Source organism: Lolium rigidum, chromosome 4 (assembly GCF_022539505.1).
Source record: "Lolium rigidum isolate FL_2022 chromosome 4, APGP_CSIRO_Lrig_0.1, whole genome shotgun sequence".
NCBI lineage: Eukaryota > Viridiplantae > Streptophyta > Magnoliopsida > Poales > Poaceae > Lolium > Lolium rigidum.
Window position 1 is genome coordinate 78532770 of NC_061511.1, and position 62131 is coordinate 78594900.

Below are 62131 nucleotides of genomic sequence, written 5' to 3' on the forward strand. Positions count from 1 at the left end.
TATGAGCAATGGCAACGGCACCAGAAAAGTGCTTTGCCCGGGACAGGTAAACAAGCAGTAGTAACGCAGATAAAACGAGTAAACAAGCAGCGATAGCGATATTTAGGAACAAGGCCTAGGGATTAGACTTTCACTAGTGGACACTCTCAACTTTGATCACATAACAGAATAGATAAATGCATACTCTACACTCTTGTTGGATGATGAACACCATTGCGTAGGATTACACGAACCCTCAATGCCGGAGTTAACAAGCTCCACAATTCAATGTTCATATTTAAATAACCTTAGAGTGCAAGATAGATCAACATAACCAAATAGATCACATCAATACCATCATAGTAATAGTTAACTTCACAATCCATAAGAGATCACGATCATAAACTATGCCAAGAACTACATGATGCACACCCTGTCCACTTTACACCATGCAGGAGAAATAGAATACTTTAATAACATCACTAGAGTAGCACATAGATAAATTGTGATACAAAACACATTGCAATCATAAAGAGATATAAATAAGCACTTCACTACGCCATTCATAACAGTGAATAAGTATTCTTGAAATATAGCCTAAGAGACCCACACGGTGCACACACTTGTCACCTTTACACACGTGGGACAAGGAGTCTCCGGAGATCACATAAGTAAAACCCACTTGACTAGCATAATGACATCCGGATTACAAGCATCATCATATGAATCTCAATCATGTAAGGCAGCTCATGAGATTATTGTATTGAAGTACATAGGAGAGAGATGAACCACATAGCTACCGGTACAGCCCCGAGCCTCGATGGAGAACTACTCCCTCCTCATGGGAGACATCAGCGTTGATGAAGATGGCGGTGGTGTCGATGGAGGAGCCTTCCGGGGGCACTTCCCCGTCCCGGCGGCGTGCCGGAACGGAGACTCCTGTCCCCCGGATCTTGGCTTCGCGATGGCGGCGGCTCCGGAAGGTTTCTCGTGCCGTGGCTTTTCCGTATCGAGGTTTTAGGTCCGGGGGCTTTATATAGGCGAAGAGGCGGCGTCGGAAGGTCAACGGGGCGACGACACCATAAGGTGGCGCGGCCGGGGCCCGGGCCGCGCCTGCCTATCATGCGGGGCCCGTGTGGCCCCCTCCGGCGACTCTCGGGTGTTCCGGATGCTTCCGGGAAAAATAGGAACCCGGGCGTGGATTTCGTCCGATTCCGAGAATATTTCCTTACTAGGATTTCTGAAACCAAAAACAGCAGAAAACGGAAGCGGCCCTTCGGCATCTCGTCAATAGGTTAGTTCCGGAAAACGCATAATAATGACATATAATGTGCGTAAAACATGTAGATATCATCAATAATGTGGCATGGAACATAAGAAATTATCGATACGTCGGAGACGTATCAAGTAGCATGGAACATAAGAAATTATAGATACGTTTGAGACGTATCAAGCATCCCCAAGCTTAGTTCATACTCGCCCTCGAGTAGGTAAACGATAACAAAGATAATTTCTGAAGTGACATGCTATCATAATCTTGATCATACTATTGTAAAGCATATGAGATGAATGGAGCGATTCGAAGCAATGATGAAGATAATGAGTAAACAAATGAATCATATAGCAAAAACTTTTCATGAATAATACTTTCAAGACAAGCATCAATAAGACTTGCATAAGAGTTACTCATAAAGCAATAAATTCAAAGTAAAGGCATTGAAGCAACACAAAGGAAGATATAAGTTTCAGCGATTGCTTTCAACTTCAACATGTATATCTCATGGATAATTGTCAACACAAAGTAATATAACAAGTGCAATAAGTAAACATGTAAGAATCAATGCACGGTTGACACAAGTGTTTGCTTCTGGGATAGAAAGAATGGGTGAACTGACTCAACAATAAAGTAGAAGATTGGCCCTTCGCAGAGGGAAGCACTGATTACTATATTTATGCTAGAGCTTTTCATTTTGAAAACAAGAAACAATTTTGTCAACGGTAGTAATAAAGCATATGTGTTATGTATAAGATATCCTATAAGTTGCAAGCCTCATGCATAGTATACCAATAGTGCTCGCACCTTGTCCTAATTAGCTTGGATTAACATGGATTATCATTGCATAGCATATGTTTCAACCAAGTGTCACAAAGGGGTACCTCTATGCCGCCTGTACAAAGGTCTGAGGAGAATGTTCGCATTGGATTTCTCGCTTTTGATTATTCTCAACTTAGACATCAATACCGGGACAACATAGACAATAGATAATGGACTCCTCTTTAATGCATAAGCATTCAACAACAGTTAATATTCTCATAAGAGATTGAGGATTAGTTGTCCAAACTGAAACTTCCACCATGAATCATGGCTTTAGTTAGCGGCCCAATGTTCTTCTCTAACAGTATGCATACTCAAACCATTTGATCATGAAAACCGCCCTTACTTCAGACAAGACGAACATGCATAGAAACTCACATGGTATTCAACAAAGGTAAAAGTTGATGGCGTCCCCAGAAATATGGTTACCGCTCAACAAGCAACTTATTAAGAAATAAGACACATAAATACATATTCTTCACCACAATAGTTTTTAAGCTATTTTTCCCATGAGCTATATATTGCAAAGACAAATGAATACAATTTTTAAAGTTAGCACTCAAGTAATGTACTTTGGAATGGCGGAGAAATACCATGTGGTAGGTAGGTATGGTGGACACAGATGGCATGGTTATTGGCTCAAGGATTTGGATGCACGAGAAGAATTCCTCTCAATACAAGGCTAGGCTAGCAAGGATTGTTTGAAGCAAACTCAAGTATAAAAGGTGCAGCAAAGCTCACATATGAACATTTTGTAGCTATTATAAGACTTTACATTGTCTCCTTGTTGTTCAAACACCTTAACCAGAAAATATCTAGACTCTAAAGATCAATCATGCAAACCAAATTTTAACAAGCTCTATGTAGTTCTTCATTAATGGGTGCAAATTACATGATGCAAGAGCTTAAACATGATCTATATGAGCACAACAATTGCCAAGTATCACATTATTCAAGACATTATACCATTTACCACATGCGGCATTTTCCGTTTCCAACCATATAACAATGAATGAAGTAGTTCAACTTTCGCAATGAACATTAAAGATGAAGCTAAGAACATATGTGTTCATACGAAACAGCGGAGCGTGTCTATCTCCCAAATAAAGAATACTAGGATCCGATTTTATTCAAACAAAAACAAAAACAAAAACAAACAGACGCTCCAAGTAAAGCACATAAGATGTGATGGAATAAAAATATAGTTTCACTAGAGGAACCTGATAAGTTGTCGATGAAGAAGGGATGCCTTGGGCATCCCCAAGCTTAGACGCTTGGGTCTTCTTAAAATATGCAGGGATGAACCACGGGGGCATCCCCAAGCTTAGACTTTTCACTCTTCTTGATCATATTGTATCATCCTCCTCTCTTGACCCTTGAAAACTTCCTCCACACCAAACTCAAAACAATTCATTAGAGGGTCAGTGTATAATTCATATATTCAGAGGTGACATAATCATTCTTAACACTTCTGGACATTTCTCAAAGCTAATGAAAGTTAATGGAACAAAGAAATCCATCAAACATAGCAAAACAGGCAATGCGAAATAAAAGGCAGAATCTGTCAAAATAGAACAGTCCGTAAAGACGAATTTTTAAGAGGCACCATACTTGCTCAGATGAAAATGCCCAAATTGAATGAAAGTTGCGTACATATCTGAGGATCACGCACGTAAATTGGCAGATTTTTATAAATTTTCTACAGAGACTACTGCTCAAATTTGTGACAGCAAGAAATTTGTTCCTGCGCAGCAATCCAAATCTAGTATTGACTTTACTATCAAAGACTTTACTTGGCACAACAATGCAATAAAATAAAGATATGGAGAGGTTGCTATAGTAGTAACAACTTCCAAGACTCAAATATAAAACAAAGTGCAGAAGTAAAATAATGGGTTGTCTCCCATAAGCGCTTTTTCTTTAACGTCTTTCAGCTTTGCGCAGAAAGTATGAATCAAGTATTATCAAGAGGTGAAGCATCAACATCAATAGGTATCTTAGATGCTCCCCCATCCATAGTGGTGCTAAGGGCTTTGTCAATTTTAGGGCTATAATAGTTTTTTGGCTTAGGCACTTTAGAGACATACATGAACTTTTGCTCCTTACCCACATAGGCTTTCTCCTTAAACTTAAGAGAAGAAAAAGTTGAACCCAAGGTTCCCATAGCTTCTTCAAGTTCACTAATCCTATGGGTTCGATTATCATGAGTAGCACAAGTTTCTAAAACAGCAATTCTCTCATTAATTCCACCTAGAGATTTATCAAGTTTATCAGTGCTATTAAGTAATATTCCCAATTTAGTCTCAATACTTGGAAGATCTTTCTCTATGGTCTCCAAATTTTTCATGACATCTTCAAGAGAGATTTCAATTTTAGCTTCATTAACAGGTGGTATTCCAACTAGACTCTCAATAATGCAACTAGCTTCTAAAGCCGGAGTGCCTAGGAAATTACCTCCCGCCAGCTAGAGATACCAACATAAAAGTTCCTAAGTAGTATAATAGTGGAGTGTTTCTTAATGCACCTATGATGAGCATCACTAATTCTATACCAAGCATCTTTAAAACTTTCTCCCCCTTGTTGCTTAAAGGAACGAACTTCAACTTCCGGATTACTCATTTTTAGGAGTAGTAAATACAACAAACTAAATAAAGTAAATGCGATTAACTAATTTTTTTGTGTTTTTGATATAGAGAGCAAGACAGTAAATAAAGTAAAACTAACAACTAGTTTTTTTTGTGTTTTTGATATAAAGAGCAAACAAAGCAGTAAATAAAGTAAAACAAAGCAAGACTAAAACAAAGTAAAGAGATTGGATGTGGGAGACTCCCCTTGCAGCGTGTCTTGATCTCCCCGGCAACGGCGCCAGAAAAAGAGCTTGATGCGTGCAGTTAACACACGTCCGTTGGGAACCCCAAGAGGAAGGTGTGATGCGTACAGTAGCAAGTTTTCCCTCAGAAAGAAACCAAGGTTTATCGAACCAGTAGGAGCCAAGAAGCACGTTGAAGGTTGATGGCGGCGGAGTGTAGTGCGGCGCAACACCAGGGATTTCGTCGCCAACGTGGAACCTGCACAATACAATCAAAGTACTTTGCCCCAACGTAACCGTGAGGTTGTCAATCTCACCGGCTTGCTGTAAACAAAGGATTAAACGTATTGTGTGGAAGATGATGATTGTTTGCGAAGAACAGTAAAGAACAATTGCAGTAGATTGTATTTCGGATGTAAAGAATTGGACCGGGGTCCACGATTCACTAGTGGTGTCTCTCCCATAAGATAAACAGATGTTGGGTGAACAAATTACGGTTGGGCAATTGACAAATAAAGAAGGCATAACAATGCACATACATATATCATGATGAGTACTATGAGATTTAATCGAGGCATTACGACAAAGTACATAGACCGCTATCCGAGCATGCATCTATGCCTAAAAAGTCCACCTTCGAGGTTATCGTCCGAACCCCCTCCAGGTATTAAGTTGCAAACAACAGACAATTGCATTAAGTATGGTGCGTAATGTAATCAACACAAATATCATTAGACAAAGCATCGATGTTTTATCCCTAGTGGCAACAGCACATCCACAACCTTAGAACTTTCTGTCACTGTCCCAGATTTAATGGAGGCATGAACCCACTAACGAGCATAAATACCCCCTCTTGGAGTCACAAGTATCAACTTGGCCAGAGCCTCTACTAGCAACGGAGAGCATGCAAGAACATAAACAACATATATGATAGATTGATAATCAAATTGACATAGTATTCAATATTCATCGGATCCCAACAAACACAACATGTAGCATTACAAATAGATGATCTTGATCATGATAGGCAGCTCACAAGATCTAACATGATAGCACAATGAGGAGAAGACAACCATCTAGCTACTGCTATGGACCCATAGTCCAGGGGTGGACTACTCACACATCGATCCGGAGACGATCATGGCGATGAAGAGACCTCCGGGAGATGATTCCCCTCTCCGGCAGGGTGCCGGAGGCGATCTCCTGAATCCCCCGAGATGGGATTGGCGGCGGCGGCGTCTCGGGAAGGTTTTCCGTATCGTGGCTCTCAATCCTGGGGGTTTCGCGACGAAGACTTTAAGTAGGCGGAAGGGCAGAGTCGGGAGAGTCACGAGGGACCCACACGCTAGGGTCGCGCGGCCAGGGCCTGGGCCGCGCCGCCCTACTGTGGCGTCGCCTCGTGGCCCCACTTCGTTTTCTCTTCGGACTTCTGGAATCTTCGTGGAAAAATAGGACCCTGGGCGTTGATTTCGTCCAATTCCGAGAATATTTCCTTACTAGGATTTCTGAAACCAAAAACAGCAGAAAACAGCAACTGGCTCTTCAGCATCTCGTCAATAGGTTAGTGCCGGAAAATGCATAATAATGACATATAATGTGTATAAAACATGTGAGTATCATCATAAAAGTAGCATGGAACATAAGAAATTATAGATACGTTTGAGACGTATCAATAACTTTCACCAGCGTCATACAATCGGACTCAAAAATGATAGGTTGTCTTGTCCATTTTCTCGCCAAACGGCATCCCTCCAGTAGTGCTAATGCTTCAACTTCTTCAGCATTTGAACATCTAGGGAGAATGGAGCCACTCGCCATAATAGTATGTCCCATATGATCACGGATAACTACTCCAGTAAATCCATTTTCAGTTTCTTGCATAAAAGAACCGTCAACATTTACCTTGATCCATCCTTGCGGTGGATGTTGCCAATAGCATTTCATGTCATCTTTCTTTTCTTCATTCTTCATGTCGACCATTGCTTTCTTCCCTTTTTTATTTGTGTTGTCTGCTTCTTCAATGGCTGCATCGTTAGAATTCCAAGTATTGGCATAAGAAATGAGGAATTTGACAGAGTTCTCAATGGTAGATTTCCCTTTTTTGTGGTAGATGTCATTTCTTAATTCCCATGCTCTCCAAAGTACCATAAGGATGGCCTGGTGCATTCTCTTATTCGTATTATCTAGTAGGACCAGTAGCCAATCTTTTCGTGTTCTACTAAACTTCTTTTCACTCGAAAGTTTCCAATAGTCTCTCATTTTGTGTCTCAGAGCTTTCGCCTTTGTGCATTCTACAGTTGCATGGAAACTGTCTTCGATTCCGTTTCCACGGATGGGGCACGTGTTTTGGGTCTCCAGTGTTCTTCTCCATTTGTTTCTCTGTGTTGGGAGGTTGTCTGATGCAAGTCTCCAACTGAACACCCGAACCTTATTGGGTACCGGGGCTTTCCAAATGTTTCCCCAAATTTTCCTTTCTCCATTGAGGTTGTTGCTTGTGTCGTCACCATTTCCTTCTCTAATGGTGTAGGCCAACTTGTATGCACTCCTAACACTGAATTCACCATCTTTTTCATAATGCCAAGCAACCTTGTCATTAGTGCTCTAATTTGGTATCTTAGTTTTCAGGATATGTTCAGCGTCATGAGGTAGGAAAATATCCTTAACCAGCCTGTCGTTCCAGCCATTCTCCCCATTTCCTAGTAAGCTTTTTACCCGATTCTGGTGAACTTCTTCCTTCCTGTTACTTTGAGTCCTCCATCTCGGTTGATCCAATTATCTCTCCATATTTGTATGTTGGTTCCATTCCCTATTCGCCAAATTACACCTTGCTTCAGAAGGTCAAGACCGTGTTCCACCCCTTTCCAACTTGCAGAACTATCTCTCGTGAAAACTGTGTCAAGGAGGTTGCCATTTGGGTAGTACTTGGATTTTAGAATCCTTGCACATAGAGAGTTTGGTTTCACCAGTAATCTCCACGCTTGTCTTGCGAGCATTGCCTGGTTGAATAGCTTTGAGTCTCTAAATCCCATTCCTTCTTTGCATTTTGGTTGAGTCAACATATCCCAAGATTCCCAATGAACTTTCCTTTGATCTTCTTCTTCTCCCCACCAAAACTTCCTTATCATCCTCATGTAATCTTCATGGAAGCCGTTATTCATTTTGAACACTCCCATGACATGATTTGTTAGAGATTGAGCAACCGATTTAATTAAGACTTCCTTTGCTGCCATCGCCATGAACTTTTCAGTTCAAATTGACAGTCTTTTTCTAAACCTTTCCTTTGTCGGTTGGAATCTGGATGCTTTCATTCTTCCTTCCGGGATTGGGTAACCGAGGTACTTTTCCTCAAAGGTAATGTGTTCAACCTCCAATATAGCTTTGATGTTGTCTTGAGTTTCCTCTGGGCAGTTAGCACTAAATAAAACAGAGCATTTTGTAGGATTTATCAATTGCAATTTCAAAGATACCGAGAGCTGCCTTTACCACTCCTGCTTGGGTATTGTTTGCTTTAAGGAAAAGAAAACTATCATCTGCGAAAAGCAGATGTGAGACTCCTGGTTCTCTTCTGCTAATCTTTAGTTCTTGTAATTGTTCCAAGTACACTGCTCTCTGTAATACTTTAGATAGGCCTTCTGCAACAAATAAGAAGAGGTAAGGTGACAGAGGGTCTCCTTGCCTGATTCCTCTAGTGGATTTAAACGCTTTTGTAAGATTTCCATTAATTCTCACTTTGTACTGGACATATGAGATACAACTCATTATCCAACCCACGAACCTTGGGTGAAAACCGAACTTCATCATGATAGTTTCCAAGTATTCCCAATCCACTCTTTTGTAGGCTTTGGTTAAATCAAGTTTGTAGGCACAAAATCCTTCAGGTTTCTTATCTGTTTGGATGGCATGGAAGGATTCAAATGCTATTAAAGCATTATCAGATATTAGTCTCCCGGGTATAAATGCACTTTGAGATTCTGATATTATATTGTCAAGCATTGGTCTCATTCTATTGATGATGCATTTTACCACCACCTTGTAAATGACATTGCATAGAGCAATAGGTCTGTAATCCTTTAGAGTTTCCGGATTATTGTTCTTCTGAATAAGCACAAGAATAGTTTCATTGATGTCTGCAGGCATATTTCCATCGCTAACTTTCGAAAGCCTGCAAAGTATATGCTCCAAGAAAGTTTACCGATTTGCTCCGATCAAGCTAAATTCGTCGATAATTTACATTAATCTACGCATAATACATGATAGTTCGACCTACATTCCGTAATTAGGGACCTAAAAACGACTAGATTAGTCACTGGCGTTTCCCGTCGACGGCGGAGGGTTTTTGCTCGCCGGCCTTTCCTAGGCAACGATAAGCACCGTGATACGTCCCCGACGTATCCATAATTTTTGTCGTTCCATGCTTGTTTTATGACAATACTTACATGTTTTGCTTGCACTTTATGATGATTTCATGCGTTTTCCGGAACTAACCTATTAACGAGATGCCACGGTGCCGGTTCTCGTTTTCTGCTGTTTTTGGTTCCGAGAAAGGCTGTTCGGGCAATATTCTCGGAATTGGACGAAATCAACGCCAAACATCCTATTTTTCCCGGGAGGCTCCAGAACACCGAAGAACAGTCGGAGAGGGGCCAGAGGGCCACCACACCATAAGGCGGCGCGGCCTGGCCTGGGCCCGCGCCAGCCTATGGTGAGGAGCCCCCAGGCGCCCCCTTGCGCCGCCTCTTCACCTATATAACCTTTCGACCTAAAAACACAGTACCTTTTGACGAAACTCCAGAAAGACTCCAGGGGCGCCGCCACCATCGCGAAACTCCGTTTCGGGGGACAGAAGTCTCTGTTCCGACACCCTGCCGGGACGGGGAAGTGCCCCCGGAAGCCATCTCCATCAACGCCATCGCCTCCATCATGCTCCGTGAGTAGTTCCCCCATGGACTACGGGTTCTAGCTGTAGCTAGTTGGTATTCTCTCCCCCATGTACTTCAATACAATAATCTCATGAGCTGCCTTACATGATTGAGATTCATCTGATGTAATCGGTGTTGTGTTTGTCGGGATCCGATGGATTGTTATGTTATGATTGTCTATCTACAAAGTTTATGAAGTTATTGTTGCTGCAATCTTGTTGTGTTTAATGCTTGTCACTAGGGCCCGAGTGGCATGATCTTAGATTTGAGCTCTATACTTATTGCTTAGATTGTATCTACAAGTTGTATGCACATGTCTATGTCCGGAACCAAAGGCCCCAAAGTGACGGAAATTGGGACAACCGGCGGGGAAGGCTTAGATATGAGGATCACATGTTTTCACGGAGTGTTAATGCTTTGCTCCGGTGCTCTATTAAAAGGAGTGCCTTAATTTCCGGTAGATTCCCTAGAGGCCCGGCTGCCACCGTGCTGGTAGGACAAAAGATGTTGTACAAGTTTCTCATTGCGAGCACGTATGACTATATATGGGAAACATGCCTACATGATTAATGATCTTGATATTCTGTCTTAATGCTATTTCAATCATATCAATTGCCCGACTGTAATTTATTCACCCAACACTTGTTATTGGAGAGTTGCCACTAGTGTAGATAGCTGGGAACCCCGGTCCATATTTCATCATCATATACTCGTTCTACATGTCATTGGAAGTAGTATCAACTATCTTCTGGTGCCATTGCTCCTGTGTTATTATTACTGCTGCTGTGTTACTGTTACTACTGCTCTCATATCATTGCTACTTTCACAGCACCCCTGTTACTAGTGCTTTTCCAGGTGCAGCTGAATTGACAACTCAGTTGTTAAGGCTTATAAGTATTCTTTACCTCCCCTTGTGTCGAATCAATAAATTTGGGTTTTACTTCCCTCAAAGACTGCCGCGATCCCCTATAGTTGTGGGTTATCAAGACTGTTTTTACGGCGCCGTTGCCGGGGAAGCATAGCTCTACTCATAAGTTCACCTGGGGAGTACACTCCACCTCTCTCTCTATTTTATTTTACATTGTTTTGCTTAGTTTACTTTTATCTAGTTTATTTGTGCTTAGTTTATTTCTGTCTAGTATTATTTTGCTTAGTTTACTTTTTCTTAGTTTCTTTTTGTCTTGTTTTACTTTTCTCATATACCCAAAAATCCATAAAATTTTGAAAAACCTAAAAATTAAAAACTGCTATCATGGGAGAACCCATAACCTACTTGGAGCTTATAGAATATTATAATAATTATAGAGAATCAAGAACTGGTAAAGTGATGAGTGCTGTGATGGAAAAATTGAATACAATTGCTAAAAGCTTGCTTAAATGCCATGATATAAACTGTTGCTCTCAACAGGACACTAAACATCTTAAATTTCAATGTGGCTTTAGTGAGGAATTTTTAATTAAGAACTATAATCGGAATAGCTATATTCATTTTGGGTTTGAAGAGGTAGAACAATTTGTCATATTTATGGGAGGCTCTGAAATAGAATCCTTCATTGCTAAAAATTATGAAACTTGTGTTGTTTGTAAGGACCTTAAAGATTATGTCTCTTCTATCCTTAATTTTTGCATAGAAAGCTACAGTGATAATCCTTATATCATTGATTATAAAGAGAGACTCATTAATGCACAAGAATGCACTCACAATTTGCAGGGACCTGTGGAAGAAGAAATTGATGATCCTGAAAGCTCATTGGATGAAAAAGAGGAGGAAATTGATGAACCTGGAAGCTCATTGGATGAAAAAGAAGAGGAGAGCGACGAACAAAAGGAGGAAGAATGGATTAGCTACCCATGCCAACCTTCTAATGAGAGTAACTCTTTATCTCTTACACTATTTGATTCTCCTCCATGCTTACCGGAAGAGGTTGAATGTTATGTTCCTGTGGATTCTCTTGAAATACTACCTATGAGTAAAACTTGTGAAAATAATTATGCTACTGTTATATATGATAATCCATGCTACTTTGATAAATCTTATGATAATGCTTTGTTTGTGCCTGATGTCGAAATGGATGGTACTAAAGAATTTTGCTTAGCAAATGTTTATGATAAATCTCTAGATGATGGTCCTATGTTACTTGATAATATTAATTGTAATACTAATGAAAATGGGATTGGAGAGTTCTTGACTTTATCTATGTGTCCCATATCTTTTGAGATTGATCAACTACCTTGTTATATTATTAATAAAAGTAAGCTTGAAAGTTTTAATTCCACTATTCTTGAGATTGATAAAAATTATGAGTTTGTGGATCATGAAAAGTATGCTGCATGTGATAGTTATATTGTTGAGTTTGTTCATGAAGCTACTGAAAATTATTATGAGAGAGGAAAATATGGTTGTAGAAATTTGCATGGTACTAATACACCTCTCTATATGCTTAAAATTTTGAAGTTACACTTGTTCTATCTTCCTATGCTTGTTACTTTGCTTTCCATGAACTTGTTTATATACAAGATTCCTTTGCATAGGAAGCATGTTAGGCTTAAATGTGTTTTGAATTTTCCTCTTGATGCTCTCTTTTGCTTCAAATACTATTTCTTGCGAGTGCATCATTAAAACTGTTGAGCCCATCTTAATGGCTATAAAGAAAGAACTTCTTGGGAGATAACCCATGTGTTTATTTTGCTACAGTACCTCTATTTTATATTTGTGTCTTGGAAGTTGTTACTACTGTAGCAACCTCTCCTTATCTTAGTTTTGTTGCATTGTTGTGCCAAGTAAAGTCTTTGATAGTAAGGTTCATACTAGATTTGGATTACTGCGCAGAAACAGATTTCTTGCTGTCACGAATCTGGGCCTAATTCTCTGTAGATAACTCAGAAAATTATGCAAATTTACGTGAGTGATCCTCAGATATGTAGGAAACTTTCATTCAATTTGGGCATTTTCATCTGAGCAAGTCTGGTGCCTCAATAAAATTCGTCTTTACGGACTGTTCTGTTTTGACAGATTCTGCCTTTTATTTCGCATTGCTTCTTTCGCTGTGTTGGGTGGATTTCTTTGTTCCATTACCTTCCAGTAGCTTTGAGCAATGTCCAGAAGTGTTAAGAATGATTGTGTCACCTCTGAACATGTGAATTTTTGATTATGCACTAACCCTCTAATGAGTTTGTTTCGAGTTTGGTGTGGAGGAAGTTTTCAAGGGTCAAGAGAGGAGGATGATATATGATCAAGAAGAGTGAAAAGTCTAAGCTTGGGGATGCCCCCTTGGTTCATCCCTGCATATTTCAAGAAGACTCAAGCGTCTAAGCTTGGGGATGCCCAAGGCATCCCCTTCTTCATCAACTTATCGAGTTTTTCTATTGAAACTATATTTTTATTCGGTCACATCATATGTGCTTTACTTGGAGCGTCTGTGTGTTTTTATTTTTGTTTGTGTTTGAATAAATTCGGATCCTAGCAATCCTTGTTTGGGAGAGAGACACGCTCCGCTTTTTCATATGAACACTTGTGTTCTTCGTTTTACTTTTAATGTTCAATGATAAAAGTTGGAAGCTATTGCACTTATTTATATTTGGTTGGAAACAAAAAATGCCTCATCATGTCTTGAATAATTTGACACTTGGCAATTATTTTGAGCTCTCAAGTAGATCATGATTAAGTTTTTTCATGTAGTTTAAACCTATTAGTGGAGAACTACTGTAGAGCTTGTTGAAATTGTTTTGCATGATTGGTCTCTCTTAAGGTCTAGATATTTTCTGGTAAAAGTGTTTGAGCAACAAGGAAGACAGTGTAGAGTATTATAATGCTTGCAATATGTTCTTATGTAAGTTTTGCTGTACCGGTTCATACTTGTGTTTGCTTCAAACAACCTTGCTAGCCCAAAGCCTTGTACTGAGAGGAAATGCTTCTCGTGCATCCAAAACCTTGAGCCAAAACCTATGCCATTTGTGTCCACCATATCTACCTACTATGTGGTATTTCCTGCCATTCCAAGTAAATACTTCATGTGCTACCTTTAAACCTTCAAAATGCTTCTCAATTTGTGTTGATGTTTTATAGCTCATGACGAAGTATGTGGTGTTTTATCTTTCAACCTTGTCATTTACTCTTGACAGACTCTCACCAATGGACTAGTGGCTTCATTCGCTTATCCAATAATTTTGCAAAAAGAGCTCGCAATGGGGTTCCCAGCCCCAATTAATTAACCTTCATTAATAATTCTCTTCACATGTTTTGCTCTGATTCATCAGTAAGCAACTTAATTTTGCAAATAGACACTCCTTCATGGTATGTGAATGTTGGAAGGCACCCGAGGATTCGGTTAGCCATGGCTTGTGTAAGCAAAAGGTTGGGAGGAGTGTCAACCATAAATAATGAAACTAAAATACATGTGTAAACAAAAGAGAAGAGGGATGATCTACCTTGCTCGGTAGAGATAACGTCCTTCATGGGAGCCGCTCTTGAAAGTCTGGTTGATGAGGTAGTTAGAGTGCCCACTATCATTCGTTGACAACAACAAACACCTCTCAAAACTTTACTTTTATGCTCTCTATATGATTTCAAAACTTAAAAAGCTCTAGCACATGATTTAATCCCTCGCTTCCCTCTGCGAAGGGCCTTTCTTTTACTTTATGTTGAGTCAGTTTACCTACTTCCTTCCATCTTAGAAGCAAACACTTGTGTCAACTGTGCATTGATTCTTACATACTTGCTTATTTGCACTTATTATATTACTTTGTGTTGACCATTATCCATGAGATATACATGTTGAAAGTTGAAAGCAATTGCTGAAACTTAAATATTCCTCTGTGTTGCTTCGATGCTTTTACTTTGAATCTATTGCTTTATGAGTTAACTCTTGTGCAAGGCTTTTGATGCTTGTCTTGAAAGTACTCTTCATGAAAAGTTTTGCTATATGTTATCTATTTGTTAGCAACTATAGATCATTGCCTTGAGTCACTTCATTCATCTCATATGCTTTGTAATAGTATGATCAAGGTTATGTAAGAAGCATGTCACTACAGAAATTACTCTTTTTATCGTTTACCTACTCGAGGACGAGCAGGAACTAAGCTTGGGGATGCTGATACGTCCCCGACGTATCCATAATTTCTGTCGTTCCATGCTTGTTTTATGACAATACTTACATGTTTTGCTTGCACTTTATGATGATTTCATGCGTTTTCCGGAACTAACCTATCAACGAGATGCCACAGTGCCAGTTCCTGTTTTCTGCTGTTTTTGGTTCCAGAAAGGCTGTTCGGGCAATATTCTCGGAATTGGACGAAATCAACGCCAAACATCCTATTTTTCTCGGGAGGCTCCAGAACACCGAAGAAGAGTCGGAGAGGGGCCAGAGGGCCACCACACCATAAGGCGGCGCGGCCTGGCCTGGGCCCGCGCCAGCCTATGGTGAGGAGCCCCCAGGCGCCCCCTTGCGCCGCCTCTTCGCCTATATAACCCCTTTCGACCTAAAAACACAGTACCTTTTGACGAAACTCCAGAAAGACTCCAGGGGCGCCGCCACCATCGCGAAACTCCGTTTCGGGGGACAGAAGTCTCTGTTCCGGCACCTCGCCGGACGGGGAAGTGCCCCGGAAGCCATCTCCATCAACGCCATCGCCTCCATCATGCTCCGTGAGTAGTTCCCCCATGGACTACGGGTTCTAGCTGTAGCTAGTTGGTATTCTCTCCCCCATGTACTTCAATACAATGATCTCATGAGCTGCCTTACATGATTGAGATTCATCTGATGTAATCGGTGTTGTGTTTGTCGGGATCCGATGGATTGTTACGTTATGATTGTCTATCTACAAAGTTTATGAAGTTATTGTTGCTGCAATCTTGTTGTGTTTAATGCTTGTCACTAGGGCCCGAGTGGCATGATCTTAGATTTGAGCTCTATACTTATTGCTTAGATTGTATCTACAAGTTGTATGCACATGTCTATGTCCGGAACCAAAGGCCCCAAAGTGATAGAAATTGGGATAACTGGAGGGGAAGGCTTAGATATGAGGATCACATGTTTTCACGGAGTGTTAATGCTTTGCTCCGGTGCTCTATTAAAAGGAGTGCCTTAATTTCCAGTAGATTCCCTAGAGGCCCGGCTGCCACCGGCTGGTAGGACAAAAGATGTTGTACAAGTTTCTCATGGCGAGCACGTATGACTATATATGGGAAACATGCCTACATGATTAATGATCTTGATATTCTGTCTTAATGCTATTTCAATCCTATCAATTGCCCGACTGTAATTTGTTCACCCAACACTTGTTATTGGAGAGTTGCCACTAGTGTAGATAGCTGGGAACCCCGGTCCATATTTCATCATCATATACTGTTGACTGCCAAAACCCACCGGCGGGCGGCGGCCTTGTCAACACCGTAGAGCCGGGAAGAGCCTAGAGCTGCGGCTGGCTGAGACCCCTCCGAGCGACGGCCCGCAATGCTCTTCTGGTCACACGCGGCGTTGCGAAGTGCAAGGGCGTGCCACCTGACCTATACCTGGTCAGGAAGGTGATGAGGATGCCTCGCTTAGTTTCCTGCAGGGCATACATGTAAACGTTAAATACGAGCCTCGATCGGCTCTCGGGTTATCCCGTGAATCGGCTCAAAGAGCCGATCCACCCATGATCCGTACGGGGTGCACGAATACTTGGTGGTCCTGCTTGATCAAGATGAAGCTAATGAGATCTACGACGATTTAGGGTTTTCACCGCATAATCGGATCATCCTACTCCAGAGTTGGGCCTTGCGGCCACGCACGGTGCTCGTAAGCCGATCCTAAACAAGGCCAAAAAACCAACATGAAGTTGATCCTAGGAACATCCCGTTTAGGACTTGCGAACGCCACCCTACGTGCCACTGGATCCTCCCCCCCTTTGTAAGGCCTAACTATTGCCGATATTAAACTAATCCTTGTAGAACAAGGAGCAATCGTAACGGATCAGATCTACTAAATAATGATCAAGCGGGGTGCCGCCCCACACCGAGACAGGCGTGAGGGCGGCTAGATATGCACGGGTTGCACTACGTAAGCATGCTTAAACGAAGAACAATGCTAACCCTAACACATCTAATGATAACTACGTTGCTCGCCATCAAAAGCGCTTCGATACGAGCAACGCATGGAACAACGTGGGGCTTGTGCTGCCTAGATCGCAAGATGCGATCTAGGCAGCATGTCGCTTACCTGATAGAAACCCTTGAGACGAAGGAGTTGGCGATGCGCCGAGATTGGTTTGTTTTGGGGTTGAACGTGAGTTGTTGTTTATTCCATAAACCCTAGATACATATTTATAGTCCAGCGGACTTTCTAATGCGAGCGTGCACCAAACCGTGCACGAGTAAGATTCTATCTCTAAACTAAGATACGATCTAATATGTTACAGATACACGGGCAATTAAGCCCAACTTGGTATAAAAGGCCGATTCACATGATTCTCCATGTATACTTCCTTTAAACCCATCTTGATTGCGGCCCACCTCTGACTCGGTCAAATTCTGGTGCTAACACATGCCCCCCTGGTTTTGGAAATGATATTTCCAAAATCATTACGTTTTTCTTTCGTCGGGTCATGTCATGGCAGAGCAGAACCATCGCAGCATTTTTCGTCGGGTCATGTCATGGCAGAGCAGAACCATTGCTCCGCACAATTTGACCGTTGTCTTTGGGTACTGCCTCCTCGAAAACTGCTGTGGCATTGAATTTTTCACCGTAGCCCCCTTTTATTTAACCGCTCTGAGCAGTTCGCCATTTCACCATCCTGCTCTGTTCTGGCCATCGGCACCAAAAAACCCCCAAACTCCCACAGCCATGTCTTCCTCTTCTTCTTCTTCCTCGTCGGTCTTCCACGACTCCTCCTCCGAGCTTTCCTACGGGTCCTCCTCCTCCCGCGAAACGCCACCGGACATCCGCGCCCCAGAAGCATGGGACCTGGAAGACCATGCCTCCTCTGTCTGGTCCGAAGACGACCAGTCCCTGACCAGCGGGGACGAAGACCTTCAGTTCCTCGCCGTCGGGGAACTCGGAGTCGGAGAGCGAGGACGACCGGTTCCCCGGGACGGCTGCCCCACCTCTGAAGAAGAGGAAGAGGAAGACGATGACGACGACGACGACTCCCTCGAGGGTTACCCGCCAGCGAAGCGCCTCCGCATGTGGTGGGACGACGACAGCAGCGATGATGAAGATGAAGACGAAGCTCCCGTAGAGGGCTACGGGAGCAGCGACGAGGAACCCATCGGCAGTAGTGCCGATGAGAGTTCCGAGGGCGACGACGAAGGAAGCGACGGCCCGTAGATTAAGATCTACTAGTATAGGCCTAGCAATAGTAGATTGGTCAATAGACCCTTCTTTTGCTCTCCCTTCCCGAGCAATCGGCTCTTTCTTTGTAAGAAATCCCCTTATCAATGAAGAAAATCCCTCAACTAATTTCGCTCCCTTGTCGATTGTCGAATGGAGTTGTCGTACAGGGAGCCGATGGCAAAATATCGGCTCATCTTGCTGTCTGAGGCCGAGCTGTTGTATAAACTTATTTCGCTAAAGTCGATATCAGCGTATCGGCTCTGTTCTCTGAAGTCGATGCCCGTGCATCGGCTGTACATACGTTTTTTCAAGTCGATGCCTGTGCATCGGCTCTGATATTTTTTTTTTTTACTGGCCGATTCTGAAATCGGCCCCCACATCTTACTGTCCATCATCCCACATGCTTGGGAAATATTTCTTGAGGTGTTGACCATTAACGACCACGGGGAACTTTTCGCCGCTCAATTCCTCCAGCATGTACGCATTACCCTTCAAGGCTTGGACCACTTTGTATGGGCCGTGCCAATTAGGAGACCATTTGCCATACGCCTTATCCCTGGTTCCCAATGGCAACACAGCTTCCCACACAAGATCACCAACTTGGAACTCCTTTGGCCTAACCTTTTTGTTGTAAGCACGAGCCACCCTGGCTTTGTTCTCCTTAATCTTCTCCAACGACCAAAGCCCGAGTTCTGTTGCGTCCTCAATAGTGTCGCTCATCAAAGCTGCATACTCTTCAGCTGTCAGATCATTCTGAAACGTGACGCGTCTTGATCCAGCCGTAATTTCCCAAGGCAATACGGCCTCCTGTCCATAGACAAGTTGGTACGGCGAGGTCTTTATAGCTCCATGGCACGACATGCGGTAGGCCCATAACGCTTCTGATAGCTTATCGTGCCAATCCCGAGGGTTCTCGTCAATTTTCCTCTTGATCAGCTTGATCGAGGCTTTGATTGGACGCCTCGGCCTGTCCGTTAGCTTGAGCATAGTATGGGGATGATCGGATCGGTTTAATCCCTACGTCATCACGGAACTTCCCGAATTCTTTAGAAGTGAAGACCGAACCTCCATCGGTCGTGATAGTCCGGGGATTCCAAACCTATGAATGACGTGTTCTTTCACAAACTTGATCACGTCTTCTGATGTCACCTTCTTCATAGGGACGGCCTCCACCCACTTGGTGAAGTAATCTGTGATGACCAAAATCCATTCATGTTTTTTACCTGATGCCGGATGGATTTTGCCGATCATATCCATGCCCCACCCCCGAAACGGCCAAGGCTTGATGATGGGGTTCATCGGCTGATGCTTGGCACCATCTGAATTTTTCCAAACATCCGACATGCTTGGCACCCCACGTAATAATTGAAGCAATCTTCAAGCATAGTGGGCCAATAAAACCCCGATCGCCCGATCAACCACTTCATCTTATGAGCCGATCGATGTGTTCCACGAGCGCCTTCATGCACCTCATGTAAGAGCCGATTGGACTCGGTCGGTCCTAGGCACTTGAGTAGCAACCCTTCTAATGTCCCGTAGAACATATCGTCTCCTATAAGGACATACTTCATGGCTCCGTATCTCACCCGTTTAGGTGCCCCCGAGCCGAATCTTTCAAATAATCGAAGATCTCGGCTCTCCAATCATTCTCGTTCCGGGAATTGTATCCGAACTTCCGCTCCGTCGGCTATATCTATGTAGCCTGACGCCATTTGTGCGAGATTGTTGGCATCGGTATTCCGGGACCTTGGGATCCAATTGAAGTTGATGTACCGGAACTGTGTCATCAACTCACGGCATTCCACCCAATATGGGAACAGCAATTCACTTTCGCAATTATATTCCTCCGTGAGCTCGTTAATCACCAACTTTGAGTCCCCGAAGAGCTCTACAGCTTCAGCTCCAGCTTCCAATAACAATTCCATTCCTTTACGTATTGCCTCATATTACGCTACGTTGTTGGTGCAAGGGGTAGACAATCTGATGGAGAAGGAGTATTCCGCCCCCGAGGCGATACGAGCGGAATGCCGATGCCACAACCATCGTCACAAACCGATCCATCGAAGAACATAGCCCATGCACGAATGGATAGTGCTGCTATATTGGTGCTGATCCGTTCGGCGATGAGATCGGCTAACGCTTGGCCCTTAACCGCCTTCGCAGTGCTGGTACCGGAGATCAAATTCGACAGCGCAAGCATCCATTTGCCGAGTCGGCCTTTCAAAACAGGGCCGACAACATGTGTTTGACGACGTCCGATTTACGGATGACGATGATCTCCGCCGTCGAAGGATGTGATGAAGCTTGGTGCAGGTGAAGAATAAGCAGAGGCAAAGTTTCTCGACCTCAGGGTATCTTGTCTCCGCGTCTAGCATCCTTCTGCTGAGGTAGAAAACGACTCTTTCAACGCCATCGTAAAGTTGCACCACTACTGAAGCGATGGACGTATCAGCTATTGACAGGTAGATGTAGAATGGCCTGTCTTGCTGGGGCGGAACTAGCACAGGCGGCGTTGTCAGATATCGCTTAATTTCATCAAACGCCCGTTCGTCGTTCTGCCCCCTAGTGAAACTCGTCGTCAGACTTGGTCTTCACCAACGCCATGAACGGCTCGATTCGTCCTGACAGATTAGAGATGAACCGCCGGACGAAATTGATCTTGCCGATGAGGCGTTGAAGCTCTTTTTTCGTGGTCGGCGGCTGCATGGTACGCACCGCCTCCTGACTTTTCAGGCCGATCTCAATTCCCCGTTCATGAACCGGAAAACCTAGGAATTGACCAGCCGTCACGCCAAAGGCACACTTCTTCGGATTCATTCTCAGCCCGAATTTCCGAGTCCGTTCTAGGACGCGCCGTAGATCGTCCAAGTGCCCCTCCATGGATACCGATTTGACCACCACGTCGTCGATATAGATCTCCACCAACTTGCCGATCAGATCATGAAATATATAATTCATGGCTCGCTGGTACGTTGCACCAGCATTCTTCAACCCAAAGGTCATGACCACGTACTCGAACAAGCCTCACGCCCCTGGTACTACGAATGCGGTCTTGTGTATGTCTTCCGGAGCCATGAAAATCTGATTATAACCGGCGTTGCCATCCATGAAGCTCAACACCTTGTGGCCAGCAGCGGCGTTTATCAATGTTTCCGCCACGGGCATCGGATATTCGTCCTTTGGGGTAGCTCTGTTAAGATCTCGGAAATCGATGGCCACGCGCCATCGGCCGTCTTTCTTCTCCACCGGAACTATACCGGAGATCCACTCGAGCATACCTGCATGGCCTGATGAACCCGGCGGCCAACATTTTCTCAATCTCCTTCTTGACTTCTTCCAGAATCTCGGCCCTCATCTGACGTGCTCGTTGTTGGAACGGCCGAAATCCTTTCTTCAGGGGGAGGCGATGCTCAATGATGCTCCTGTCCAAACCAGGCATCTCTGTGTAATCCCATGCAGAGCAATCCGGGTATTCTTTCAACAGGGCTATCATCTGTCCCCTGAGCTGCGGATCTAACTTCTTGCTGATAAAAGTAGGTCAAGGCTTATCCCCAGGACCGATGTCAACTTCCTCTAGCTCGTCAGCTGATGTGAACCCGTATCCCAGCTTCCCGTCACCTGTGAGGTCGACTCCGCATACTGGGAGAGCGGGCGATACGGATACAGCGGGCCGATTACTAGCGTCGGCTTCTACCTTGATCATCACCGGGATGTTTTGGCGGTGTCGGGGCCGATCACATGGAGCAGCCTCTTCCTTGTCTTTGCCACGAGAGCGAGTCGCCCTCGCCTTTATCTTCATCAAGGGGTGCCCCGGTTCTATCATGTTGATGTTGAACGGATGTCCTGGTTGGCACCTCCAGGGGTGAGTACCGTTAATCCTGTCAACGGCACGCGCCGGTGAATTATGCGCTCTCGGTGTCGCCGATGTGCGCGACAACGGCGAGCGGGGCTGGAGTGGCACCTTTCCTTGGTAGGTTCCGAGAGCTGACTCTAACAAAGAGTGCTGACTCTTCATGACCTCCCGATCATCCGAACGGCGACGAGGCTCCAAAGTATTCACCGAGGCTCTCGGAATGGAGGCGCAATGAGTGAGCCACCATGCCACCAATCTCGTGGCGTACGGCCTCGGTACGTTCTTCTGACGGGACAGATAGGTCCACTTCATCGAGTGCGCCTTCCGGTGAGAACTCCTTCCGCGTGACGCCATGCGGACGGGTTCTGCGATATGAGCCGATGAGGTCGGCTTCGAGGGCAGCCTTGATCTCGTTGTATTGCTTCTTGAGGTCGTCAGGCAGATCCCCGTAGGTGACTCGGCGTGCCGTCCGCCATCTCGGATGTAGATGGCGATGTGGTTGATGTAGACGATAGTCCCACCGGGCGTGCCGTGAATGTGTTGACCGGCCAAAACCCACCGGCGGGCAGCGGCCTTGTCAACACCGTAGAGCCGGGAAGAGCCTAGAGCTGCGGCTGGCCGAGACCCCTCCGAGCGACGGCCCGCAATGCTCTTCTCGGTCACACGCGGCGTTGCAAAGTGCAAGGGCGTGCCACCCGACCTATACCCGGTCGTGGAAGGTGATGAGGATGCCTCGCTTAGTTTCCTCGCGAGGCATACATGTAAACGTTAAATACGAGCCTCGATCGGCTCTCGGGTTATCCCGTGAATCGGCTCAAAGAGCCGATCCACCCATGATCCGTACGGGGTGCACGAATACTTGGTGGTCCTGCTTGATCAAGATGAAGCTAATGAGATCTACGACGATTTAGGGTTTTCACCGCATAATCGGATCATCCTACTCCGAGGTTGGGCCTTGCGGCCACGCACGGTGCTCGTAAGCCGATCCTAAACAAGGCCAAAAAACCAACATGAAGTTGATCCTAGGAACATCCCGTTTAGGACTTGCGAACGCCACCCTACGTGCCACTCGGATCCTCCCCCTTTGTAAGGCCTAACTATTGCAGATATTAAACTAATCCTTGTAGAACAAGGAGCAATCGTAACGGATCAGATCTACTAAATAATGATCAAGCGGGGTGCCGCCCCCACACCTGAAACAGGCGTGAGGGCGGCTAGATATGCACGGGTTGCACTACGTAAGCATGCTTAAACGAAGAACAATGCTAACCCTAACACATCTAATGATAACTACGTTGCTCGCCATCAAAAGCGCCCGATGCGAGCGACGCACGGAACAACGTGGGGCTTGTGCTTAAGAAGAACCAGTCTTTGTTACAGCAAATATGAAACGAACATGCAGAATCAAGAATCCACTCATCATTACCAGAAACACAACCAGCAAACACAACTAGGCAATCGCCTTCAGAATTATCACTGGAAACAACAGCAGCCTTACCATCACCCTCAGATTTGTTTTTCGGTTGGTAAGTACCGTTTCTTTTCTCTTTGTTCTGCAACTTCCAGCAATCATCAATATTGTGGCTAGTTTTCTTACAGTACTTGCAGAACTTACCATCTCGTCCCTTGGACTTTGAGCGACCTCTGTCGGTCTTGCTCTTATCTCTGTTGTAGTTATTGTTTCCGTTCTCGGTCCTGCCTCGGACCTGCAGTGCTTCTGCTTTAGATGACGAATCCTCTACCTGCACCATAGATTTCATCTTTTCCCTCTGCTGGAGGGCCTCATAAACTTCGGCAAGGGTTAGTTCATCACGGCTGTATAACAAGGTGTCTCGAAAATTCGCAAAAGAATTAGGCAACGAGACTAACAATATAAGAGCGAGATCCTCATCATCATATTTTACCTCCATGTACAGCAAATCAGAAACGATCTCTCTAAAGATTGATAGGTGATTCATCATTGACGCACCTTCTTGCAGCTTGTGCGAGAACAACTTCATCTTCACGTGCATCTTAATGGTTAGATCTTTGGACATGCAGATCGATTCCAGTTTCAACCACAGCGCCGCTGCGGATTTCTCAGCCAGCACTTCCTGCAAGATATTGTTGGATAGATGAAGCTGAATTAATGAAAAAGCCTTACGATCTTTCCTCTTTTCTTCGTCTGTCCATGTCTTGGCATCTTTCTTGCTAAATCCATCAAGAGCTTCATCCAGATCAGAAGATTGGGTAAGGATCGCCCTCATCTTCACTTGCCACAGAGAAAATCACGTGGTATAATCCAGTTGCGGTAGATCGAACTTCAAGGAAGACATGTCGCAAACCCTAGATTGAAACACGGGCTCTGATACCACTTGTTATAAAAGCGACAAGCAAATAACGAAGAACGAAACAAGAACACACGCAGGGGACACAAGATTTAACGTGGAAAACCCCTTCCAACACAGAAGGGGGAAAAACCACGGGCGCCAGCCAGCAAAACTTCACTATATCGAGGAGTGTTTACAAACGCCGTGGGATATCTTATAATCTGATAAACCCTAGCCGGCGGCTTACAAGATGTATATATAGGCGGTGCCAACGATCCGTACCGTACTCGCTCCGCTCGTCAGAAGGTAGCCTCCCTTTAATATATGAATTTGGATCACAATACAACAAACTCCACCTTGAGACAAATTCCATCTTGTAGCATGAACTTCAACAATCTCCTGAACAACAAAGAAAAACACTTGCTGGCACCAACAACCACTTGGGCTAAACAATTATACCAACCAAGCTTGAGCAAAGCTTAACCTTGGAAACAGGAACTGGCTTTGTCATCATATCAACAGGATTATCATGAGTACTTATCTTGCATACCTTCAGTTTACCTTGAGCAACAATGTCGCGAACATAATGGTACTTGATATCAATGTAGTTTGTCCTCTCATGGAACATTTGATCTTTAGTAAGGTATATTGCACTTTGACTGTCAGAAAACAAGTTAATGCAAGAATCATCTCCACAAAGCTCAGCATACAAACCTTTCAACCAAACAGACTCTTTGCAAGCTTCATTAATTGCTATATATTCTGCTTCGGTCGTACATTGGGTAACAACAGATTGTAACGTTGCCTTCCAACTCACAGCACATCCACCAACAGTGAACACATAACCTGTGAGGGATCTTCTCTTATCCAAATCGACAACAAAATCTGAATCCACATAGCCTACAAGTCCCTCACTGGTCTTGCCAAACTTCAAGCAAGCTTTGGATGTGCCACGAAGGTACCTGAAAATCCACTGAACAACTTTCCAATGTTCTTTACCAGGATCAGTCATGTATCGACTGACCAAACTCATAGCATATGATAAATTAGGGCGAGAACAAACCATGGCATACATCAAGGAACCAACAGCACTAGAATATGGAACTCGTGACATGTACTCAATATCTTCCTCAGTACTAGGACATTGCAATGCTGACAATTTAAAGTGAGGAGCCATAGGTGTACTAACAGACTTTGCATCATGCATATTAAAACGATGAAGAACTTTCGAATGTAATTTCGCCGACTAAGAAATAACACACTAGATTTTCTCGTCTCTTGTAATTTCCATACCTAGTATTTTCTTAGCAGCACCAAGATCCTTCATCTCAAATTCACTACTTAATTGTGATTTTAAAGTAGTGATCTCTTTCTTGCTCTTGGCAGCAATCAACATATCATCAACATATAACAGCAAGTATATAGGTGATCCATTAACAAACTTGATATAAACACAGCTATCATACTGAGATCTCTTAAACTCATGTGCAAGCATAAATGAATCAAACCTTTTATACCATTGTCTTGGAGATCAAGTTTCGGACCATAAAGAGACCTCTTTAGCTTGCAAACAAGATCCTCCTTACCGGGCACAACAAAACCTTCAAAGTTGGTCCATGTATATCTCCTCCTCAAGCTCACCATGCGTAAAGCAGTCTTTACATCTAGCTGCTCAAGCTCAAGATCATGCATAGTCACAATACCAAAGAATGCACGAATGGAACTATGCTTCACAACCGGAGAGAATACATCATTATAATCAATACCCGGAATTTGGTCGAAACCTTTTGCTACTAACCTTGCCTTAAACCTCGGAGGCTCATTAGGAGACAAACCTTCCTTTCTTTTAAATATCCACTTACAGCGGACAGCCTTCTTTTGTTTAGGCAAGGGCACAACATCCCATGTGCCATTCTTGTCAAGCGATTGCATCTCCTCTTGCATAGCAGAAATCCACTTCACGCGGTCAACGGATGCAACAGCCTCAGTATATGTAGCAGGTTCAGTATCATGCTCCACATGTTCAGCACAACTCAAAGCATGATGAACAAGATTACATTCTTCAATTAAACCAGGACGTGGACCTTTGTTACGCCTCGCCCACATCTTCACTTGCCACAGAGAAAATCTCGTGGTATAATCCAGCTGCGGTAGATCGAACTTCAAGGAAGACATGTCGCAAACCCTAGATTGAAACACGGGCTCTGATACCACTTGTTATAAAAGCGACAAGCAAATAACGAAGAACAAACAAGAATACACGCAGGGGACACTAGATTTAACGTGGAAAACCCCATCCAACACAGAAGGGGAAAAAATCACGGGCGCCAGCCAGCAAAACTTCACTTTATCGAGGAGTGTTTACAAACGTCGTGGGATATCTTATAATCTGATAAACCCTAGCCGGCGGCTTACAAGATGTATATATAGGCGGTGCCAACGATCTGTACCGTACTCGCTCCGCTCGTCAGAAGTTAGCCTCGCTTTAATATATGAATTTGGATCACAATACAACAAACTCCACCTCGAGACAAATTCCATCTTGTAGCATGAACTTCAACAATCTCCTGAACAACAAAGAAAAACACTTGTTGGCACCAATAGCCACTTGGGCTAAACAATTATACCAACCAAGCTCGAGCAAAGCTTAAACTTGGAAACATGAACTGGCTTTGTCATCATATCAGCAGGATTATCATGAGTACTTATCTTGTATACCTTCAGTTTACCTTGAGCAACAATGTCGCGAACATAATGGTACTTGATATCAATGTGCTTTGTCCTCTCATGGAACATTTGATCTGTAGTAAGGTATATTGCACTTTGACTATCAGAAAACAAGTTAATGCAAGAATCATCTCCACAAAGCTCAGCATACAAACCTTTCAACGAAACAGACTCTTTGCAAGCTTCATTAATTGCTATATATTCTACTTCGATCGTAGATTGGGCAACAACAGATTGTAGCGTTGCCTTCCAACTCACAGCACATCCACCAACAGTGAACACATAACCTGTGAGGGATCTTCTCTTATCCAAATCGACAGCAAAATCTGAATCCACATAGCCTACAAGTCCCTCACAGGTCTTGCCAAACTTCAAGCAAGCTTTGGATGTGCCACGAAGATACCTGAAAATCCACTGAACAACTTTTCAATGTTCTTTACCAGGATCAGCCATGTATCGACTGACCAAACTCATAGCATATGATAAATCAGGGCGAGAACAAACCATGGCATACATCAAGGAACCAACAGCACTAGAATATGGAACTCGTGACATGTACTCAATATCTTCCTCAGTACTAGGACATTGCAATGCTGACAATTTAAAGTGAGGAGCCATAGGTGTACTAACAGACTTTGCATCATGCATATTAAAACGATGAAGAACTTTATGAATGTAATTCTGCTGACTAAGAAATAACACACTATATTTTCTGTCTCTTGTAATTTCCATACCAAGTATTTTCTTAGCAGCACCAAGATCCTTCATCTCAAATTCACTACTTAATTGTGATTTTAAAGTAGTGATCTCTTTCTTGCTCTTGGCAGCAATCAACATATCATCAACATATAACATCAAGTATATAGGTGATCCATTAACAAACTTGATATAAACACAGCTATCATACTGCGATCTCTTAAACTCATGTGCAAGCATAAATGAATCAAACCTTTTATACCATTGTCTTGGAGACTGTTTCAGACCATAAAGAGACCTCTTTAGCTTGCAAACAAGATCCTCCTTAGCACAACAAAACCTTCAGGTTGGTCCATGTATATCTCCTCCTCAAGCTCACCATGTAGCAAAGCAGTCTTTACATCTAGCTGCTCAAGTTCAAGATCATGTATAGTCACAATACCAAAGAATGCATGAATGGAACTATGCTTCACAACCAGAGAGAATACATCATTATAATCAATACCTGGAATTTGGCTGAAACCTTTTGCTACTAACCTTGCCTTAAACCTGGGTGGCTCATTAGGAGACAAACTTTCCTTTCTTTTAAATATCCACTTACAGCGGACAGCCTTCTTTTGTTTAGGCAAGGGCACAACATCCCATGTGCCATTCTTGTCAAGCGATTGCATCTCCTCTTGCATAGCAGAAATCCACTTCACGCGGTCAACGGATGCAACAGCCTCAGTATATGTAGCAGGTTCAGTATCATGCTCCACCTGTTCAGTATCACGCTTCGGCCCAAGCCTCCGGCGACGAGCCTCGCTCCGCTCGTCAGAAGTTAGCCTCCCTTTAATATATGAATTTGGATCACAATACAACACCTCGAGTCGATTAGAGCTTGGAGCAGACGACCAACCCGGTATGGGATTTTTTTCCTCGTGTGCCAAACCCAAGCAAACCGTGCAGGGATGCTTGATCCGCGAAATGACGAGGAGAGCTAGGTGCCTTGTTACGTTGCCACCGCGCGGTCGCCTCGCAGCTAGCCACGTACTACCTATTTGTACCGACTTGTATGGTGTGATAGTCGTCTCGTGACTCTCGTTGTATAGGACGCGTTTGGTAGGTCGCAACAGCTCCAGTCAGGCCCTAGGGAAACAAAATTGGGCAGGTTCGTAGGTTAGGATCCCTCTGCATTGTGCACAACACGGTTCTAAAAGCAACCCTCGTCTCCCGCTTTTGAATATGTTGTTCCCCTGGAGCATCCCGCGCTTCGCCGGTGGAAAATGGCATATTTGCCTGCACACGCGGAGCACGGCTAACCATGGAGATGGCGGGAGCACGCGAGCATTGTGGTGAAAAGGGAAAGGGGCAAGAAGGATTATGTCACCTCCCTCCGAATACCCTCCCCTATTTGTACCCTTCACTCTCACTGGACGAACAAATCCCCCCTCCCCCTCGAGCTCCATATTCCGTCCTAGAGGTAAGCGGTGCTTCCACGTCCGGTCGACGACGACGGTGGCGACTAGTCTACTTCCTCCGCTGCCATTTGCCATGTTCTGTTTGTAGCGATGTAGATTTACCTTTTGCGTACTGGATAAGTGGTTGTGCAACTTGTGAAGTGTTACATCTGCAAGTAGTTACATTGATATGTGGTGTGTGGTGATTGTTGGACTCCATGTGTGATGACATTAGCCAGGCCATGATCTGTGTTGGGCACTCGTAGATCCCCTCTTGTGTGCCAGATTCACAACCCATTCCTGGTGAGAAGACCAAGCAGACGAGGTCCTTGTGGATACCCTCATGTCCAAGGTCGTGGCAGAGGTTGCGGCAAGGATTGCCGCCACAAAAAAGAAGGTTGCATAGAAGTGGGCAATGAATTGGCTCCCCTTCATGTCCAACCTTTTGTTGGACAATATGTGCGAGCTGATCAAGACCGACGTCCGAACTGACAAGGATTCAAGGAAGTCCATCTAACTATCCTGGCCAAGGCTCTTCTAAGCACTATGGTGCTGACGTTATCTCAACACGGGTGTACATCCATATGAGGAAGTGGATTACTAGGTGGCTCACCATTAGAAGGCTCCGAGATCTTAGCGGAGCTCAATGTTGCGAGGAGAGCAAATGCATCATCCTTTAGAGCGACCACTACCACGACCATGTCACAGTTAGCACACTATCCTCCACCATTGTTGAACTTCATCCTTTATCACTAACTTGCACAACTAACACATTGTCTTCCCTTGTTAGGATCATCCTAAGAACGTCGAGTTCCTAAACATGCCCATTGCCAACTACGGATGAGATGCATGCCATCTCTCGTTCGTCCTGTCTAGTGGCAAGTACACCATGGGCTCAACTGGACCCCTCGGTACACCTCTAGTTGCCCCTTCACTTGAGAATGCTGAGACACCAAGGAGTCCGAGATAGTGGTCCTCGATGACGCCCTTGACAAGCCTGCTGACGCCCCTGAGAAGGGCTCTTCATGTAAGAGGAAGAGGGATGCCTTTGCGGATGATGAGGTTGTGGCTTTCACCCACATGACCTTCGCTGTCAAGGATGATGCACACGCCATCCGAGACAACAAGCCCAATGACATGCACCTAGCATGTACTAGGTAGTCATGGACAGTCTTGGCTTCAATGAGGAGTCTCTCATGGCGGCGATTAGCCACCTCGTCGACCACAAGGTCCAGGGTTACCAGCTTTGTCAACATTGTACCTCCACACATGGTCCTCTGGTTTAGGACCTACCTGGCCAAGTAGTGCTACAATTTGTAGCGGTGGCCTTGAGGCCATGGGTGGGGCTGCATGCATAGAGTTGATGGTGATGATGATAACGACATACATTTTGGTTGTACCTAGGGATTTAAAACTTCTGGTGGCCTATGTATTTTGATGAGGTGGTATATACTAACTTCTCATGTCATAGTGATGTTACAGTGTTAGGATGACATCCACTTTTCTTGTGGTGCTAGGTTGACACCATAGTTGTAGTGGTAGGATGAACTTTTGATTCGCTTTGGGTAATGATCACACATGCTCCTCTTAGTTGCTAATATGGTGTGAACTTGTGATGCTTTCTTATGACTTCATTTATGCTTGTGATCATGGTCATTACTTGTTCTTGTGGCATGTTAGTGGTATGTGGTGTTTAAAAGAAGACATCCAAGAATCTACAATTTATGGAGGATCAACTAAAATTAAATCAATGATTTCTCTAACAACATCTATAGAGGATATGATACTTTGGAGTGGGCACAAGATGAGTACTAAAACTTCCTGGCTGATCAAGCTATGGCTATTCAACTGTCACTGTGTTCTAGCTATGCCTTTAGGAGAATAATCATATTATTTTTAGAAAATCCAACTATGTCAAATTTGACTTAGCTTTTACCAAAAATCATTAACATGCAAAATACAAAATTAATATCATTAAATAGATAATAAAATATTTTTTCGTATAGTATCCCAATATTATATTTGTTGATAGATTGTTCAAAAAGTCTGGTCAAATTTACTTGATTTGACTTTTCAAAAAAATATAAACCTTAAATTTTGGGATGGAGATAGTAGATATTTGAACCTTGGTGTCAAAATGACCTATTCTACCAAACACGCCCCACAAAACAGCCCAAGCTAAGCACAACTTCGTCCTCGCCGCCATAGATGACCGTCCCGATGATGGATTCGGGATCAAATGGTTGTCAGTTGCCCGTTGGTAAGCACCCACATGGGTAGTCGCACCACATGTGTGGCTACACGGGACATCTAATCAGGTCCTATGAACAAAATGCGGGCAAGCCCTCACATGCCAATAATTAAACGCATCAGATTCCCCAACCAATGCAGATTGCAGCAGCCAGAGACACATGTTTCTTCAGGTCCATGTGAGGCCATTGATGCTGCTACACATGCCCATCTGATCACATTGCACATGGCGCCATGTTTCCGTTACCAAAGTTCAGGCTCAGGATTCAGAATCGGCACCATGTAACCCAAACCATAGATAACAAAACCCAAAATGTACTATATAATCATCTAGTAAACTCATAGATTGTACTGTGCTAGTACTAATACTACTATATCAACGCAGTCAATCTGCTAGGGGTGATTTAATGGACATAATAGGGGTGATCAGTATCGCACCGACGACGGCATACAACTGCTAGTATATGCGATCAATGCCTCGAAATCACCAATCACACTGTGTACGACTGCTGGATGGTCTCAAGGTCCAACCCCTTCTGCCTTACCACCGACTCCATCCGCCCCTTCAGGGTGTTCAGCTCCCTCAGCCTGCAAGAATCCACAGGTTATTACTATAGATATATACCAAGAGGGTGATTGGTTGCATGGGGATAGATCGTCTCTGTGTTGTACCTTGCGATTTCGGCTCTCCTCCGGGCCTCGTCTGCGAGCTGGTTGAGTTCGCTGTAGCTGTTCATGCCATGGAAAGTGGTCGACTCTGCTGGCTGAAGCCCATGTAGCGTCCTCTGAGCGGTCGCCCACTTGAGCTCACGTTCTTCCCGCCCAAAATCCTTCTTCCTCGTGAAGGCAATCTGCATTGGGCAGCCCATGCAGAAAAAACATGAGTACACCACCTGCCAGGAAACTAAATGTTGGATGCCAAGAGGTACACGGTATGTGTGTTCTTACCCTTTGGTCAAGGACAAGATCCCAGGCTCTCCCGCTCATCGCGTAACGAATGAGGAACTTGATGACATCCAATGGCAAGTAAAAGACAATGTTGTAAAGCCAAATGACACCAGCCCAACCCCATCCAATGCCTTTGATTGCGGCAAATCCCCAGTCGGCGTAGACAGCAATTATAGTAGCAATCTGCGAGCAAGGAAAATGTGAGCACATGGTAGTAGTAAGCTGCAACAAGAAGTTCAGCAACTCTTTACGCAGTTGGGCATGGATTCAGTTGAGGGGATCACTTACCAGCTGAGCCACCAAGAAAGCAGAGACCAGCAAAAATCCAGGACGCTCCATAAATGACCAGCTGCGAGACCGTGTTACAAAGATGAGGGCTTGGCTGATTGTGCTGACTTGCAGGTAGACAGCAGAGGCAAGCTTTTGGATGTCATCCTGGGCAGTTTTCTCAAGGCTTTCAACGTGAAACACACGCTGAGAATTAGCAAAGGATGAGCATATGTCAGCACATGTATATGACTTATGCATTCAATCAAGCAAACTATATACAAATGCTTAAGAAACCACTGGTCATACCGGGAAGAAGTTAGTTTTATATGCTGCCCAGAAGAAGATGACTGTCATCATGGCTAAGTAACTACCAAGGACAACCCCAGTTGCAAATATCTCAGATAACTTCCAGGTGTCAGGTTGTGGAGATGGTTTTACTCTGTCCTTTGAGATAGTCATTATGGTACCTGTTTGTATCAAAATGTATTAGTTGTTAGCTAACATAATATTCGAAATGGACTTAAGATGTATGTCAACAAATGATCAACTGTAGGTTTTACTCTTGTCTGAATTAGCTAAAACTAGGCGTACCATCATTGAGGATCGCAATGATCAAGACCATAAATGGTGGGAAGTCAAACTGCCATATCAGCGCAAGAAGCATAAAACCTAGCTGTTACAACAAAGTGTGGAGACAAAGTGAATTAGCTTGTCCATACAGTCAACAAATATATAAACATGACTTAGCGGACAACTGAAATCTAAGGAATAATAGCTTACCACAATACGGATCGTAATTGACACTGCATATATCTGCAAACATAAAACTTAAATTATTGGAAACATAATTGTGGACTTAAAAACTGGAAAGGATTTGCAAAAATTGACTTACTGTGTAGTTTTTCATCCGCTGGAAAATTGCTCGACTTGTTAACACAGCACTAATAATCACACTAAGGCCCGGTTCAGTCAAGACAATGTCTGAAGCACTACGAGCTGCATCAGTCGAGTCATCCACTGCAATGCCAATGTCAGCCTTTTTCAAAGCTGGAGCATCATTTACACCATCTCCGGTCATACCACATATATGTTTTCTTGCTTGCAGCCGTTTCACAATCTCATATTTGTGCTCTGTAAAGTGATAGTTAAAAGCAAAGTAAGCATGACTGCACGAGTACTGCCAATAGATGTAGAGGAATCATTAGGCCTACAAAGCAATAGTAACCTACTGATGAAATCGTTTACCTGGAAAGACACCAGCAAAGCCATCAGCTTTCTCAATCAATTCATCAACTGGCAAAGCAACAATTGACTCATCCTTGTGTTGTCCCAGTAAAGCAGATGAAGGATACATATTAGTACCCATTCCCAGACGGCGTGCTGTTTCCTTCCCAATTGCAAGTTGATCACCTGAAAAACATTCAGAACAGATTGCTAAGCTTGTGTAACTTCATTCACATTTGCTGGATAATAGTTTAATGATACTCCATGGCTAGTACCCTATATACTAGTCTAATCTGCAAATGTGTTAAGATGATGCAACACTCTATATCAGAATACTCTATTCAGTCAACATTGCGAGGGTGCATACAGATGAAATAAGACAAACCTGTAATCATTTTAACATTGACACCAAGATTGAGTGCCCTCCTAATTGTTTCTGCACTATCATGTCGAGGGGGGTCAAAAAGTGGCAAGAGTCCAATGAACTGCCATGGTCCTCCAGGACTTTCCTTCCTACCATCTGGTACTTCCTGTATAAGCATTTTCAGTCACATACAAAAGAAGGTTACTAACAGCGTACAGCTACTGCAAGGTGGTGGGATCTCAAAACCTGGTATGCCACACCAAGCGATCGCAGACCACGCTCAGCAAATTTGTCGATCACAACCCTGACTCTTCTTTCAATCTCTGATTTATTGTGTGCAAGGTCTAGAATCTGTTGAGGTTACATAATCAGTAAGTGCAATGACATATGGAGGAATATAAAGATCCCAGATGTGAACATAAATTCATACCTGTTCTGGTGCTCCCTTGCTAACACGATGCATTTTGCCCTCTGCATCGAGGTAGGTTAAGGCGGTTCTTTTGTCGGTTGGATTAAATGGCAGAAAATGAACCTCTTGGATACCAGCACGAGCCTGTTTGTCAAACAAGCAAAATTAGATAAGGAATGAAAAACAAAAATAGCTTTATACTCCCAAACTGAAAAGATATATCTGATATACCTCCTTTGGATCAGCAAGCATACCAACCATTGTGGCATCTATAGCGTCCTGATTTTCTGTACGTGAAGCTCTGGCAGCCATTAGGATCACAGTATCCTGATCAATACCCCTTTGGACAACCTGATTCATGTAAGAACATGTTAAACGAGATGATCTGCATCAGTAAAAAACTAAACTGTGAACCATTTAATATAACAAAAGCCTGACCTCGATTAGATTCTTGTCCACAGTCAACTTGTTCAAGGTTAGTGTCCCGGTCTTGTCACTGCAGAGAACATCCATGCCAGCCATTTCCTCAATTGCTGTCATTCTCTTTGTAATTGCTCCCTACAACAATATGCAAGAAAACAATTACACTCATGTCACACAACAGATTACATTAGCAAAGAACACGTGAATACCTGTTGAGCCAGGCGGTGAGAACCTATGGCCATAGTCACAGAAAGAACAGTGGGCATGGCGATGGGTATTCCTCCAATCAGAAGCACCAAAAGGTTATCAATTCCAGGCCGGTAAGCCCTATGTTGGATCGGGTACATGACAACAATCTCAATAACCATTCCCACAGCAATTGAACAGATGCAGAAGTTCCCAATGGCAGTCAGAACCTGGATAACAGATAAGCAGCTGCCAGTCACATCAACAATTTCAATGCAATACAGTAAACAACAAGCCATGAAAGAAAGGACTGGAGGCTTGCCTTCTGGAAGTGGCCAACTTGGTTTGTTGAATCGACGAGATGTGCGGCCTTGCCAAAGAACGTGTGCACACCAGTGGCAATGACAACAGCCTCGAGTTCGCCCTGCTTGCAAGTGGAGCCAGAGTAAACCCCATCACCAGGGCCTTTGGTCACCGGCAGGGACTCGCCAGTGAGAGAGGACTGCAGGAGAAAATCAAATCACAGGTCAGTACACAGAAGCATAAACCTGCATGGCCAAACGATTCAGCAATTTAAATGACCTGGTCAATCTTGAGAGGATCGCCCTCAAGGAGACGGGCATCGGCCGGGATGATATCCCCAAGCTTCACACTTATGATGTCTCCTGGGACAAGGATGGCTGATTCCTCCTCGTTCCACTTACCGTTCCTAAGAACCTTCATCGCCAGAAAACATACAAACCATCAGTACTGAAGCACAGGACATGCGCATTATAGCAAGCAAGATGTCGTGAATACCTTTGCCTTGGGAGCAAGCCGAGCCATGAGAGCAGCAGCAGCGTTGCCCGCATTGTTCTCCTCGATGAAGCTGATTGTGGAGTTGATGATGAGCAGGGTGATAATCCCCACGAAGTCCTGCCAGTCCGGTGGTTTCCCCTACAGAAACACATCAAGAATTTCTCTCAGTCCACAGTATCTTACTTAGCTGCCATATCCACACATGCTCTCAGGTAGCAAGAACTTACTCCTCCATTGGCGAGGGCGATGGCCATGATTGCAGCGGCCTCCATGACCCATGACAGTGGGTTCCACATGAACCCCAGGAACTTGAGGAACTTGCTCTCCTGCATATACACAGAAATGAAAATATATGGTGTCAACACTCACGATGAGCATTCGTGGGCCACGGATTCAGCAAGATTTCTCTTACCTTCTTCTCCTCGAGCTTGTTGGGGCCGAAGATGTCGAGGCGCTGCTCGGCCTGGGCGGAGGTGAGGCCCTCGCGGCTGCATCTCAGGTTCTCGAACACCTCCTCCAACGGTATGTTCTCCTGCGCAACGACAAGAACCCGTCCGTCATACCGCGGCCACAGAAATCAGCAGAAACTTGTTGTTGGTAAAAGAGAGAAATTTGGGGCAGTTCTTCAGCGGAAAAGTGGGGGATGAGTTCGTGTAATTAAAAGCTTGTAGAAATGTAACAACAAAAAAACGTAAGAAAACCGCCGCCGCAGGAGCCCAAGCGAAAGTAACCGGAAGCAGATTGGAGGCAGCAGGGAAGGAACCAAATCGCGTGATGGCGTTTGCCCCCAAATCGGCGAGAAATGCGATACACAAAACAAATCGCGTGACGCCGCGGAGACCATCCACCAAGAAGAAGCAGAAAGTAGATGGAAAACAAGAAGATGGAGCGGAGTACTAGTACTAGTTACCAGTAACGCACTAGACACCAAAACCCGCCCCCCTCCAAAGAACCCTCCAGAATCCACAGGAAAACAAAATCAGCACAAAATGAATGAATATGACCAAGATGAACGAGCGGAACAGCACCAAATCGAAACCTCGAGAGAGACAGAGAGAAACGGGAGCGGAGAGATTCAGAACAAGAAGAGAGGAGGGGCAGGAGAGCGTACGAGATCAACGGACTCCTTGAGCACAGCGTCCAGGTTGGACGCCTTCTCGTCCATGGCGCTCGCTCGCGGACTGATTTCTCTCTCTGCGCTGGACAGGGGTGGGGGCGTGGGGGAGAGGTTGAGCACTTGAGCCCGGAGTCCGGACTGCTGTCACCGGAGCAAAGCAGAGCAGGGGTTCAGTTTGGGGGGCGACACACGGCTATATACCAGCGGAAAAGGGAGAAAGTGGTGGAAAGGAAAAATTTCAAGAGTGGTGGAAAGGAAATTTTAACGTGGGGGTATTTTGGGGAGTGGGTTTGTGCCAATCGTGTGCCACCCCATGCGTCCGTTGGTCCGTGCACCTCGGGGTGCCATTTAGATTCTTTCGATTTTACTCGATTGTTTGGTTTTTCAAAAGAGTAGTAGTAACAAAAAAAATTGCAGGACCACCGTTAACCCGGCAGTTTGGTTTTGGTGTTAAACATAAAATAAATAAATAAAAATAAATAAATAGATAAAACCATGCAACGGGTGCTTGCCACAAATAAAATTTCTCAAAGCGGGAAAGATGTTCTTTTTTTTCAAAAATCCACTTCAAAATTGGTGCTTGAGAAACGCGAGCCGGCTACAAGAGGGGCAAAGAACATGGCAACAATGGCTTCGTGTGGCTTTTCCGGTCAGAATGGTCATTCCATCCGATTCAAGATCCATCTCCATCCGTTGGCGCTCCTTACAGTCAAATCCGGCGCTAATAGCGCTAGATTAGACGAAAGTTTCGACCGGGAAGCGCCGAAGTTCCAGCCGTCTCCCCGGTAGACACCCGGTGTTCGACGTTTTCAGAAGAAAAAAACGTTCCTGACTGCCAAATTTCCAGCATAATTCGGTGAATTTGACTAGTTTTGCCAATATTTGGCTTATTTTTACAAATAAACGTTACAGTTTAACAAAATAAGACAAGTTTTCAAACAAATCAAATGGAAACTAGTTGGTGTTGCCTCGAAGCATCCATGTTCTCCACCATATCATCCTGCAGCTGTTGATGCATTATGGAGTTTCGAATCTCCTGATGCATAGCGATGAACGCATCCCACGATGCTGGCATCTGGTGGTTAGGCTATGCAAGAGGACCCTCTCTGTCATATGGTGCAGCTTGTTCGCTCAGAGGAACCAAATACTTTCGCTCATTCTCGATAATCATGTTGTGTTCAGACACAACAGTTCATCACCTCCCACATCTGATCTTTGGACCAAGTCAAAGCCGGGAACCGGACTACAGCAAATCTCTCGCTCGAGGACACCAAATGCACGCTCGACGTCCTTTCGGCAATCTTCTTGTTCCTTGACAAACTCTAGCTCCTTCGGGAGGACGGCGCCTAAGATAGTCTTCACAAATGTTGGTCACTTTGGATAGATACCGTCTGCAAGATAGTATCCCTTGTTGTACTACCGGCCATTGATCACAAAGTTAACCAGGAGAGCATGACCCTCAACAAGCTTGGAGAAGATCGGCGAGCACTGCAAGACGTTGATGTCGTTGTTGGATCCCGGCATACCAAAGAAGGAGTGCCAAATCCAGAGATCATGGGTAGGCGCCACTGCCTCAAATATCACAGTGCAGCCTTTTTTGTGACCCTTGTACATTCTCAGCCAGGCGAACAGACAGTTCTTCCATTTTCAATGCATGCAGTCAATTCTTCCGAGCATCCCTGCAAATCCTCGAGCTTCATTAACAGCGAGGATCTTAGCAGTGTCTTTGACAGTGGGTGATCTCAAGTAGATGTCCCCGAACACTGCTATCACCGCCCTGCAGAATTGGTAGAAACAATCAAGGGCGGTGGACTCCGCCATCCGAAGATAGTCATCGGCGGAATCACCAGGAGCTCCATATGCCAGCATTCGCATAGCCACCGTGCACTTTTGGAGGGCAGAAAACCCTGCCATGGCGGTGTAATCCAACTTGCATATGAAATAGGAGTCGTACTCTCGAAGGGCATACACAATTTCCAGGAAGAGCTTCCGACTCATCCTGAAACGACGCCTGAAAACAACCTCACCATGCAATGGATCGTCGGCGAAGTAGTCGGCGTAGAGCATGCAGTAGCCCTACATTCGCTGCATCGGCTTGCACTTCCGGTGACCTGGTGCCGACCCACCACGGAGACCAATGGCCGACTTGGCGTACAAGCCGGACATGCAAGCTAGTATCAGCATGTGATCCTCGTCTTGGGCGGTGGCTGCCAGTTCTTCTTCAAAAAGCTCGGTGAACATCTGCTCCTCGTCCTCGTCGCAGTCGAACTCAGTATTTCTCTTCCTTTCGCCACACCCGATGCTCAGGGAGGCCCTATTACCTCCAGTACTCTTGATTACTCGATGGATTTATCTTCTTCGGCTCTGGATATATATTCTCTCGATGAACTCCCGGGTCAATGGCTTCATCATCTATGATTACTCGATGGACTTATCTTCTATGGCTCAGGATATATCTTCTCCCGATGTACTCCCGGGTCAATGGCTTCATCATCTATGGTTATTAACGGTTTTATCTCATGTGGCTATATAATATTGATCCGATACATTCTCGGGTCAGTGGATTCATCGTCTGGAATATTCAATGGATATCATCTTATATAATATTGACCCGATGCGCTTCCATCGGGAGTGCTGGAATTACTCGGGGGCTCCTGGAATATCTTCGAACTATTGCGCTTACTCCCATCGGGAGCACTGAAATTCAAGAAGACATGAAGATCTCCGATTATTTTTATTACTCCCGATGGGAGCGCTGGTTTGCTGAAATTCTAGAAGACATGAAGATAACCGATTATTTTTACTACTCCTGACGGGAGCGCTGGAAGACATGAAGAGCTCCGACTATTTTTACTACTCCCGACGGGAGCACTGGTTCGCAGGAGTTCAAGCAAATTTGAAGACTCTTTATACCCGTTGTTACCGTCTAAAAGCCTCGAAACACGAGTGCTACAATAGAAGGTAAAACAAGCGGAACTTCTAAACATACAAATATCCTTTTGCTAAAGCCTCAAGATTACGAGAGTGCTGCGAATGGAAAGGATACACATACTTACAAAAAGACCCATGCCGGTACTTTAAACTACAGAAGTGCTAAAGAGCGATGGAGTCGACGGCAGGCACAGTTCCATCGACTCGTTCGAGGGATGCCGCCAAAACATACATCATCGGTTAAAAAGCAAAGTTGCACTTACAACGGGTTTCACAAACCTGCAACATGAGCTGATCACTCAAGTAATTTGCTACCGATAAACTTACAAACAATGGCATTAAACGATGCTCAAGGAGCATTAAGAATTTCCCCTTGAAACGAAGAACAATGTGTCAATGGCACCTGAAGAAAACTATAAACATCGGGTTGCTCGACTTGAGTCTACACACGGTTGCAAGCATCCGTGCCTAGACTCGGGGGCTACTCCCATCGGGAGCGCTGGACGCGCACCCGATAAAATTATCGAATCCTCCAGGATATCACCCAAATTATCGACTCCTCCAGGATATCACCCAAATTATCGACTCCTCCGGGATATCACCCAAATTATCGACTCCCACTGGATATCACCTAAATTATCAACTCCTCTGGGATATCATCTGAATCATCGACTCCTCTGTGACATCATCCAAATCATGAATTCCTCTATCTATGACATCATCAGAGTCGTCGGCATCATGTTCCCAGAACTTGAAGACATGTACGGTATATGACTCATCATTTTTTACACCCCATACAGAACTATTTTATATTCATTTACATGCTCGGGGGCTACTCCCATCGGAAGCGCTGGTCGCGCACCCAAGAAAAAGATGGCAACCTCGCCAACAAAGAAGAATAAACTTGAAGACGTCGGCATCAACAATCAAGATCTTCGAGTAGTACAACTTAAGTCTATGTGCGGCTGCAAGCACCCGCCCATAGACTCGGGGGCTACTCCTATCGGGAGCGCTTCGCGCACCCGGCAGAAAGCGACTTCGACTCTACATGCACAAGATTCAACATTCAAGAGATGATCAAGATATTCGGATGATGACAACTTTAGTCACTGCCCGAAGCTTCACTTCGGCCAGACACTCGGGGGCTACTGATGTGGGCATAACCCTTCGGGTACTTGATATTGCCATACCCGGTGCAGACTATGAAGGTGGACCAGTACAAGGACTCAAGAAGCTGGACCCATAAGGAAAATCAACTTGAATTACAAGAAAGAAGACTCCAATACGAATCCTACTAGGACTCTTGTAAACCCTAGCTTGGCTGATTTATAAAGTCAGGCAGGGGCACCCCTTATGGACATATTCGGAAACACAAATCATAGAGGCGACACGCCTAGACTTCGCAACCCGCAGATTAGAACTAGACTAGATACAACAACTCCGCCTATAGCGGCCCCTGTACACATATATTCATATAGTGGATTGCTAGCAGGACGTAGCGATCCTCCACCGCGGGAACGTGAACCTGAGTACGTCGTGCCTTCTCTCGCTCCCAGAACTTCCATCGTCGCCTTTCTCTAAACCCAAGCCCATCATGGTGGGCATTGCCGAGGAGCCGCCTCGACAACTGGGGCTGACGACAGTCACGAAATTGCTGCGGGGAGTTCTTCGACTCCCTTTCTGGACGATGTAAGTCTTTTTTGTTTTTCTTGGTTCGCTTTTTTGTTTTGCTTATCTATTGTTGTCTTTCTGCCGATTTTTTACCCTTGTCGTGTTTGCTTTCCACTGACTATTTTTCTTGGCTTTGTTTCTTGACAGCCTTTGGTGAAATATCTCATCACCCTTGGCTCCCAATTTATTGGGTTCCGTGATGAAGCCACCGCTTTGAAAGGTAAAGTAGCATTGTTCTTGGTACAACTCGTACCCTTGCCAGATGACTTTGCCTTCTGATAAAGGATCTTTGCCTTCCGATTTATTTTTTCAGAAGCGCTTCGTCGAGCCGAAGAACGCGCTGATGCACTTGCAACGAAGCTAGAACTCAGCGAAAAAGCTCGCGAGAAAGCTGAAAAAGATGCCGCTGTTGTTGAAGGGCTCCGCCAGAGGCTTCAGACTGCCGAGAATGCTCTGGCGACAAGGCGTGGCCCAGCAAATCGAGCATGAAAACGCCATAATAGCGCGATTTGACACCCAGAATCGAAGATTCACTAGTAAGCTATTCACTGCACTTTATTTTTTTACTTCTGCCTTTGCTCATGTAGTTAACTCCAATATTGACGAACTCGTGGTTTCCTCCAGCAGGGCGGATGGGTGAAGCATTTACTTTGCACGAAGAAGCCAAGGATCGTCTCCTCTATGCTCTCTCTATTTGGAGCTAAATGGCGACTTGGCACGCACCAACACTTCCAATGCTCGTACCGCGTTTACACGCCTCTTCCCTCATTTCATCCCTAAGAAGATGCAACCAGAGATTTTCTCTAAGCTCGTCCAACGTTTCTTGGGTAAGGAAGATCTTGTCTTGGCCTATCGTCAGGATAGCCTGGAGATTGGGGTCGAAGGAACCATCGCCTAGGTTACCGCCAGCGAGCAGAACGTTGATTGGGCGAAGGCTGCCAGTCCCAAGGGGATGAACAAGGAGAGGTGGAAAGCTTCGATGAAGGAGAGGTGGAAAGCTTCGAAGAAAATCCTGAACCCGAAGTCTGCTGCATCCACTAGCGCTACCAGGACGGAGGTCAAGTAGACCAACCTGTACCTATGTTTTTATTTCCCTTTTGTAGTTGTCGCTTTCTTTGTGACTCGCGACTATTCATATCGGCTCACTAGGAGTCGACTTTTGTAAGGATCCTATTTTATGTAAATACCTTGACTATCAATGAAAAAGTGTTCCCCGCCGAATGATTGATGTCGATATTTCTTTCTGCCAGTTGATTTTTGATTAATATACCGAGGCCGCTGGTCCTTCTGATGCTTCGCCTGCCGCGTCTCGCTCTACGAGAACACCTGCTGGAGTTTCCTTAGACGATTCTTCGTGTGCTGATTCAATCCATCAAGAGCTAGCCGAACTTCGACAACAGCTCCAATCTATGAAGAAGCAAGTTGTAATTGTTATGGATCGGTCTCGAAAATCTTTGGATCGTGAGGAGGCTGCGATTCGACAAGTACAAGAGGCTCTGGAGTTAAAGGAATTTGCGGTGGTCGATGCTTTATGGGCTACCCAGCGTGAAGATTACATGCTTTACTCAATGGTCGAAGCAAGTCAAGATATGGCGGGTGTGTTACACTAGTCCTTCCTTTCCTCCGACGTTATTCGTGCGTTCTCTCATATCTTGTTTTTCTTGGATGAATCTAGGTTCCTTTCTGGATGCTGTCACTGAATACCAACGCGTTAATGCGTGAGTCAAGATCCTTCTCCAACTTGCCAGATAGAACGATATTGACTTCTGGGCGAACGAGGATCGCACTCGCCAAATTGTTCAATTCCAGGACCGAGCCGCTTGAATCCGGGAGTTACGTGATTTTTTCGGCAGCACTCTGGCCATGATATATAGTGATTTGTTTCCTCGGAACCCTCAGCCTGCAAACCTCACTGAGCTTATGGATAACTTCAGGAATGTGGAGAGTATCCATGACTTTGTAAAGGTCCAGATAGTGGCCGGTGCAAAGTTAGCTCTGATTTGGTTGAAGGTCTGTCACTCGAAATTGGACTTCAACAATCTCTTCGACATTTTTTACCGCAAGACGTCGAAGAGGAGGGTAAACGTTGACAAACACAATGAAGTTGTGTCACATGTAGCCGAGAAAATGACCGACGAGCTTCTTCGGTACGACACCACTTTCTTCACGGATCTTCGGTATGACGACTCGACGCAGAATATGCGTGCTGCCAAGGAGAACATAGCCATAGATAGATTTATATGAAAGCTAATTCTTTTATTTTATTTTCTTGAGGTATGTAGCCTGAGTCGAATTTGTAACTCGTATATATTGTAATTATTGCGAGACGTATGTACAGTCAAGGCAAATTTGTGTGTTATTCTTTTTCTTTTCAAGCCCCGAGTGTCCTCGTTGGCGTATTGTTAGTCGCGAGGTTTTTTGTTAACCAAGGCGAATAATTTTGAGCTATGTTTTGAGAGTTGCATATTTTGTGAATTCTTCAGGTACGAGCCCCGAGCCTTGCGAGAAAAATATATACCATCACTATTTTTATTATATTGCAGCATCCCAAGCCCGCCTCATTAAAAACCTTCCAGCCCCACTCGGTGCCCTGAAAGGAAAAGAGTGCGTCCGAAAACTTGCGAGCTCTTCGGTACAATGTATGCTTACATAGTCGACACTATATTGCTCTCTAAGCGTAGAAACGCTGAAGCTGCGCCACGTTCCATGGGTTTTGTTCGTCCTTCCCTGTGTTCTTATCCTTCAATCTGTATGCTCCTCCTGGAAATACTTCAGTGACAATGTATGGCCCCACCCATGGAAACTCGAATTTTTCATGGCTCTCCTGTGTGAGCCGAAGTACTAGGTCGCCAACTTGAAAAGACCTGAGTCGCAACATCGACTGTGATAATTTTTGAGGTTCTGTTGATACGTGGTTACTCTTGATAATACTTCATCCCTTGCTTCGACGAGTGCGTCGACATCATCTTTCAGCGCCTTTATTGAAGTTTCTTTGTCATATTCTGCGACTCTTGGAGAATTATGCTCTATTTCTATCGGGAGTACCACCTCAGCTCCGTGGACTAGAAAGAACGGAGTTTCTTGAGTTGTTGTATTGGGTGTTGTTCGTATGCTCCATAACGCGCTGGGTAGCTCATCAATTCAAGTGTGTCACGCTTTCTCTAGTGGTGTTAGCAGTCGCTTCTTGATACCATTGGTTTGCGGGTGCGCCACCGATGCAAAATGTAGTTTAATACCTGCTTCTGCGCAGTACTCCTTGAATTCTCGAGAGGTAAAGTTGCTGCCATTGTCCGTAACTACGTTGTTAGGGATGCCAAATCGAAAAACTATCCCCTTGACGAAGTTTACCGCCGATGTTGCGTCTGCCGAAGTTACTGGTACTTCCTCTATCCACTTGGTAAATTTGTCGACAGCTACGAGCAAATACACGTGTCCTCCTGGACAGGATTTGTGTAGTTTTCCCACCATATCAAGCCCCCATTGTGCGAAAGGCCACGCCAATTGTATCGGCATCAGCTCTGCTGCCGGAGAGTAATGTTTAGCCGCGAATCTCTAGCACGCGTTGCACGTGCGTACTATGTCTTTTGCATCTTCTACTACTGTCAGCCAATAAAATCGTGCCCAAAAAGCTTTGGCTACTATTGCTCGACTGCTTGCGTGGTGGCCGCATACTCCCTCATGTATATCTTTTAGTATAACTCATCCTTCTTCGGGTGTGACGCACCTCTACAATACTCCTGAGATGCTTCGTTTGTATAGTTCTCCCTTGATCACGGTGAAAGCTTTGGATCGTCGGATAACTGATACGTCCCAAACGTATCTATAATTTTTGATGCTCCATGCTTGTTTTGTTACAATTCTTATATGTTTTATGTGCACTTTTCCACACTTATTAGCATTTTCTGGGACTAACCTATTAACGCAGTGCCGCAGTGCCAGTTCTTGTTTTCTGCTGTTTTTGTGTTTCAGAAAAGTTGTACATGAAAGTTTCTCGGAATTGGACGAAACAAAAGCCCAGAGTCTTATTTTTCCGGGACCAAGACGGGGCTAGAAGGACACGCGCAGGAGAGCTGTCACGTGGCAGTACATAGGGCAGGCGTGGCCCCACCCTTGGCCGCGCCTGGCCCATGTACTGGTGCCTTGTCGCCTCGTTTGCTCCGCCCTTCCGCCTATTTATTCCTCGTATCGGGAAAACCCCAGGGACCAGAGCCTCCATCCACGAAAATTTCCAACACCACCGTCAACTGAAACCCTAGTTCGGGAGGGTTCTGCAGTCCATTCCGGCACCCTGCCGGGGAGGGAAATCACCGCCGGAGGCCTCTACATCGCCATGTCTTCATCCAAGGTGATCCATGAGTATTTCTCCACGGGACCATGGTCCATAGCAGTAGCTAGATGGTTGTCCTCTCCTTGTTGTGCTTCATGTATAGATCTTGTGAGCTGCATAACATGATGAAGATCATCTATTTGTAATTGCTACATGTTGGTTTGATGTGGATCCGATTTATAGAGAGATTGCTTTGGTTGAGATTATGTATTATGTTATTATGATCTTGCATGCTCTCCATTTCTAGTACATGCTCTGGCCAAGTAGATGCTAGCGATTCCAAGAGGTAGTATATATGCTCGATAGTGGGTTCATGCCTCTATTTAACCATGGGAAGTGACCTTGTTCTCTACGATTGTAGATGTGATGTTGCTACTAGGGAGAAAACAGCGGTATTCTATTCAACGGTAGTTTCATCGTTTACTTTACACACATTGCTTAAAGCGGTAGTCCGTTGCTTGCAACTTAATACTGGAGGGTGTCGCGGATGCAATCCTGAAGGTGGATTATTTGTCATAGATGCAGTTGGATTACGGTTTATGTATATTGTTGTAACGCCCGCATACTTTCATAGCATGTATTCTGCACCAACCATTAGCGTAGAATCTCTGTTTGTCAATTGCCCATCTGTAATTTGTTTACCCAGCATATTTATTTATTGGGGAGGCGCCTCTAGTGAACTGTGGACCCCGGTCCTTCTTCTTTTAATTGCAATCTTCTACAACATTTTCCTGTTCTGTTCTATGCAAACAATTCTTTTTCCACACGGTTCGTTTAATCCTTTGTTTTCAGAAAAACCAGTGAGCTTGACAACCTCGCTGAAAGTTGGGGACAAAGTACTTGGTTGTTTGTGTGCATGTCTCCACGTTGCTGCTAACGCCGGCAGTGCCTCCTGCCACGAGTTGGTTCGCAACATCTCGGGAGAGAATGTTTTTCTCCTACTAGTCGATAAACCATGGTTTCTTACTGAGGGAAAACTTCCTTTTGTGCTCATCATACCTTCCTCTTGGGGTTCCACTCAACGTTGCGCATAAATTCTCCTTCATCAACTCCGCGCTCAGCAAAGACTTTTTCACGGCGCCGTTGCCGGGGAGAAAAGCATCTCTTCTGCGAGGGGAGTCTCTCACTCTCAACTCTTTTACTTTGTTATTGTTTTGCTTGCATATTTTATTTTTATCTTGTTTGCATTTTATATCGAAAATCCAAAAAAATTTAGTATAGCTTTTATTTCTGTTGCTTGCATTATTTTTATTAAATGGCTACTCCTGAGAATACTAAGTTGTGTGATTTTACTAGCACCAACAACAATGATTTTATTTGCACACTCATTGCTCCACCTGCTCCTGAAGCAGCTTTTTATGAGATTAAACCTGCCTTGTTGAACCTTGTTATGAAAGAGCAATTTTCTGGTGTTAAGTACTGATGATGCTGCTTCTCACCTCAACAATTTTGTTGAGCTATGTGAGATGCAAAAATATAAGGATGTAGATGGTGATATTATTAAGTTGAATTTGTTTCCGTTCTCATTAAGAGGTAGAGCTAAGGAGTGGTTGCTATCTTTGCCTAGAAATAGTATTGATTCTTGGATTAAATGCAAAGATGATTTTATTGGAAAATATTATCCTCCTGCTAAAATTATATCTTTGAGAAGTGATATTATGAAGTTTAGACAATTTGATACTGAGCATGTTGCCCAAGCTTGGGAAAGAATGAAATCTTTGGTTAAAAATTGTCTCACTCATGGACTGACTACTTGGATGATTATTCAAACCTTCTATGCAGGACTAAAATTTTCTTCAAGGAACTTATTGGATTCAGTTTGTTGGAGGCACTTTTATGTCTATGACCCTTGGGGCGGCTACAAAACTTCTGAACAATATGATGGTAAATTATTCATAGTGGCATACCGAGAGAGCTCCACAAGGTAAAAAGGTAAATTATGTTGAGGAAACTTCTACTTTGAGTGATAATATTGATGCTATTATGTTTATGCTTGCAAATAATAATGTTTCTATGGGTCCAAACAATGTTCCTTTGGCCTCTTTGGTTGCTCAAGAAGAAAATGTAGATGTGAATTTTATTAAGAGCAACAATTTTAATAATAATGCATATAGGAATAATTTTGGTAGCAATAATTATAGGTCGTATCCTCCCAACAATGGAAGTGGTTTTGGTAAATCTTATGGTAATTCTTATAACAACAATAGGAGTGCTCCCTCTGAACTTGAGGGTGTGCTCAAAGATTTTATTAGTAAACAAACTTCTTTTAATAAATCTGTGGAGGAAAAGTTTAGCAAAATAGATGCTCTTGTTTCTAAAGTGGATAGCCTTGCTCTTGATGTTGATCTTCTTAAATTAAAGGTTGTTCCTCGTGATAATACTGAGAATAAAACTTTTGCTCAAGCAAATGCTATTCAAGTTAGAATTGATGACAATATGAGGTTGTTAGCTGAATTGCATGCTAGGTGGGAAAGAGAAGATGAGATGGCTGGAGAAAATAATTTAGCCAAGGTTTACACAATCACCACCAATAGTAATACTAAACCTTTGAATTCTAGCAAACCTCCTACTACTACTAGAAAAATTGAAAATGTAGGAAAAGTCCCCACTCCACGGAGAAAAGTGTATAAACCCATTAAACTGTTCCCGACAAGCATGCTGAAATTTTTAGAGGTGTGGGTGACAAGGTATCGACTTGTCAATGCCTACGGATTGTAGACTAGGGTTTTCGTGGAAGTAGAGGGAAAGTAGATCTCGAGGGTTTCAGCTGGAAAAGTACTCGACTGCTAGAGGTTATGCTGACAATGAAATCGATCCCCTCTTCGTCCCTCGACTCCCCCTTATATAGGAGGCGGAGCCGAGGGTTTCGTTTTACACAAGTTACGGATCCGGGAGACTCTTTGAGTTCGACCCGTAAAGTTACAAATCTGTTTATTCCTAATACAATTCTATCTTTCCATATCGACAGTTAACTGGGCTTCCAGGCTTCGCAATCTTCGACTCATGGGCCTTCAGTAAACTCCGGGTACCATCTTCGGCAGGCCCATTGGGGACGCCTATGTCAGTGGGAGATAATTGTCCTTTTATTTTTGATAGCAATGATTTTGATTTTGAAAGTTGTACCATTACTGAAGTTATAAAGTTCTTGCAAAAGCTCGTTGAAACTCCCAATGCTAGTGAACAAAATGTTGCTCTTACAAAGCATATTGCTAGTGCTATTATGAAAATGAGGGAAGAGAAGTTGAAACATGAGGCTTCAATTCCTAAAAAGTTAGAAGATGGTTTGGAACCTATTATTAAGATGAGCGTAGAAGAATTTTATTGTAATGCTTTATGTGATCTTGGTGCAAGTATTTCTGTTATGCCTAAAAGAGTTTATGATATGCTTGACTTGCCACCGTTAGAAAAATGTTATTTGGATGTTCTTCTTGTTGATGTTGCTGCAAAGAAACATTTGGGGGGAGTTGATAATGTTCTTACACAAGTGAATAATAATTATGTTCCCGTTGATTTTGTTGTTTTGGATATTGAATGCAATGCTTCATGCCCTATTATTTTGGGAAGACCGTTTCTTAGAACTGCAGGTGCTATCATTGATATGAGGGATGGAATAATTCGTTGTCAATTTCCACTCGAAAGAGGTATGGAACAATTCCCTAGAAAAAGAAAGAACTCACCTTATGACTCTATTTATAGGACAACTTATGATGTTGATGAGCCACCTCTTGACAATACTTGATTTGCACCCTTTCTGCGCCTAGCTCAAAGGCGTTAAACAAAAGCGCTTATGGGAGACAACTCATGTTTTATTTATGTTATTTTTTGCTTTGTTGAGTCTTAGAAGTTATTTCTACTGTAATAACCTCTTCTTATCATTTTTATTTCGTTTTTGTTCCAAGGGTAGCCTCTAATAGAAAGAAAGCAGTGTTTGGGGTATTTGCAATTCTGAAACAGATTCTGTGCTGGTCACGAAAAAAATTCTTAAAAATCGCCAGAACGTTATTTTGAGCTGCACATTTTTGTGATTATGACCCAGTATGTTAGCTAACTTTCGTTAGTTTAGGATTTTGCGATTTGAACAACGGAAGTATTTCTTTAATTTCGATCTCTGTCTGCTGGTCTATTTTGACAGATTTCTACCATGTTTTGCATTTGCGTTTTATGCTTCGTCTTTTTGAGTTCTTTTGTGAAATAGAGCTTTGGGAAGAAGTAGCTACAGTATCATATGTTAAACTTAGTGTTTTATATGTGCCATTAATGAGGTCTTGCTGGTTTGATATATTTTTATTTGCACTAATGTTGCTAATCAATTGTGCTGAGTTTTGTGTGAAGGAAGTTTTCAAGTGTAGGGAGAGAAGAATGATGCAATAAGATGAAGCATGGACAAGAGCTCAAGCTTGGGGATGTCCCCCTGTACCCCCAAGAAATCTCCAAGAAGTACAAGCGTCAAAGCTTGGGGATGCCCAAGGCATCCCCTCTTTATCAACAAAAAGCACCAGGTCATTTTTCAACACGCTATATTTTTATTCCTTCATGTGATATATGTTATCCTTGGAGCGTGTTTACTTTTGTTGTGTGTTTACTTTCAATAAAGTTGGATTCCATCATTCATGTTTACTTTGGAGTGAGACACGCTCCACCGCTTTGCATATTTACTTTGCAGTGAGACACGCTCCGCTGTTTTGCATGTTTATTTTGGAGTGAGACACGCTCCACTGTTATGCATTTTGCGTTGGAGAGAGACACGCTCCACTTTTACATTTATTTTAGTTTCAATAGCTCTCTAGACATTTACTTGTTTTTCATATATGAGAGTTGTTTGGTTTCATTTGGTTGGCGTTGGAAGCATGAAAAAAAAATTATGTGTATGTGATGCAAATGGGAGCATTTTTAGACTGTGGCATAGTTATTTTTGCATATCTTGCTAGATGTTATTCTCATGATGAGCTTGTTAATTATGTTTTCATTATGATTAGTCTCAAATACTTAGAGTGTTTAGTGTGCCATTGAAGGTTTCATGCATTGTTTTTAGCATACAATAGAAAAGCATAATATTGTGGTATATATTCTCCTGTGAATGTTTTTATTTAGGTCGACTTGGCACATGTTTTGCAACATGTTATAACTACATTCCAGTCAATTCTTTCCTCTATGATCATTTAGTTTGCAACTTGTGTATCACTTTATGCTTTGATTAATATATTTTGTCGTCATGGCCATTATGCTCTCTTAGTTGGTCGCACCCGGTCTTTTTCTAGCCTCCATTTGTGTGAGTATTTTATTCATGCATCCAACCACCAAAAACCAAATATGCCAAAGTGTCCACCATATCTACCTATATGTGGTATTTCATTGCCGTTCCATAGTAGTTTGCTCATGTGCTACCTTTAAATACCAAAGTATTATATTTTTGTTGCTCATGGGAAAGTAGTCAAAAATGACTATTGTGCCTAGCGTGTGTCCTTGTGTAACCGTAGCTCTTTTAAGTTGCTTGTTGTGTGATAACCATTGAAATACTGGGGACACCTCAGCGTGCTTTGCCGCTGAATATCATGTGGGTTGCTATGCATGTTCATCTTGTCTGAAATGAAGGAGATTATCCATGTAAAATAGTTGAGTATACATTTTTGTTAGAGAAGAACATTGGGAGCTAACCGAAGCCATGTATCATGGTGGAAGTTTCAGTTGGACAAATCCTCAATCTCTTATGAGAAAGCTTCTAGCAATAAAAAAAAGAGGATTCCATTTATATGTTGCTCGTGTCGTCTCGGTATGGATGTCCCAAGTTGAAGATGCTTTAAAAATGAGAAATCAAAAGCAATGCCTCTCCTAGGACCTTTGTATAGGAGGCACGGGGGTACCCCTTTGTGATACTCGGTTAAAACAACTTGTATGTGATGAGAGCTAATGGTGATCCGAGGTGAGTAGGACGAGGTGTGAGCACTAGTAGCAATTATGCATGAGGCTTGCGACTTAGGAGTAGCACTTTTGCACAACCCATATGCTTTGTACTTACCGTTGACATCATCCACCTCTCAAAAGTGCATTTTATACTCTTGTTGTTTCAATAAAAAGCTCTAGCACATGAGTGATCTTACTTGCCTCTCAAAGAGAACCTTCTTTTCCTTTTATGTTGAGTCTCCACTTTCTAGTTTATGCACCACTTATGAGAGCATAGTTGTCATTCTTAGTTTTATGTGCATGGTTCCAAGATTTTATTGATTGATTCATAATTATGGTATTGCTTGTTCAAACTTTTTGTTTCTAGTCATCCTTATAATCTTTTAAAGGTGTCCAAGCATTTATGTCTTGCTTCCACTTATGGGACAAGCTGAGTACCACTTTATTATGTATCTATGCTATGATAATCACTTTGCTTTCCATGCATGTTATACATTTTCTTTTGTTTGATTACTATTCATGTTTTAGCATGCTTATTAAGTTTCATTGTTTGATTATATCTACCATGCTTATGTTAGGATTATATGATTCCAACTATCTTTGCTTTTACACTTAGATTGATCAAAGTAGTGTGACAGCATGTCACCTTAAAAATTATTTGTTTGTTATCACTTACCTACTCGAGGACGAGAAGGAGTTAAGCTTGGGGATGTTGATACGTCCCAAACGTATCTATAATTTTTGATGCTCCATGCTTGTTTTGTTACAATTCTTATATGTTTTATGTGCACTTTTCCACATTTTTTAGCATTTTTCGGGACTAACCTATTAACGCGGTGTCGCGAGTGCCGGTTCCTGTTTTCTGCTGTTTTTATGTTTCAGAAAAGTTTTACATGAAAGTTTCTCGGAATTGGACGAAACAAAAGCCCAGAGTCTTATTTTTTCGGGACGAAGACGGAGCCAGAAGGACACGCGCAGGAGAGCTGCCACGTGGCAGTATATAGGGCAGGCATGGCCACACCCTTGGCCGCGCCTGGCCCATGTACTGGCGCCTCGTTGCCTCGTTTGCTCCGCCTTTCCGCCTATTTATTCCTCGTATCGGGAAAACCCCAGGGACCAGAGCCTCCATCCACGAAAAGTTCTGACGCCACTGTCAACTGAAATCCTAGTTCGGGATGGTTCTGCAGTCCATCCCGGCACCCTGCCGGAGAGGTAAATCACCGCCGGAGGCCTCTACATCGCCATGTCTTTATCCGAGGTGATGCGTAAATAGTTCTCCACGGGACCATGGGTCCATAGCAGTAGCTAGATGGCTGTCCTCTCCTTGTTGTGCTTCATGTATAGATCTTGTGAGCTGCCTAACATGATCAAGATCATTTATTTGTAATTGCTACATGTTGGTTTGATGTGGATCCGATTTATAGAGAGATTGCTTTGGTTGAGATTATGTATTATGTTATTATGATCTTGCATGCTCTCCGTTTCTAGTAGATGCTCTGACCAAGTAGATGCTAGCGACTCCAAGAGGCAGTATTTATGCTCGATAGTGGGTTCATGCCTCTATTTAACCATGGGATGTGACCTTGTTCTCTACGGTTGTAGATGTGTTGTTGCTACTAGAGAGAAAACAACGATGTTCTATTCAAGGGTAGTTTCATCGTTTACTTTACACACATTGCTTAAAGCGATAGTCTGTTGCTTGCAACTTAATACTGGAGGGTATCGCAGATGCAATCCTGAAGGTGGATTATTAGTCATAGATGCAGTTGGATTACGGTCTATGTAAATTGTTGTAATGCCCGCATACTTTCATAGCATGTATTCTGCACCAACCATTAGCGTAGAATCTCTGTTTGTCAATTGCCCATCTGTATTTTGTTTAACCAGCATATTTATTTATTGGGGAGGCGCCTCTAGTGAACTATGGACCTCGGTCCTTCTTCTTTTAATTGCAATCTTCTACAACATTTTCCTGTTCTGTTCTGTGCAAATAATTCTTTTTCCACACGGTTTTTTTAATCCTTTGTTTTTAGCAAAACCAAGTGAGCTTGACAACCTTGCTGAAAGTTGGGGAGAAAGTACTTGGTTGTTTGTGCGCAGAGTCTCCACGTTGCTGCCGACGCCGGTAGTGCGCCCTGCCACGAGTTGGTTCGCAACACCTCGGGAGAGAACGTTTTTCTCCTACTCGGTCGATAAACCTTGGTTTCTTGCCGAGGGAAAACTTCCTCGCTGTGCTCATCATACCTTCCTCTTGGGGTTCCACTCAACGTTGCGCATAAATTCTCCTTCATCAACTCCGCGCTCAGCAATAACTCGCCGTGCTTCTACCGGATCTTCGGGTATCTCTTTACTTGTGATGTATGCCACGTAAACCTGCATCGATGGAACTTCTATCATCATAACTTTCTCTGGTTCTTCCTCATCTTCCGATGTATTTGTTTCTTGGGCTGCTGGAGCCCCCGAACCTTCCTTGGCCTTTTCCTTTTTCTTCGGCTTCTTCCGTGATTTTTTCGCCTTATTTGATCTCTCACTTATTTCCTCCCAAAAAACGCTCGGTGGTATCGGCAAGCATTGCGAGCCGATGTTTGCCAAAACGTCGACTTCGTCGTTGCTGAGCCTGCTGATGTGATTGACTTCACAACCATCAAAGAGTTTTTCGAGTTCATTGTACACCTCCTTGTATGCTATCATGTTGTCATTGACTGCATCGCACTTGTTCATCACCTGCTGAGCCACCAACTGGGAGTCACCGGAGATTTTTAACCGAGTTGCGCTGGACGCCTTTGCCATCTTCATCCCGTGTATGAGGGCTTCGTATTCTACCTCATTATTGGATGCGTTGGGGAACATCATCCGCGAGTATATATTTCATTTTGTCGCCTTGAGATGATACAAGTATCACGCCTGCTCCAGCTCCTTCCAATCTCGTGGACCCATCAAAGTTCATATGCCAGGTACTCGACAAATCTGGGGGTCCCCTATTTTGTAGTTCCATCCACTTTGCGACAAAGTCCGGCAGAATCTGCGACTTGATCGCCTTTATTTTTTCGTATGTGATGTCCCGAGGAGAGAGCTAAATTCCCCAAAGGGAGACACGCCGCATGGCTTCTGGATTGTTTAGGATGTTCGAGAGAGGTGCCTCATTGACTACTATTATCGGGTGTGCCGAAAAATAGTCCGTACCTTTCTTGTTGTTGTGAATACTCCATATGTGAGTTTCTGATAATGCTGGTAACGTTGCTTGGATGGTGATAGTACCTCGCTGATGAAGTATACTGGCCGCTGAACTCCATGGATCTTCCTTTCTTCTTCTCGTTCTACCACGAGGACTGTGTTGCCCACCTGAGGTGTGGCCGCGATGTATAGCAGGAGGGGTTCTTTTTCTTTCGGAGCCACCAATACTGGAGGTGTCGATATTGTGCGCTTGAGATGCTCAAAAGCTTTGTCTTTTTCTTCATTCCACTCGAACTTTTCTCCTTGCTTGATAAGTGCATAGAAGGGCAGCGCTTTTTCTCCTAACCTGGCGACAAACCTGCTCAAAGCTACGACACGGCCCATCAGCTGTTGTATCTCCTTGAGCTTGGTTGGTTTCCTCATCGTCACGATAGCTTCTATTTTCTCTGGGTTTGCCTCGATTCCTCTAGCTGACACCAAGTACCCGAGGAGTTCTCCCGCAGGAACACCAAAGGAGCATTTTGTCGGGTTCAGCTTGAGGCGAAATTTGTCGAGGTTGTTGAAGGTTTCTCTAAAATCATCGATCAAAGATGATCCTTGCTTTGTTATTATGACGACGTCGTCAATGTATACTTGGACGTTCTTGCCAATCGTGTGGCAAGACACTTCTGCATCATCCTCTGATAAGTAGCTCCCGTGTTTTTCAACCCAAAGGGCATTGTTCTGTAGCAAAACACGCCATAAGGGGTTATGAAAGTTGTTTTGACTTCATCTTCTTCTTTTAAGCGGATCTGGTTGTAACCAGAATATGCGTCCAGGAAGGAAAGACGTTCGCATCCCGCTGTGGAGTCGATGATTTGATTGATCCTCGGGAGGGGAAAGTGATCCTTTGGACAATGTTTACTGAGACACGTGAATTCAATGCTCATGCGAAGGACATCAGTGTTTTTCTTCGGGACCAATACTGGGTTAGCGACGCATGTGGCCTCGGTATGTAGTTCCTTGATTAAAGTTGCTTCTCTGAGTCGGTTAATCTCTGATAGCATAGCTTTGCGGTTTGGCTCGGAGAAACGCCGCAAAGGTTGTCGAATTGGTCTAGCGCTTGGATCTAGATTGAGGGGGTGCTCGGCGAGTTCCCTGGGTACTCCTGGCATGTCGGCTGGACACCATGCGAAGATTTCCCAGCTCTCACGGAGGAACTCGACGAGCGCTTTCCTATGCTCTATCCATATTTGTTGCGATAGCAGTCATCTTTTTAGGATCTGTCAGGTGAATCTGCACTTCCTTGGAATTCTTGGAGGTGTCGAAGGTTTGCTCCTTGAGTGGCCTTCCTACGTCGGGTAGCACGTCGTAGTTGGTGGTGAGCTTGGAAGCTTCATACTCAGCCTGCATCCCGAAGGTTTTGAAAAGCTTATGAAAGTCCTTGTCACATTTATCTGCTAGAGCAAAACTTTCCTTCACTGCGATTGGGCCGTTGGGACCAGGAATCATCCATAACAGGTATGTATAGTGTGGCACGGCCATTAATCTGGCATATGCGGGTCGTCCCAATATAGCGTGATCTTCGCGATGGAAAATCGATAACCTCAAACTCCAACTTCTCCCTCCTGAAATTCTCTCGGGTTCCGAACTATACATCGAGTAAGATCTTTCCCGGGGGATAGTTCGGCTTCTGCGGTGTAATGCCATGAAAGCGTGTGTCCGTTGTTGTCGGATTTTCTAGAGAGATATTCATCTTCCTCAAGGTATCTCGCGTACATGAGGTTCAAACTGCTTCCTCCATCTACGAATATACGCGAGACCTCGAATCCTGCGATCACCGCCGGTAAAATCATAGATGATTGTCCTCGTCGTGGAACTTGAGGGTGGTTCGCTTGAGTGAATCCTATATCATGTGTCGACCAATTAAGGTACTTGATGGTTGGTGGAGGCATCTTCTCTGCCATGTATTCCTGTCGTGAAATTACCTTTTGCGTCCTATTTGAAGGTCTACCTTTCTGAATCATCGACACTGCTCATATTGTGTCAATGTAAGGTCCGTTGTTGGTTGGAGCTGCCGCCAACTGCAACTGATGTTTATTTTCGCTAGTAATTGCGGGTGGTGGTGGTAGATGAACCTCACTCCTTGGCCCTTGTACGTGCCCCCTGTTTGCTGCTTATGCATTTGTATGCTCCGCATATCTATGCAGGGCTTGGAATGTTCGGCAGTCCTTCTGAAGGTGGTCTGACTGTCTTTTCCCTTCACTGTCGAGGTAAAAGTGCATCCGGCATGGCCCGTTGAAATCTTCGGGTGATATATTGTATGGCCTCTCGAAACCTTGGCCGATTATTTTGTCCGATGGAGCTTGGCGCATCTCTATGATCATTGCGGCTGCTCGCTGCCTCTCGATAATCATCCCGATGATTTCCTCCATTGTTCCTCGGAAGCCAGCCACCACTTGGCTGGGACCATCGTAATCTGAGAGCTGGCGAGAATATCGTCGCCTATTTTGATTGTTGTTTTTGTTGCGATCCTCTTCGGGTGACCTGTGCCGTTTAATATGAATGGCATCTTCGTCATCCGCCCAGCGATTCGCTATCTCCATGAGCTCTGCTATTGGGTTGGACCTACCCAAATCCTCGATTAAGTCTCTTCTTCGGATGCCCACAACAAATGCGTCAATTGATCTTTCGTTAGATATGTTTTCTGCTAATTTTTTTTATGATGTTCCATCACTGGATATACATCCTCATTGGTTCATCATACTTCTGTTTGCAGGCCCTTAGTGACAAGGGATTAACTTGTCAATGCCTACAGATTGCAGATTAGGGTTTAGTTGGAAGTAGAGGGCAAGTAGATCTCGAGGGTTTCAGCCGGAAAAGTATTCGACTGCTAGAAAACTAGGGTTGTGTTGACAATTAATCGATCCTCTCTTTGTCCTTCGACTCCCCCTTATATAGGAGGTGGATTCGAGGGTTTCGTGATATACAAGTTACAGAGTTCGGGAGACAATCTGAGTCCGCCCCATAATAGTTACAAGTCAAGATTCCTAACACAATCCTATCTTTCCAAACTCTCCTAACTGGGCTTCCGAACTTCATAATCTTCGGGTCGTGGGCCTTTAGCAAAACCCCGAGTACCATCTTTGGCAGGTCCATTGGGGATGCCTATGTCAGTAGCCCCCGAGATTTTGCTTGAATCGAAGAATCAGGGAAAATCTCCAACTTTATAATTACAATACAACTTCTTCGAGTTAACATATATTTTTAATAAATCAATCATATAATGTGCAGGGATAACGGTAATTGGGGCTAGTTCATCTGATCAGGTACTAGTTAACTGCTCTTGTGTCAATCCACCAAAACCTACTTCGAGATCACGTCCCTGGACATGATCTCGGGATACTGGTGTAATTCAACATGTGCCGCTTAAGGTCTTATCAAATGTCGAATTCCAGTTATGTTTTATCGGGTACCTAACGCGCCCGTTAGGATTTTTCTTCGCATCCGCCGACACGGAACAAAGTAGCAAATCGCCGTCGGAGGCGGTGCCACGCCGCACGGGACGGATCCCGGGGACTTACCTTCGCAAATTATTGCGGCATTCGGGAGATTAATTTGCGAACGAGGCACTCTGAGAATATATTATCGAGTACTTTTTCGGTTGTTGGAATAGTACATTTAATCGAGTCATCGGGTGAGTTGTATATTTTTATTTTGACCTCCCGATGGGAATATATGAAGAGTTATTTGTATAACTCGAAATATGCTCATCACACTCTTTATAATTTCATCGGGCACGCGAACAGCGTTCCCGATGGGAGTAGCTCCCGAGGCTACAGCCAAGTGCTTGGACTTGGTTGTAGGCTCACCATTTTAACGCCTTTTGTCGCTATATTGTCATCTTTTTCGAGTTCTTCTATCTCTCTCGGGTGCGCGACCGGCGCTCCCAATGGGAGTAGCCCCCGAGCATATGAACAAATGCTCGCATTTGATCATAGGCTCTCGCCTTTTCTTTCTTGCCATACTCGAGGTTTACTTCTTTCTAAAGTAGCCCCCGAGCATTTGATCAAAAACTTGTATTTGATCAAAAGATCTCGAAATAATCAGCACTTCTTGTTTGTCACCAATCTTCACAACACCGTCGTCGAGATTTTCCTTCGTCAAAGTGACATCAACGCTGACGATAGCCACCACCCATGTATCGGGAAAACGCGAGCTATGTCCTGTCACTGGCTTGAGGACCCAAAATCGACAACAGTTTGACACGTTACGCAAGTGGGGGACACACGTCCTCCGCTTTTTCTGGCACGCGCACTGCAGCGCCTGTCCAGTTCCTTCACAGTGAAAATACGTTTTTACCCCTTTGAGCCACGTGTAAAGCATCAAGTCCATTACTGTTGCATCCAACGGTGCGTCGATTCGCAAGTTGTCTATAAAGTACCTTCTTCTTCCTCTGTTCTCCCCTTCGTTGCGCCGCACCTCTGCTCTATCTCTTTCCAAAATCCCCATTGCCAAAAACGCTCCTGCGCCCGTGCTTTCTTCCCTACCACAGTCAATCCCACTGAATGCCGCCGCGGTCAAGGCTTACCAAGCACACCTCCCCCATGGCGACGGAAGACATGCAGTTCTCCGAGTGGGAGAGATCTAGGATCTCCAATCAAGACGTGAACCTGCTCAAGAAGCTCGGGTTTATGAAGCAGAAGAAGACGCTGATCTTCCCCAGCGAGGAGAGCTACCCCACGCCGCGCATTGGATGCCGGGTAACCTTTGTTGACCACCTCATCCGCGGCTTAGCTACTCCGATCCACGAATCTTCGTGGATTACTCTTTGTTTACGGTCTGCAACTCCATCATCTCACCCCCAATTCCATCCTTCACATCTCTATCTTCATCACCCTCTGCGAATGCTTTCTCGGGACCCCTCCCAACTGGGGCCTGTGGAAACGCATATTCCTTGTCCGCCGCAACAGCTCCCACACCACCGCCTATAATGTAGGTGGTGTAGTTATATGCGTCCGCCCAGATGTCGAATATTTCGATGTCAAGTTCCACGACTCTGTTCAAGGGTGGCGCAAAAGATGGCTTTACGTCCATGAAGAGCATACCAACTCGCAAGAGTACAATGTCGCTCCTTTTGATGGCGCCGAGAAAATATTTCATAATCATTCGTGGGACGCTGAAGCTTATGATGAAGAAAAACGGCGACAAATGCGGCGATGAAGCGAATCCACGAACTCCGAGAATACCCGCGGCAAAGAGCGCTCGGGTATTCAGATTCTTGCGTACTTCCTTAGGATTAGGGTGCGAGCCTCTTCGGGCTCGCAAGAACCCTCTCTGGATGTATCGTCGGCGCCAAAGACGTGGGCCGCTTCTCTAAGGATGCAGTCGGTAAAATATTTGGAGAAGCTTGTTCGGAATATTTCATCGCTCGAGCAAGAAGGACACCATTCCATCCACTTGTCGCGTGGAACCGTACGGCGACACCAACGCCCCTCCCCAAGGTAAACTATTTTTGTCCTTCCGAGTTTTTAACGTTTGTCGACTACTATTTTGCTGACTTCCCCGGTATAACTGATTGTCGACATATCTTTTCACCTTGTAGAAACACCAAGTGTTATCTTCTCTTCCTCCCGTTCCCGAAGACGGGGAAGTCGAAGAACGAACCATCGTCATCGACGATAACCAGAGCACTTCTGCGCCCGAGATTGAAGTTGCGGGTTCTCACAAATCCGCGGCTTCCTCAGAAGAGAAGTTGAATACGAGGCCTCCAAGTCTACGCATTCTCTCCCCTCCGCTGCTTCTCCGACGAACAAGAGGAAAAGGGGTGCGGTCGCGATTCCAACACCTCCAAAACGGGTAAATCCCTATCGAGGATACTTCACCCGAAGAAGAGGAGAAAGCCTTCAACCCTTACGATGATGCCCTCGTCAGCTCGTAAGTCTCTGTCGCCTCTTGTTTTTTGCACCCGATATTTTTCCTTTTAAGCGTTTCTTATACTCTTTCTTGATGCCCAGTTGCGACGAGGAAGAGGATCCTCCTGTTAACGCGACTGCTCTAACGAGCACGTCTCGTACTTTAGTGATCTCCGAGACTCGCCCTATTACGGACGAAACCTCGCCTCCTCAACAGGACATAGGACATCCGACTCCTGTCGGGAGCCCCCGTGCCCCATCACTGAAGAAAGCGAGGATTGAGCTGGGTAAAGAGTCGAGTCTCTTGACCGGTAGTTCGTCGACTCCTCCGATGGACGATGTAAGTTTCTGATCATTCTCTTTTTGCTATCGAACCTTTTTCCTATGTTGATTTTCTCATCTTTGTTACTTTTCAGCCTCTAATGAAAGAATTTATTCGTCTTGGTACCCAATTTATCGGGTACCGTGACTATGCTGATAAATTGAAAGGTATTTCTCTCTTGCCTCTTTTCATCGAGTAGATTTTTCTCTGCTGTTATGTTATAACATTGCTATCCTTTATTTCTTGATAGAGGACCTTTCTGGGCTAACAAGCGCGGCGATGACCTTGCCCTCAAACTGGCACAAAGCGAAAAAGCTCGCGAAAAGGCTGAGTTAGATGCTTGCCGTTGTCAAAGATCTTCGGAAAAGACTCCATGACGCGGAAAATGCCTTGAGCGAGAACATAACTTCGACAGATCGCTCGCGAGGAAGATATCATCACCCGCTTGGAGTCGCAAAATCGTCGCTTCGTTAGTAAGTGCCTAACCACTTTGATTCTTCATGAATGTTTGCTTTTCCGTGCACATGTTGACAACCCGAAGATTTTGTTTCGGCGGGGAGGATGCACCAAGATTTTGAACTCGAAAAGCCCGAAGATGATCGCCTTCTTGACGCTCTTTCTCCCCTTGAAATTCATGGAGACGAAGTGTGCCGGAGCATCTCCGATGCTAGGTCGGCGTTTTCTCGGCTTTTCCCCTACTTCTTCGCGAAGAAGAGGAGCCCGACACCTTTGTCTGCCTCGACCAAGCACTTCCTCCCTCAAGAAGATCTTGGGCTTGGGTCTC

At 44.3% G+C, this 62131-nt stretch overlaps 1 protein-coding gene across 1 annotated transcript; it reads right to left on the bottom strand.

The window, feature by feature from the left end:
* Positions 1-31687: 31687 nt before the first annotated feature.
* LOC124648948 (plasma membrane ATPase 3) lies at positions 31688-37265 on the bottom strand. Its single transcript, XM_047188628.1, has 21 exons — positions 37122-37265; positions 36423-36542; positions 36238-36336; positions 36011-36148; positions 35795-35929; positions 35535-35714; positions 35236-35442; positions 35042-35161; positions 34835-34954; positions 34625-34747; positions 34441-34545; positions 34216-34360; positions 33852-34016; positions 33499-33737; positions 33387-33419; positions 33198-33279; positions 32913-33073; positions 32625-32810; positions 32337-32519; positions 32061-32239; positions 31688-31976 (listed from the first exon to the last, which is right to left on the bottom strand). Exons 1-21 carry the CDS (start codon positions 37173-37175, stop codon positions 31880-31882), a joined length of 2871 nt encoding a protein of 956 aa, XP_047044584.1. The 5' UTR covers positions 37176-37265; the 3' UTR covers positions 31688-31879.
* Between the last annotated feature and the right edge of the window lie 24866 nt (positions 37266-62131).

What these genes read in the sequence shown, in the direction of transcription:
- LOC124648948 (XM_047188628.1), bottom strand. Translation starts at nt 37,175, where the DNA reads ATGGACGAGAAGGCGTCCAACCTGGACGCTGTGCTCAAGGAGTCCGTT. An exon ending in TCGCCCTCGCCAATGGAGGA is followed by an intron (nt 36,149 to 36,237) that starts GTAAGTTCTTGC and finishes GTGTTTCTGTAG; the next exon opens with GGGAAACCACCGGACTGGCA. An exon ending in AGCGGATGAAAAACTACACA is followed by an intron (nt 33,420 to 33,498) that starts GTAAGTCAATTT and finishes TTATGTTTGCAG; the next exon opens with ATATATGCAGTGTCAATTAC.